This window comes from Pistacia vera, unplaced genomic scaffold (genome assembly GCF_008641045.1).
Source record: "Pistacia vera cultivar Batoury unplaced genomic scaffold, PisVer_v2 Contig680, whole genome shotgun sequence".
Classification (NCBI taxonomy): domain Eukaryota; kingdom Viridiplantae; phylum Streptophyta; class Magnoliopsida; order Sapindales; family Anacardiaceae; genus Pistacia; species Pistacia vera.
In genome coordinates, this window is record NW_022196535.1 from 288,004 (window position 1) to 360,092 (window position 72,089).

The 72,089-nt window shown below is 35.7% G+C and overlaps 2 non-coding genes across 2 annotated transcripts; both read right to left on the reverse strand.

Moving 5' to 3' along the window:
- Nucleotides 1-22,423: 22,423 nt before the first annotated feature.
- Nucleotides 22,424-22,530, reverse strand: LOC116113542. The gene has a single exon (XR_004125429.1). It is a non-coding gene; the product is annotated as a small nucleolar RNA R71 (small nucleolar RNA).
- Nucleotides 22,531-68,353: 45,823 nt separating this feature from the next.
- On the reverse strand, nucleotides 68,354-68,460 carry LOC116113544. Its single transcript, XR_004125431.1, has one exon. It is a non-coding gene; the product is annotated as a small nucleolar RNA R71 (small nucleolar RNA).
- Nucleotides 68,461-72,089: the final 3,629 nt, after the last annotated feature.

Here is a 72,089-nt window from a genome sequence, read left to right on the forward strand (position 1 = left end):
TCTTTTTTCACCAACCACAAAGTCGTTATTCTTAATCAACACATTATTGCACGCATCAAACAGATATTCAATTTTTTTGTAGTATATCCACACCAAACCTAGAAGAAGGTATAACAAAACTCTATATGTCATAGCATCAAATTCATTTAGCAAAATTTCCTCAGCAAACCACAAAAATAAATAAATAAAGGGGAAGAAGGTAAAGTGGAACCATAAATTTAAGTTAGCAGAAACAATTGACAATAGTCTAAAGTTGCAAAAATAAACAAAAAAATTCACTGAAGATGTGAGATATTTTGTTTGCCTAACAATCCTGTTGGACTTAATGAACTATTCAAATAGACTATCTGCCACAAATTACCCATTAGCAAATGTAATCTTGTAATGTCCTTTTTAGTTAATATTATGTTAAAAGTTTTTATTGTCTTGTTCATGATAATTGTTGCAATCAATTTGCCGAACAATGTTTTATTTGCCTTATATATTATTTATTTGAAATTTGATATTTGCCTATGCTTTTCCGTCACATGTTTAATAATATTGTATATTGATTGACACATTTTTTACATAGAATTTTATACGTTGATTATTATTTTTGCAGGCAAGTAATGGGTTTATTAAAATATTTTTTGTTGTTTTGTTCATGATATTTGTTGCAATCAAATTTTCGAACAATCTTTTATTCACCTTATATATTTTTTATCTGAAATTTGATATTTACCACTGCTTTTGGCACATGTTTAAGTGTATTGTATATTGTTTGACACAATGCATTTGCAAATAATAGATTGATTTTTACATGGAATTTCATATTATTGTTGACTATTATTTTTTTCAGTTGCAATAAAGTTGTCGAACAATATTTTATTCACCTTATATATTCTTTATCTGAAATTTGATATTTGCCACTACTTTTCCCGCGCATCTTTAAGTGTATTGTATGTTGTTTGACACAACACATTTTAGAATAAAAGATAAATTTTTACATATAACTTCGTACTGTTGATTATTATCTTTGCAGGCAAGTTATGATAGTGTCGAATACTTCTTTTAAAGATATTAACCAATCGCGAGATGATTGGGTACTGATTGTTTGAGAATCCAGGTTGTGGGAATGTTTAAATGTCAGAAATTATAATGAGTTAATTAGCCTTGATATGGTATTGATTGACGAACAGGTATAAGATATATTTCTAGAGCAATATAAACTTTATTGGAATTGAACTGTACAAGTTTAATAACCTTTTTTATTTCCAATTATTCTACAACATAATTTCATTCCTGAAACTATATTGAAGAACAAAGTTGTAAAATATAAGAACCAAATTCGTGAAGGTCTTATATATTTGGTTAAATATGTCAAAGTCATACCATGTTTTGCTACTTACAAACCTGTTGAAGGTCCTTACCCTTTACAATTTCTCATGATACCTTTGTTGAGGATATCAAAGAAGCGACGATAGCCATTCCAAAGTTTAAATTCCAATTTGTTGTATTCATGATCTTCAAAATAGATCGAATGACAATACTTTGTTATCAGGTAAACTTATTTTTATTTATCCATGTTGTACATCTATACTAATTACTGTAATTCTTAATATAACACATGTTTTGCAAATGTCATAGGTGTTTTGAGTGGAATAGAAGAAACTGAAAAAATCGTATGAACGAATAATGATAAACGGGACATAATACTACGAATTGAACAATAAGTTCTTCTATGAATATTTTAATCACTTGATACAATCGAAATATCTCACTCCAATATTATTTGTAGTGAAACATTTACAGTCTCTTTATGGGGAAATATTACTAAAGAGATTCATAAAAGTTTTCAAATGGAGAATGACAAACCAGTTGACAATATTATAATTGTCACGTCGACAAATGTTAAAGAATTTCAAGGTATTTTAACCTTTTCATATTACATTGGAAAATCTTTTCATAGTTAATTTTGAATTTTTATGTACAGGAAAGTTATATCTTAATACTACTTCAGCATAAAAAATCTATATAAATTTGGAAATTGAGGAGGTGCATCTTCTGCAAAGAAAGTACATATCTTAGTAACCATATGTTGAAATATATTAGTAAATAATTGTATAATTTATATCTTATGTACTATACAATGTGCAGTAACGAACATATTCCAGTAGTTAAATTGTAAAAGAGAAAGCTGAATGAAGTATTGGTTGAGAAGAAAATGTTTCAGAATAGGGTATCTTTGAACCATCTTACCGGTCTTATGTGGCATAACCAGGATCAGACAACATATTATACAATAACGACGACAATACTTGGAATTGATAGTTGCAAGAAAAAAATCCCTGATATGCGTAGCAGCAATTTCTACTGTGTTAAATGCAACAAAGAGACACAATTCCCATAGATGAGGTATATAAATTTTTATTTTAAATTGAATTGTTGGTATAAACTAATGCATGATAACCGGGCTGTTTGTTGCCAGGAAAGCAACAGCTTCATGAAAACCAATATAGGCAGAATGTTGTTTCTCAGTCTCATTTCGTGTTTATGTAACAAGAATTGTGCTTTTGTAATGATACTTCACTACTCCTAGCAGTTAAAGTAGCCACCATTGCATCATACTTGTTCCAACATCAAGAATGTATAAGAGTAATTCTTCATCTGCTACAACCACACCACTGTGGTCAAAGAGTCTGCAATTTCCTTCATCCTGAGCACATAGTCTTTATGCTAGAGTTGCCTTTTCTAGTCGTTGTAGTTGATTTCTTAGAAGAAGGATCCTAGCCTTAGAGTCTGTTAGAAAATGCTCTCTATGTGTGCCATATATCAAATGCTGTACCAAGTTAGAACGTGCCTGAACATAGTTTTGAGAGGTGGCTATCAACCAGCTAAAAACAAATGATCAGTCTTCCATGCTAACTGTTCTTGATTGACTGTTTGTTTTGATTCATCAGTTTCAGAAATAGTAAAGGGAGAAGGACAAGGTTTGTCACCTGTTACAAAACCTTCTAGCTCGTAAGCTTTTAGTGCAGGGAGGACTTGGGATTTCCAGTAGGCATAATTTCGTTCTCCAAGTTTTACGGTGATGGTAGGTAGCGCGCTATCAGGGTTGAGACTGAAGTTGAATTCATGGCTTTTCCTTCTGTGTTGGAACTGATGTGAAGGGTGTCTTAGGATCTGCCCTTGACGTATGTCAATGCTCTGATCCATGAACACGGGAAAAAAAAACAAACAGAGCAGAAAAGAAACGAAAAAGAGCAGAAAGTAAAAGAATTCTGGAAAAGAAGAAGTTTATCTTATTCCATCTTTTTCAATTTTAAAACTAAGGTACACTTGTGTCTTATATACACGCGAGAGTATGTAACAAACTCTGTCCACTTTAAATCTACACCATTAACCAAAATCAAGAGCTTCATTATACACCATTCGATCATACAGATAAAACATCTTCTTCTGCCGTGTGCAAGTTGATTATCAACTTGCATTAACTGCATGCAAGTTGCTCTGCAAGTTGCTTTAACAGACTGCAACTTGCTTTAACAGACTGAGCAACTTGCTTTAACCAAGCAAGGTGGTTATTAATTTTAACTGATGCAGTGAACCAGGAAGATGTTGCATGCATGCAGTTCATACTTTGCTGAGTTTGAAGCTTGAACATCTTCTTTGTCAAATGTCTGAACTCTCCTCCCCAATCTGACTGAAAAATCTTGATTTTGGCATCAAATTGTTGATCTACTAGTTGTATGAATTGTTTAACAACTGAAGTTACTTCTGATTTCAGTTTGAGGGGGTAAATCCAAGAGTACCTAGTATGATAATAAACAAGTAATAGGTAATATCTGAATCCAGTAGCTGAAACTACAGGGGCAGGTCCCCAAACATCTGCATATATCAACTCAAAAGGGTTACTTGCCCGAGATTGTGATGAGGGAAAAGAGTTTTGATGGAGTTTGCCATATTGACATGCTTCACAAAATTGAATTTTATTGATGCTATCCTTTACATGCAACGTTGATACAAGGGAGTTAAGGACTGAAATATGAGCATGGCCTAATCTACTATGCCATAAGTCTCCTTCACTAATTGATGTTGGAGCTTGGCTGTTATTTCTTTCTTTGGTAAATGTATCATGAGAAACTTGCTGTCCTGCAGAATTTTGTGAACAGGAAAAACCAAAAAAGAAATTTGCAGCTTGTGATTGTTGCAGAAGAGAGTGCTGTAATGGAATGGAATTCTGTTGTCGGCAGGCTTCATTTCCACTTGGGATGTTAAGTTGATATAAGCCATTGTGTAAAGTTCCCTTAAGAAGAACAACCTGAGAAGTCTTGTCCTTTATAACACAATCATCAGCAGAAAACTCAACCAGCACATTATTATCTCTTGTAATTTTTGAAATACTCAGCAAATTCTTAGTCACGTGAGGAACACATAATATGTTTTTAAGTTGAATGGATTTGTTCATACAAGAGGAGGGTAAAATTGTCAAACCTGTATGTGAGATGTCAAGACACAGTCCATTCCCAACTTGGAGAGATTCGGTTCCAGTATATTGATTTTTGACTGAGAGATTTTGAAGGTAAGGTGTTATATGATGAGTTGCACCTGAGTCAATAAACCAGTTGGGATCTGAAACTGTTAGAGGAGATGCTATCTGATTTGGTTGAATTGTTGCAGTTTGCTTGTTCAGTTCATTTTCTCCTGAATATTCATAATGCTGCTGTGACATATTTCGTTCAGAGGAGTTTGCTGGAGTGTTATTCTGAAACGATTGTGGATGATGTGTCACTAGTGAGGAAATTTGGTAAGGCTGTCTTGGATAGTAACTTGAGTGAGTAGGCTGAGTTGTTGCAAAGAACACTTGTGCAGGAGTTGTGAATTGAGTATGCTGCTGCGAGGCATTGTATTCTGTCCCAAAGTGTGGTCTGTGATTTTGGTTTCCTTGAAAGGAAGTATCAAACCGATGGTAGCATTGCAAGGCCATGTGTCCATTCTTTCCACATAATTGACAAAACAGTCTAGGCTTATAAAAGTTTAGACCTCTTCCTCTACCTCTGCCGAAACTTTGATTATAGGGTTGGAAATTTTGAGGAGGTAGATAGGAGTGTTTTGGTTCATGTTGATTTTGGGAGTGAGAGAAATGATGTATAGGGTGATTTGTTTGTGGTCCTGAGGTGTTTGGCATTGGCGTGGTCAGTTGAGTGTTGGANGCAAGTAATGGGTTTATTAAAAGTTTTTTTGTTGTTTTGTTCATGATATTTGTTGCAATCAAATTTTCGAACAATGTTTTATTCACCTTATATATTTTTTATCTGAAATTTGATATTTACCACTGCTTTTGGCACATGTTTAAGTGTATTGTATATTGTTTGACACAATGCATTTGCAAATAATAGATTGATTTTTACATGGAATTTCATATTATTGTTGATTATTATTTTTTTCAGTTGCAATAAAGTTGTCGAACAATATTTTGTTCACCTTATATATTCTTTATCTGAAATTTGATACTTGCCACTACTTTTCCCGCACATCTTTAAGTGTATTGTATGTTGTTTGACACAACACATTTTAGAATAAAAGATACATTTTTACATATAACTTCATACTGTTGATTATTATCTTTGCAGGCAAGTTATGACAGTGTCGAATACTTCTTTTAAAGATATTAACCAATCGCAAGATGATTGGGTACTGATTGTTTGAGAATCCAGGTTGTGGGAATGTTTAAATGTCAGAAATGATAATGAGTTAATTAGTTTTGATGTGGTATTGATTGACGAACATGTATAAGATATATTTCTAGAGCAATATAAACTTTATAGGAATTGAAACTGTACAAGTTTAATAACCTTTTTTATTTCCAATTACTCTACAACATAATTTCATTCCTAGAACTATAGTGAAGAACAAAGTTGTAAAATATAAGAACCAAATTCGTGAAGGTCTTATATATTTGGTTAAATATGTCAAAGTCATACCATGTTCTGCTACTTACAAACCTGTTGAAGGTCCTTACCCTTTACAATTTCTCATGATACCTTCAGTTGAGGATATCAAAGAAGCAACAATTGCCATTCCAAAGTTTAAATTCCAATATGTTGTATTCATGATCTTCAAAATAGATCGAATGACAATACTTTGTTATCAGGTAAACTTATTTTTATTTATCCATGTTGTACATCTATACTAATTACTGTAATTCTTTGAACGGGGAAAAACAAAACAGAGCAGAAAAGAAACGAAAACAGAGCAGAAAGTAAAAAAATTCTGGAAAAGAAGAAGTTTATCTTATTCCATCTTTTTCAATTTTTTAAAACTAAGGTACACTTGTGTCTTATATACACGCGAGAGTATGTAACAAACTCTAGTCCACTTTAAATCTACACCATTAACCAAAATCCAAGAGCTTCATTATACACCATTCAATCATAACAGATAAAACACACTTCTTCTGCCGTGTGCAAGTTGATTATCAACTTGCATTAACTGCATGCAAGTTGCTCTGCAAGTTGCTTTAACAGACTGCAACTTGCTTTAACAGACTGAGCAACTTGCTTTAACCAAAGCAAGTTGGTTATTAATTTTAACTGATGCACGTGAACCAGGAAGATGTTGCATGCATGCAGTTCATACTTTGCTGAGTTTGAAGCTTGAACATCTTCTTCTGTCAACATTCTTAATATAACACACGTTTTGCAAATGTCATAGGTGTTTTGAGCGGAATAGAAGAAAGTAAAAAAATCGTATGAACAAATAAAGATAAACAGGATATAATACTGTGAATTGAACAATAAGTTCTTCTATGAATATTTTAATCACTTGATACAATCGAAATATCTTACTCCAATATTATTTGTAGTGAAACATTTATAGTCTCTTTGTGGGGAAATAGTACTAAAGAGATTCATGAAAGTTTTCAAATGGGGAATGACAAACCAGTTGTCATAATTGTCACGTCGACAAATGTTAAAGAATTTCAAGGTATTTTAACCTTTTTATATTAAATTGGAAAATATTTTCATAGTTAATTTTTGAATTTTTATGTACAGGAAAGTTATATCTTAGTACTACTTCAGCATAAAAAATCTATATAAATTTGGAAATTGAGGAGGTGCTTCTTCTGCAAAGAAAGTACGTATCTTAGTAACTATATGTTGAAATATATTAGTAAATAATTGTATAATTTATATCTTATGTACTATACAATGTGCACATATTCCAGTAGTTTAATTGCAAAAGAGAAAACTAAATGAAGTATTGGTTAAAAAGGAAATGTTTCAGAATAGGGTATCTTTGAACCATCTTACCGGTCTTATGTGGCATAACCAGGATCAGACAACATATTATACAATAACGACGACAATACTTGGAATTGATAGTAGATTTGGTTGGTGTTATTTTTCTTGCAATACTTGCAAGAAAAAAATCCTTGATATGAGTAGCAGTAATTTCTACTGTGTTAAATACAACAAAGAGACGCAATTCCCACAGATGAGGTATATCAATTTTTATTTTAAATTGAATTGTTGGTATAAACTAATGCATGATAACCTTAACAATTGATGTTCATTAATGGATAATTGTTGATATAACAGGTGGAAGGTTAATTTGCAAGTGACAGATGGCAATGTTAAAACAACTTTTATACTGTTTGATACAATATGCCAGACATTAATTGGGTTGGCATGTTCCCAACTACTGAAAACCCAAGAGAACAACCGTAAAACAGTTCCAAATGTTTTAAATGCACTTTGTGGAAAGAGTGTTGTTTTAAAAATTAGGTTGTCATAAGATGGCTTGAAACAAGGATATGACTCTTATGCCGTATTAAAAGTTTATCCAGTGAATGATGAACCTGAAAATGATCACAAGCTACAACAGTTGGAAGAGGTTAGTATAGTTTTTAATTTTAAATAATGGGTTATTGAACATTCAAATGATATTAATATTTTGTTAACTTTCAAGTGATATTATTATTTTATAAAAAAAAAAAAAAGAAAAACAGGCGATGGAAGAAAAAGATGAACAAGATTCTTCAACAGCAGATGTGTTTCAATGTCAGACCATAACGCCAAAAATAACTGACAGGTCAGCAACTATTGGATCATCTATAGAAGGCCAAGAACATGACAGTATACCAAAAGAAAAGGGCAAAGGAACATAACAGCAAGAAACAAAAAGCAACACAAAGAAAAAATTGAAGTTCTGATAAAGATTCAGTTATGTTACACTAAAAAACTGTACAAACAACTATTATGAAGAAATTTTAGAAACAGTGTTTGTATATTTAATCTGAATCTGATAAGAACTTTGATTGATGATATTAGTTTTTGCATTTAAGAACTTTCACAATGTTTTATCAGTCTTCGGAATCTGTAAACCATATTTCATCAGTCTCGTGAATCTATTAATACAGTATTGTATTACCCAAACAAAGTGAACATCCATATATTCATTTTTAGTTCCATGTTTTTTGACACGTGATAAGATCTCAAAATGTAATTGGAAATATATACAAAACTTATATAATATATACATAAGATCTCAAAAAGTTACTGCAAATATAGATTTATCAAGGATCAATGGTATCAACGGAAACATGGGTAATATTGTGGTCTGTCTGATCCTCTTCCAACATCGAGTCTTCTAAAAAGTCTGCACTCTTATTTAGAAAACTTGATTTAAATGCTTCAGCACAAGTTTTTCGAGTTTTGACAAACATGTCTATCACAATATTAGAAGCTTCATCTCTATCTTTTTCAGATTTAGCAAGAGCAGATTGTAAATTTGAGATCGTATCAAGCAATTCTCTGTTTTCTTTTTTGAGAATATCAAACTGTTCCTCAGCTTTTGCACAAGAATTTCCAGCAACTTTCAAAATCTGCTCTTTATCCTTTAATTCATTTACAGCTTCTTCCAACCTGTTTAGTAAGCAAAATTTTTCGACAATATTCTTTTTCCTATCAACATCTAGATTTTTTTCGCTTTCTTTCTAATTTTGCAATCACATTGCCTGAATCTCGCCATCGTCGCTTCATTTCTAAGTAACCTAGGAAAGCCTGTGAACAGAAATAACATAAAGAATTCAAAACAAGTAATTAACAAGAATAAATACAACAATGACAAAATTAAATGTTTGAAATCAGCAGAATTACTTCATCTGGTACAAGTTTGTCTTGCTCTTCTGCAGACATAGTCTTGAAATTAATAAAAGATTCTTGGTTTGCATTCACTTCTGTATTTTCTTTTTGCAACTTGCTTCGCCTGATTAATTGACCCTCTTCTGTATCCTCATGTTCTTCTTCAATCAGATTCTGATCTCCTTCGATTGTGGATTGTCCAGAATGAGGTGAAATAATCAATTTGTGTGGCCAAACCGATTTTGAAGTCTTTGGAAGTCTTATAACTTTTTCAAATATTACTTTTACCAACAAAAAACCAAATATTAATAAGCTTTTAAGAGTTAGAAATTAAACGAAAATCAGTTGTAGTAAAAATTATAATACCTTCCTTGGATCGAAAATGTGAATATTTGTGTAACATATAAGATACATCAAATGTTTACCAATTTTTGTTAAGTTCTTCCAATGTTTGGATATCACTTTCATATCCTTCAATGTGGCCGACATCATTGTTCATTTTTTTAATATGTGTCCACTTAGTTGGTAGTCCCCCCCACCCTTTTTGGCAACCCAATAAAAAAAATCTATCATTCCGACTTCGCAGCTTATTGCACAATCCTGTTAACAAACATTTACCCCTCCTACTTTCAATAAAATAAAAAGGGCTATTCGCTCTTTTTCTAATCGCGTGAAAGTAGTTAAAGATAGTGAAAGCAGGTATGATTTTATGCATCAAGCATAGAACATCAAAACTTAAAACCATTTTCCTACCATTCGGATGAATCTGAGTGGGCACAATGTTATACACATATTCTTTTAAAAAGAAAAGAATAATAATAATTAAATATATACAAAAACATAGACATAAATATGTAATTGCGATATTAATTGCTGAATCTACATTATTGATAATTCAAAAGTCGTATTCATATTAAATGTTCGAATTCAATTACATATTATCCGAACAGTTGCTTTAATCATCAATAACAATTATATTCTTTAGTGAACAATTCTTTGTTCACATTATGACTGTCCGCATTCTTTGTTTATGAAATGTCACTCAATAATATTTATATCTATATAAGGATAATCAAATGGACTCTGTAACCCCTCCAACAAGTCATACAACATTAACAAAAGGTAGAAAGAAGACCAACAATTGACAATCCAGAGGCCAAGAAAGCAAAAACACACGGTAAATATCGTTGAATAATTTCGCTTATATTTTTCCTATATATCTACTATGGTATCTTTATATGCAACTTTAATAAATTAATATGATTTCACTGTTTCATCTTATCAATTGAAGGAGATATGTTGGACAGATAGGTTGACCTAAGAGAGATTCTGCAAAAAGTTAAAGGCAACCTGGAAAAACTAAATGCTATTAGAGAAAGAAACAAGGATATTATGATTGCTCTGTTAGAAGTTATTAGTATCAGAAATTGGAAGAATCTTACTCAGTTTAGTTTAAGGGAAGATATCAGTTAGGAAGTTAAACATCTGTTAATAAGTTGTTAAGTTTGTTTACAGCAGTTATTAAACTGCCCTGTTTAGTTTGTTAAGAGGTTGTTACTGCCGGTAAATGCAGTTATATTTCAGCTGTTTTACTAAGCTGACTGTAGCATATAAAAGCTACATTGTACACTGTATTCTTTAGAGAAACTTATACGAAATACAAAGTATATTCAGTTTACTCTCCTTTACTTTCTCTTTGTCGTTTTTCTTCTCTGTTTTTTGCTCTAAACCTAACATGGTATCAGAGCTGCTGACTCGCGTCAAGAATGGTCGATCTCACTCAACTTTCTTCTAATCCAACAAGTTCAGCTCACAAATCAAACACCAATCCACTCAATTTGTCAAGCCCCACCTCAATGTCTTCATTAACTCTTCCTATCATTTCCCCTAAGTTGACTAGGAATAATTACAACTTTTGGAAGTCACAGATCTTATTTGCTGTCGGATCTCTTGATCTAGAGGAACATCTCACTGGGCTAGTATCGTGTCCATCTCAGTTCATCAAGATTCTAGCAGATAGCTCTGATGGTGTTACTGAGAAGAAGCCAAACTGGGAATATAGTCAGTGGAAGAAGACTGACAAACTCCTAGTAAGTTGGCTTCTTAGCTCTATCTCTGAATCCATGTTCATAGTTGTCTCAAAGTGTCAGTTCTCTGCCGCTATGTGGTTACATTAGAAAAAGGATTTCTTACTGAGTCAAGAACCAAAACGTTGCAATTAAAAAACTTATTGCAAAATACAAAGAAAGATAATCTTACCATTCATGAATACTTTGTCAAAATGAAAGGATTTGTAGAGAATCTGTCAAATAGTGGAATAGTGGTCACTGATGAAGAGTTACTGAATTACATATTGGATGGTCTGAATACTGAATATGATGCTACTGTGGTAAACATTACTACTAGATTAGAATCTAGAATAGATCCCCTCATTGTCCAAAAGGCACAAATTATCTTGTAAAAGTATGAACTTAGGTTAGAAAAACCAATTTTACTATGAATTCAGTAGTTAGCACCGAGTTTCATGGAGGCTCAACTCATCTTGCTACAACTGAAAGAAAGTATCACAATGAACCTTAGTCCCAAATTAGTAATGTACAACCTAACCTTGGACAAACTCAGTATCAAGGTCCTAATTTCGTACCTCATAATCACATCTCTCAACAGCCTATCCCTGATCCTAATCACTTTGTAGCTTCAAATAATCAGTATTATGCCTTTCAATTTAATGGTGGCAGAGGAAGAGGCAGAGGAGCTGGAAGGAATAAATTGATATGTCAAGTCTTTGGCAAGACTGGACATCTTGCACTAAATTGCTATCACAGGTTTGACACCAATTTCATTGGAGGAAACAATGTCTTAGGCAGAGGGAGTTTTGTTCAGAATTATCCCAGGCCACCCTTTCAGCAGTCACAATTCTATGGTTATTACTCACCTCAGGTTCCTCATAATTCCAGCTTCAGTCCCAATATGAGTGAACAAAATGCACAACCTACTTTTCCACCATCTTCATACACCAATATCACTGGTCCACAACAATCCACTTCTGCCAGTTTCTCAATTGCACCACACTCAAATTCAGGACTACCTCAAATGTACACTGGTTCTCAATCGTCTGCCTCTAGTTCTTACAATCAAGCATTCTTATCACAAACACAGTTCCAAAATGGTTCTAATCCTTCAGCTTATTATACTGCTTTACCATCAACTGTTCAGGATGCATCCTGGTACATGGACAGTGGAGCCACAGATCATGTCACTTCAGATCTGTCTCAGTTAACAGTGAACTCCAACTACAATGGCAATGAGTAGTTTCAAGTTGGCAATGGTGAGTTGCTTCCTATTTCTCACACTGGTTTTACTTCTTTTCCATGTCATTCTAGATCATTATACCTAAAAAATGTCCTTTGCGTACCCCACATTACAAAAAATTTATTAAGCATTTCTAAGTTTACTGGAGACAATAGTGTAATTGTTGAGTTCTTTGCTGATCATTGTGTGGTTAAGGACAAACACTCCAAAGCTGTTCTTTTTCAAGGAAAGCTTAAAGTTGGCCTTTATCAACTGCAAACACTTGCTGTCACTTCTCCACAGTCCAATCTGCTTGTTGGTCATTCATCTGCTCAGGTCTTTAACTCACTACAATTCACTCAATCTAAAGCGTCACAGTCTTCTAAATCATGTCCTAATAATACTAGTGCATTGTATGCTTCTAAAGCACTTGATACTACTAATGCCTTGTCTGATTCTGTTGTTGCAAATAATATGTCTAGTTCTGATATTTCCAGGTTTCCTACATTTGTATCCAATTGTAATAATGCTACTAATACTAATGAAAGAAGCACAATTCAATCTTTTCCAGTAGAAAAAACTAATAGCAACAAGAGGTTAGGACACCCTAATGCAACTGTTCTTACTAAAATTCTGCATGTTTTACAACCTAACCGTTCTATAAAAAACACAATTGAATTTTGTCCAACATGTTAGTTTGGTAAGCTTCACCAATCAGTTTTTCCTCAGTCTAAGTCTAGAGCTTCAGATCCATTAGAATTAGTCTATTTAGATTTGTGGGGACCATCCCCTATTCCATCTCCTGAAGGATTTAAATATTACATACAGTTTCTAGATGACTATAGTAGGTTCACCTGGATTTTTCCATTAAAAGCTAAATCTGAAACACAATTAGTCTTCCAACAGTTTCACAAATTAGCTGAAAGAAAATTTAGCAAACCCTTGAAATGTGTCCAAACTGATTGGGGAGGTGAATATAGGAGTCTAGTTCCTTATTTTGCTAACCAAGGTATTATCTTTAGGCATCCATGTCCCCACACTCACCAGCAAAATGGAAGAGTAGAGAGGAAACATCGACAAATAGTTGAACAAGGCTTAACCTTGTTAGCTCAAGCTAACATGCCCTTAAAATATTGGTGGCATGCTTTTCAAACTGCTACTTTTCTCACCAACAGATTACCTACACCAGTTCTATCTAATTCTTGCCCATTTTAGGTTTTGTTTAAGAAAAATCCTGACTACTCTGTTTTAAAAGTTTTTGGCTATGCTGTGTACCCTTTTATCAGACCATATAACTCTCATAAGTTTGATTTTCACACCAAAAAATGCAAATTTGTTGGTTACAGTATGCATCATAAAGGTTACAAATGTATGAATTCAAATGGAAAGATTTATGTTTGATTTTCCCTTTGCTTCAACCCAATCTGTTTCTGGGGACAATACCTCTATTCCTTCCTCCTCTTATGATCACACTCCTATTGTTCCATTTTTCTCCCTTTCTAACTTGTCTTGTTCATCTTCTGATGTCTCTACTGGTTCTTCAGACTTATCCATCACTGATTAGCAGAACTCACCAACATTAGAGTCTCCTAGTAATACTTTACCTGCTTAAAACCCTAGTGTATTTGCTCCCACTCCTTCGTGCACACTGCCTGTTCAGTCTACTGGGACTGCCTCACCAAATTCTCCTGAATGCACCTCAACTTCATCTACAAACTCTTCTACACAGCCACCTATCTAGTCTGCCTCACCTACATCTCCCACACAAACCTCACAATCTCTTGCACACATACCTGTTTTTTCTTCACTTATTGATGATCTACCTTCTCCTCCATAACCTTATACTTCAACCAACCTACCTGATTGTATTCACCTTACAGTTGAGTTGCCTTTTGAGCCTAAGCCCTTACCTACTCATCTCATGATTACTAGAAGCAAAGCCAAACATCATAGTTCTTTAACTGTTTCCTCCAGAAATCACTCTTCCACTCTTGACACAACCGAACCAACCAATGTTACTGAAGCACTCTCTCATCCCTCCTGGAAAGCTGCCATGGAGAGTGAGTTCAATGCTTTGCTCTCTAATAATACCTGGAAACTTGTTCTTGCTGAGTCAAACATGAATGTTGTTGGGTGTAAGTAGGTCTTTCAACTTAAACATAATCCTGATGGTTCTATTCAAAGATACAAAGCTAGATTAGTTGCTAAAGGATTTTAGCAGACCCCTGGTGTTGATTACCTTGAAACCTTTAGTTAGGTTATCAAATCTTCCACAATTAGAGTAGTATTGAGTCTAGCTATTACCCATGGATGGGATATCTGATAAGTGGACATTAATAATGCATTTTTGAATGGAGAACTCAGTGAGACAGTTTACATGACTCAACCCACAGGTTTTGTTGATACCCAGAATCCACTTCATGTTTGTCAGCTAACTAAAGCATTGTATGGCCTAAAATAGGCCCCAAGAGCCTGGTTTGAAAAGCTTAAGACCGCCTTTCTCAAATGGGGATTTGTCTCTTCTATAGCAGATTCCAGCTTATTTATTTTTAGGCAGAATGCTTAGGTCTTATATGTAATTGTCTATGTGGATGACATTTTGTTAACTGGAAATGATGCTGAGTTAGTACAGAATATTGTGTAGAGGTTAAACACTGAGTTTGCTCTTAAGACTTTAGGTTCTCTTAAGTATTTCTTGGGTTTTGAAGTCCATAGAACAGATTCACACATCTACATGGGCCAAGAAAAATATGGTAGAGACCTGCTTTCTAAGACTGGTATGTTATACTCAAAACTTTGTTCTACTCCCATGACTGTAGGCAACAAGTTAACCTGCACAGACAGTGATACATTTGACAACCCAGCTCTATATAGAAGCACAATTGGGGCTTTACAACATTTAAAACTTTCCAAACTTGATATTGCTTATTCAGACAACAAGTTAAGCCAATTCCTCAAAGCTCCCACTCAACTTCATTGGCAAGCCTGCAAAAGACTTTTAAGATATCTTAAAGGCACTACAAATTTTGGTCTTCAGTTTACTAAAGTCAACAGGTTTCATTTGAAGTGCTTCACTGATGCTGATTAGGCAGGCTCTATTCAAGATAGAAGGTCCACAAGTGGTTACTATTTTTTTCTTGGTCCTAATCTATTACAGTGGAGCTCTAGGAAGCAAAAGGTTGTGTCTCTATCTTCTACCGAAGCTGAATACAGAGCACTTGCTCAAGGGGCAACTGAAATAGCTTGGTTTCGTAGTTTGTTTTCTGAAATTAGTCTAACACTCAATTAGATACCTGTTATTTGGTGTGATAATCAAAGTGCAGGGTCCCTAGTTTCCAATCCAGTTTTTCATGCTAGAACAAAGCACATTGAACTGGATGTCCACTATGTCAGGGAACAGGTTGCTGCTCAACATCTTAAAGTACTTTATGTTCCTACCGATCACCAAAAAGCTGATTTGTTTAACAAGTCTTTGTCCACTGCTAAATTTGAACATTTCAAAACCAAACTTACAGTTGGAGCTTGTCCTCAGAATACTAGTATATCAGAATCTTCTCTTTCAATTACTAAAATTGGCAATTAAAAGGTTATGGTTGTGTTTTTAACTTTTGCTCTTATATTGGTTGTTTTCTATGATTGATGAAAATGATGATCTCTGGCTGACTTATATTGGTTGTCTCTGATGACTGGTGAAAATGTTGATTTCTGTGGCTGACTTATATTGGTTGTCACTGATGACTGGTGAAAATGTTGATTTATGGTTGGTATCCTATGGCGAAGTAAGAGATAGCTTTGGTACTGCAGTCTGTTCTAACAGACCTGTGAGTATGATTGAGACTGGTGAAATTTGTTTAGCAATATTCTGGTGTCATTTGCTCTAGTACATAAGTTGTTTGTTTGTCCTTAAGAAGAAGTGTGGCTATTGTGCTTGTGAAGAATTTTCTTGTGACTAGTGAAGTTAGTTTAATAATGTTTTGATACAGAAGTTGGTTGTTTGATCTTGTGAAAAAGTTGGTTGTTTAATCTTGTGAAGAAGTTTGGTTGTTACTCTTGTGAAAATGCTCTTGTGAGGAAGTTTGGTTGTTGCTCCTGTGAAGATGCTTTTGTGATCCCTTCTTTGTTTGCTTTTATGAGCCCTTCTTTGTTGGTCTTCCTTTGAGGCAATGATGATGTGTGTTCTGAGCAAGCAGTCCTCTACTCTTATGAAGATTATGAAGAATTACAAGAAGAGTGTATGTCATAAGAAGAATGTCAAAACCTCCTAGTCTAATTTGAGGGAAGATATTAGTATCAGAAATTAGAAGAATCTTACTCAATTTAGTTTAAGGGAAGATATCAGTTCGAAAGTTAAGAATCTGTTAAGTTGTTAATAAGTTGTTAAGTTTGTTTAAAGCAGTTATTAAACTACCCTGTTTAGTTTGTTAAGAGGTTGTTACTGCCGATAAATGCAGTTATATTTTAGCTGTTTTACTAAGCTGATTGTAGCATATAAAAGCTACATTGTATACTATATTCTTTAGAGAAACTTATACGAAATACAAAGTATATTCAGTTTACTCTCCTTTACTTTCTCTTTATCGTTTTTCTTCTCTGTTTTTTGCTCTAAACCTAATAGAGGTAACAGACTCAATCATGAATATCCTCTCAGATTTAAATTGACGTGATTTCTTTCTTTTTACCAAGGAAACAAACCTTGATGTCCATTGAGGAAGAATATAAACATCAACTATGTACACATCTTTTTTCTCGATAAAGTATATACAATATTGAGAGTATATTGTTTTTCATAAATTATAATATGATACCTAAAACACGACCGATAAATATATAAAAGAAAAAGTTAACACAATAACAAGAATAAAAAAACTAATATCTTTATTCTATTAAAATTGATTTCAACAATAAATGATTTCAAAAGTCATAACACAAATATGATATATTAAACAATAAAAACCATATTTTTTCAACTATAACTTATAATAATTCTCTAATGTTTGAAATATTTGTTTTAATTGTAACACCAATATAAAAAATATACCTTACTAATATTATATATTAAAAAATTACAAATCACACAAAATCTTTAACAATTTTTAGAAAAACTTTAAATTAATATTTTATTTCGTAAACTTCAATGGAATGTTTGCTGTTATATAAAACTTGCGGAGTCATATTTATATAATCTTAACGTTCCATCCTCCAGGAACTTTCGATTAAATAAATCTTAAATTATTTGAAGTCACCAATTTTCACTCCTATTGTAAATTTAAAGGGCATTATATGAGAGATATTGAGCATTTTGTCATCATACGTTACTAAAATTATAATACAAGAACAAATATTATAACAATTAAAGGACGCATAATTACCTATTTGTTATTGTTTATCATTTGAGAAGAGGATTTGATAGAGGAGTTTAAATCTTATTCATTCAAAAAGCAAGTTCAACTATGTTTACTTGAAACAAACAAAATTCACAAACCAAAGACTTCAATTTAATTTTAAACAAATTATACACGTTTTGTTAACAAATGAAAACAAAAATTTTTTGTTTTTAAAAACTTTTATATTAAAAAAATAACTATTCAATTTATTTCACACATTGTAATATTAATTATTATTTGACAATATTTAAAACCCAAAAGTTTCTTCAACCTTTCACTGTCCACTGTTCATTATCCCAATTGTCAGTTTTAAATATCTTCAAAAAGTGTGCCTATTTATGAAAATATTTCTACTGATATTATTATTGCACATTATTAAGTTAACACAAAATTTTCTTCAACTTTTCGGTTCCCATAACCAATCACCCGAAACGTCGTTAACATGAATCATCAATAAGTGTGTCTATTTATGACAACTTGTCTATTAATGTTCCGTTGTTTCACATTCTATTGTTTCCATATAAAGATAAGAAAATACAATTTCAATCATCATAGAATTACAAACATTATTTCTGTTTCAAAATTTTATCTCAAATGGCGGAATCATCACAAGCAACCACAACACATGGTAATAAACATTAAACAATGTCTGTTATATTCATTGTTATATATCTATTCTCATATCTGTTTGTTGTTTATAGATCGAGCAGGGCTCTCACACACATAGGCAAAGATAAAAGAAATTCTGAAGAACGTTAGCACCAACATGGCCAGTCTCAATGGTGCTAGCACAAATTTGAAAGATATTATCCAGGGATTGTTAGAAATAATGCAATCAACCATGGGTATTATCTCTGACTTAACTCGACGTGAGTTCTTGATTGCTGCCAGAGAACTTGAACTCGAAATCAAGCAGCAAGATAATTAAACAACCGCATCGTACATAGTTTTTTCATATACTATACATATATATTCTTTAGTTTGCAATTCATAATTTAGAAACTCATCACCATATACTATAAGAAATAACAAACTGATAATTGAAATTGAATCAACCAATGCAAAAACAACATGTCCATGTGAATTAACTGAAATTAGTTTAAGAAAAACAAGAAAGGCAGAAGGCTAATGAAGAAATGATTTTAGATTTCTTGTTACTGTAACTGAATATCTGAGTGAATAAAATACACAAGTGTCTTCTTCTCTTTTATATAGAACTCAGCTCTCAGCTCAGTCAACTTAGTAGAAGCTGAGCTTATTTAACACAAAGACAAAACGATGATGCTTTGACAAATATTGAAGAGCTCCTACACTTTTTCAGTTTCACAGCTGCATCCCTTTTTACCAACATTCCCCCTCAAACTTGACTAAGGAGCCATACTTAGTGTTTGTTTCTTTTCACCAACATTCCCCCTCAAGCCTGACTGGAGAGATTTTGAATTTGTCAAATTTGTCTGGTATCTTCTCCTTTGGTTAATGCTTCCCTTTAATTTGGGTGCATTTTGCAGTTTGAATTCGCAAGTAAAAAATTACACACTTGGCCAGTAAACATTTCCTGAATACTTGCTCTGCAAAACAACGAATTGCTCAAAGCTACTACATAGCAGATCAACAAAAATTTCTTCCTAAACACTTTTGCTTTCTTCCTGAATAACTTCTGTTTTATAACACAACATTAGTCAATGTATTACTCAAGCTAAGCCAACTACTCATCAGATCAGCAAGATACTTCCTGAATACTATTGCTCTACAACAAACTGCAAAAAAAAATTTTCTTCCTAAACACTTCTGCTTTCTAACACCATGCAAATCAGTAATGAATTCCGAACTCAACAATCAATCATCAACAAAATCTACTCTGCAATCACATCTCTACAACACAATGTATAACAACCAACAAAATCAACAATCAATAAAATCAACAAAGTCTACTCTACAACCCATCTCTGCAACACAATGTTTTACTCAACACTATTACACCTCAGATCATCAGAGCACTTCCTGAACCACAAAAGAAACTTCTGCCAACAATCAATCATCAACAAAATCTACTCTACAATCACATTTCTACAACACAGTGTATAACAGCAAAGAGAACTCACTGTTCTAGTTACACTAAACACCACCCTTTGAATCTATAATGTCTTGTTGCTCCTTAAATCACTTCACACCAGGTTCCCTCCTGGAAAACGCTTGAGCTCCACCCAAGCTTTAGTCACTGAAGACACGCGCTAGTATTAGCAAAGGAACCACATTCCAGCCACCTTCAACAATGAAGATAAACAAGAAAGTTTCTAGCACAAACCCATATAAAAGAACCTAACCAAGAACAACTCTCTGAAAAGTTTAGAGCACCAACGAAATAGATATTCAGGTTCAAAAAGAAAAAACAAACAAGGAAGAAGATGAACTTTCTTTTAGCTTAACAAAGATGAAGGGCGATAAGTGTTTGGCATAATAACATAAGGTGAACCTTTGAGAAATAAAACTCTCTAAAAACTTCATAGCACAAGCAAATAAAATATCAAAGGTTAGGTGATAGTCTGAGAATTATATTGTTTTTATTAGGCTTTTAGGCCGAATTTTAGATACTTCTTAGTTCATTTATGCCTGAATTGCTACTTAATTCTTTACATTTTGTGTTTCAGGCCAAAATGGACATTTTGAGCAAATAATGAGCGAATTGGAGTTTCTGGACTCAGAAGTAAGCGGATCTCAGAAGTTAGGAGAGTTCTGAAGCAGAGTAAAGCACTATGAAGCCTGTTTCCATGGGAAAGCATCGGAGATCGAAGATTTAAGCAAAGAAGCAAGCAGAGGGCAATTATATAATTTCAGAATTCTTCATGAAGATTCGCCGCAGCAAAGTTTGTTCTTCGCCGCGGCGAAATGAGTCACGCACAAGAGTTACTTTTACTTCGTCGCCGTGACAAGATTTCTTCTTCGCCGCGACGAAGTCTACAATTTTCAATTTCGTTAAAACGCACAGTTTCATTTTTAGGCAAAGTCTTAGGTTTTTAGGCGAGGTATAAAAGCAAAACTTTGCCATTTCAGAAGGGAGTCGTGTTTTTCTTAGTCTAGAACAACTTTTCCATCTTCCTTAGAGTAGATTTGATGAATTTGAGTGAAAAGTGAGAAGATTTGGGATTAAATCTATTGGATTCTTCAACTAGGGGAGATCTCTTGTCTTTTCTCTCATTTTAATATGTTGAACTTTGTGTTTATTGTTTTTCTTGCTTATTGTATTGATTTAGCTATGAACTAACCCATTTTGGGTTAGGGTTTTGATGTAGTTCGGATTCTCATGGATTGAGCAATTGATTTTTATTATTTTCATATGCTATTGCATGGATTGTGTGGTTATTCTGAATTCATTGCTTTTAATTGATGAGCATGATGAGATTGAGAAATGAGTCATGTTAAGCTTCTTGGGTAATCACCATTGTAGTATTAAATGCTAGAGATAGATTTAAGAATCAGTGAAATCAATCTAGGATTCTATGTGCTTAATGAGCTTAGATCTATTAATCTTCAAATTGTTGGGTGCGGAAGTTTAATAGGGAAAAATAGGAAAATATAGCCTGAGAAGGTATGTTTTACAATTTAGAGAATTCGATTTACAATCAATACATGTGAATATGGAAATAGCATAATCTGTAGGTTTAATCTATAGAGTCCGAATGAAGTCAAAACCCTACCTGTTTGTTTAAATTGATATTACCTTGTTTTTAATCTTGCTTTCATTATTTAACTTTGAATATTTAGAAATTTTTGTTTTAGTTTTGAGTTTAATTTTCTCCCATTAATCTAAACAAATTCGATTGCTCCAACTTGAGAAACACTTAGGAAAGTTAGTGCTTAACAAATCAATCCTTGTGGGAACGATACTCACTCATCACTTTATTACTTTGTGCGACTAGTGTACTTGCTATTTATGCATGTTGCAGTAAATACACATCAAGTTGTTGGCGCCATTGCTGGGGATTGAGTTTTGTGTTAACATTAAAATTTTCTCGTGTTAGCTAGATTGGAGTGTTATTTTTACTTAATTGTTGTTTGTTTAATTTTCGTTAGTCTTTTAGGTTGGTGTGATCTCACTCTTTCTATTTTTCTGTGTAGTTTATGCGAAAAGCAAGACGTCAGCCAGTGGTTCCTGTTGATCCTGAGATTGAAAGAACCACCAGAAGACTAAATAGAGAGAGAAAAGAACGAGAAGCCAGAGTTGAACCAGAAGTCATAGTTGTAGAGATGGCAAAGAATAGAACACTGAGGGAATTCTCAGTTCCCACAATTAAAGGCAGTGGGTCGAGTATTACTAGACCAGCGGTACAAGCCAACAACTTCGAGATAAAGCCGGCAATCATCCAGATGATCCATCAGTCGGTTCAATTCAGGGGTGATTTGAAGGAAGATCCAAATCTACACATTGCAAATTTTTTGGACATTTGTGATATGTTCAAGTCAAACGGAGTGTCAGATGATGCCATCAAATTGAGACTATTCCCATTTTTATTGAAGGATAAAGCTAAGGGATGGTTACTGGCACTACCATCAGGAACAATCACCACATGGAATGATTTAGCACATAAGTTCCTGACCAAATTCTTTCCTCCAGCAAAGTCGGCAAAGTTGAGAAATGATATCACGTCATTTATTCAGGAAGAGTCGGGATCATTGTATGAGGCTTGGGAGAGATACAAAGAATTATTGAGAAGGTGTCCACATCATGGGTTGCATCCAAACATTTTATAATGGATTAACGGTGAATGTACAAACTATGGTGGATGCAGCATCGGGAGGAGAACTGCAAAATAAGACACCGAAAGAAGCTCACGAGTTGCTTGAAGTTCTAGCAAGCAACAATTATCAAAGACCTAATGAGAGGGTGTAACCAAAGAAATCCATGGGTCTTCATGAAGTTGGTGCATATACAACCATCTCAGCCTAATTGACAGCACTTTAGAAACAGTTGGGAAGTATGCAGGTAAATTCCATTCAGGCATCTCAACTAACTTGTGAATTTTGTGCAGGTAATCACATGAGCAGTGAATGTCAAGTAGGGAACACGTTTGCCTCAGCATCTTCATCATCGGAGCAGGTTAACTACTTGGCTGGGAATCAAAGGCAACCGAACAATCTGTACTCCAACACATATAATCCTGGTTGGAGGAATCACCAGGCCCGAGCCTGTCTTTGGGCAATCAAAACCAACAGAATTACCAAAACAATTAATGGAATCAAAGGGCATTGCCAAACAACCAAACAGGGGTGAACAACCAACAAGGAAAGCAAAGGGTGACAAAATTGGAGGACATGTTTGGAAAGGTTATGTAAGAGACCACGAGTTTTATGAATGAGACGAGAACGAATTTCAGAAATTAGGGGGCGTCCATTCAGAACTTGGAGGTACAAGTGGGTCAGTTGGCTGACAAGTTGAATGAGAGACCATAGGGCTCACTACCGAGCAACACAGTGACTAACCCACGTGAGCAAGCAAATGCAATAACTCTGAGAAATGGGACAGTTTTGAAAAAGCAAGCAACGAACGAAGAAAAGCCACCAAATGAAAAGGAAGAATCTGATGAGGAAGTAGATGAAGAGATCATTGATGAAGAGAAACATTCTATTTCTAGGGAAGAAGAACAGAAACGGGAAGTTAGGCAAAGACAAAGGAAAGAGAAATTTCCATTTCCCGAGATACCACCAGAATTGACACATCACACTCCACCTGAGCCGTTTCCTCAAAGGCTAAAGAAAAAGAATCAGGATAAGCAGTTTTCCAAATTCATTGAAATATTTAGAAAATTGCATATTAACATTCCTTTTGTAGATGCATTGCAACAGATGCCGAGCTATGCAAAATTTCTCAAGGAGATTTTATCAAACAAAAGAAAGTTAAAGGATGAGGAAACAGTGATACTTACGGAGGAGTGCAATGCCATTCTCCAGAAGAAGCTACTCCCGAAACTCAAAGATCCAGGGAGTTTTACTATTCCTTGCATTATAGAGATATTACTTTTGATCGAGTTTTATGTGATTTAGGTGATAGCATCAATTTAATGCCTTTTTCTGTTTTTAGGAGATTGGGAATTGGTGAAGTGAAGCCAATGACCATGTCGTTGCAATTTACAGATAGGTGCATAAAACATCCATGGGGTATAGTTGAAGATGTGTTAGTAAAGGTGGACAAGATTATCTTTCCTGCAGGTTTTGTTGTATTGGACATGAGGAGGATAAGGAGATGCCTCTTATTTTGGGCCGACCATTTCTAGCCACAGGAAGAGCACTCATAGATGTGCAAGAAGGAAAGTTACTGTTAAGGGTTTAGGATGAAACAGTAACATTCAATGTGTTTGAGGCTATGAAGTTTCCATCCGAGATATATTCATGCTTTAGTGCTGATGTGATGGATAAACTAGTAGTAGAGACCATTGAAGATAACACTCCATAACTATCGCTAGAAGCATGTATTACACAATCAAGAACAATAGAGGTAGAGGAATTGACAAGGAATGAATGTGCTAGATTGTTGGAAGCACTTTAGCCAATTGATGAGAACCAAGATCTTGAATTTGAGGAATTTGATTTTGAGAAAGAAAAGGAAAAGGAAAGAAAGGAAGAACCTCTGAAGCTTGAATTGAAACCTTTACCTTCCCACCTCAAATATGTATATCTTGGGGATTCAGAGACCTTCCCAGTAATCATCTGTTCAAAGTTGAGCAATTTGGAAGAAGAGCGATTGTTCGAGTTTTGAGAGAACATCGATCAGTAATTGGATGGCCTATTTCGAATATTAGAGGCATCTCTCCATCTTTTTGCATGCATAAGTTACTCATGGAGGATGATATCAAGCCTAGAGTTCAACCACAACGAAGATTGAACCCTTCGATGAAGGAAGTGGTGAGAAAGGAGGTGGTGAAACTTCTAGATGCGGGAATAATTTATCCCATTTCTGATAGTCCATGGGTGAGTTCAGTGCAAGTAGTTCCGAAGAAGGGAGGTATCAGAGTGATTAAGAATGAGAGCAAGAATTGATACCAACCAGGATGGTCACGGGCTAGAGAGTGTGCATTGATTATCAGAATTTAAATGAAGCGATAAGGAAAGATCATTTTCCACTTCCTTTCATCGATCAGATGTTGGAGAGGTTGGCAGGGCATGCTTACTACTATTTCCTGGATGTTTATTCAATGTATAATCAGATTGCTATCGCCCTTGAGGATCAAGAGAAGAGGACCTTCACTTGCCCCTACGGCACCTTTGTTTACCAAAGGATGCCCTTTGGGTTATGCAATACACTAGCCACATTTCAGAGATGCATGATGTCGATCTTTGGTGATATGGTAGAGAGGTTTATAGAAGTCTTCATGGATGACTTCTCTATTTTTGGTTCATCCTTTGATCATTGTTTATCTAATCTTTCGTTTGTTTTGCAGCGATGTTAGGAGACGAACTTGGTGCTCAATTGGGAAAAGTGCCACTTCATGGTCCAGGAAGGGATAGTGCTTGGTCATAGAATCTCAAAAGACGGAATAGAAGTGGATCGAGCAAAGACGGATGTGATTGAGAAGCTACCATCACCCTCAAATGTTAAAGCAGTTTGAAGTTTCTTGGGGCATGTAGGGTTTTACAGACGGTTCATCAAGGATTTTTCTACGATCTCTAAACCCCTTTGCAATTTATTGATTAAAGATGCTGCTTTTGATTTTAATGATGAATGCATGCATGCCTTTCAAACTCTAAAGAAATTACTTGTATCTGCACCTATTATTGCAGTCCCCAAGTGAGGACTACCATTTGAATTGATGTGTGATGCTAGTGATTTTGCTTTAGGAATAGTGTTAGGACAGAGGAAAAACAAAGTGTTGCATGTCATTCAGTATGCTGGCAAAACACTCACTGATGCACAATTGAATTACACCACTGAAAAAGAATTGTTAGTTGTGGTTTTTGCTTTTGATAAATTTTGTTCATATTTACTAGGTGCCAAGGTGATAGTCTACTGGGACCATTCAGCACTCAAGCACCTATTGGCAAAGCAAGAAGTGAAACGTCGGCTGATAAGATGGATCCTATTGCTACAAGAGTTTGAGTTGGAGATACGAGATAAGAAAGGGTCAGAAAATGTGGTAGCAGACCATTTGTCAAGGATTGAACGACCAATTCAGGAAAATGAAGAAGAAACCCAAATCAGAGAAACTTTCTCGGATGAGAAATTGATGAGAGTGGAGGAAGCACCGTGGTATGCAGATTTTGCAAACTACTTGTCAGCGAGAGTGCTCCCCATTGGCATGACCTTCCAACAAAAGAGGAAGTTTTTTCTCAGATTTGAAATACTATTTCTGGGAAGAGCCATTCCTTTATAGACACTGTGCTGATCAGATGATACGTAGGTGTATTCCGGAAAGGAAATGGAAAGTATTCAAAGGCATTGTCATGAAAGGGAAGTAGGTGGCCATTTTGGAAGAGCTAGGACAACAACCAAGGTTCTTCAATCTAGGTTTTACTGGCCCACCCTTTTTAAGGTGTCTTTCCGGATGGTTCAGGAATGCGACCAATGTCAACGGAGTGGTAATATTTCAAAGAGAGATGAGATGCTGTTGAACAACATCCTTGTAGTTGAGCTGTTTGATGTGTGGGGAGTTGACTTCATAGGTCCCTTCCCAAATTCTTTTGGGAACACATACATTTTGGTAGCAGTGGATTACATATCAAAGTGGGTGGAAGCAGTTGCATTGCTGTCTAACGATGCCAGGGTAGTGATTAATTTTGTGAGAAAGAATATTTTCTCAAGATTTGGAGTACCACGGGCAATCATTAGCGATGGAGGATCTCACTTTTGCAATAGGCAATTTGATGCCCTGTTGGGAAAGTATAGGGTAAAACATAGAGTTGTAACACCTTACCATCCACAGATCAGCAGGCAAGTGGAACTGTCGAATAGAGAACTGAAGGGAAATTTAGAAAAAACAGTTAATGCATCCAGGAAAGATTGGTCATGGAAATTGGATGATGCATTATGGGCCTACTGAACTGCATTTAAGACTCCGATTGGTATGTCTCCATTCAGGATGGTTTATGGGAAGGCATGTCACTTGCCAGTAGAACTCGAGCATAAGGCCTATTGGGCAATAAAGTAGCTCAACATGGATTTATGAGTTGTTGGGGAAGAAAGGATGCTAACTTTGAATGAACTCAATGAGTTCCGTCAAGAAGCTTATGAGAATGCTAGAATGTACAAGGAAAAGACCAAGAAGTGGCATGACAAGCATATCCGGAAGAAGAACTTTGAAGGGGGTCAGAAAGTGTTGTTGTTTAACTATAGACTTAGGCTTTTCCCAGGAAAACTTAAGTCTAGATGGTCCGGACCCTTCATAGTTACAACAGTTTACCCATTCGGAGCGGTGGAGGTGTCACATGAAGAAAAAAGCACATTTAAGGTCAATGGCCAAAGGTTGAAGCCATACATCGACGAAGTGATGAGTTGCAAGTCAATTCCCCTCCGGCTTGACATTCTGACATGAGAACTTGAAAGAGTCGAGCTTCCCGACTATAAACAAGCGCTCCTTGGGACGCAACCCAAGTGTTTTCCTTTGTTGTTGTTTAATTTTTATTTGCTTAGTTTTCTTATGATTTTAGATGATGTCTAATTTGAGTGTTTTTGGGTGTTTTAGGTGAATTATCAAATCAAGAAGGAAAATAGAACTGTCCAGTTTTCGCCGCGGCGAAGCACATTTGTGAAAATTTGGAATTCGAAAAGTCCCAAACTTCGCCACGGAGAAGTATCTTTTTTGCCGAGGCGATGCGTCTCTGTATTTTTTCGCTGCGGCGAAGCAAGTTGGGCAAAAATCATAAAGGGAAATTTCGCCGTGGCGAAGAAAGTTGTTCGCTGGGGCGATGCGCTACTGTAATTTTTTGCCGCGGCATCGACTGGGTTTGGTTTAGGGTTTGAAAATGAAGAACTTCGTTGCGACGAAGATTGTTCTTTGCAGCGGCGAAACCTAGTTTTTATAAAAACGTGCATGACCTTTCATTTTTTCGCAAAACTTTTCAAAGCCATTTGAGAGAAAAATTTTTCTAACTTCAATCCAGAGCCCTCCCAGTGATTTCTCAGCAAAGTTTCTCACTCCTTAACCTTTCATAACACCAAAACAACTTGATCTAACCAAGATCTTTGCGAAAAATTGAAGAAATTTGTGGGTTCAAGAAATTGGGGATTTTGCAATCTGGTGATTTTTGGCTAAATTGGTGGCGAATACTCCATTGTTTTGGTAAGATTTCAAGTTCCCTAAGCTTTTAATCACAATTTTTCGAGTTTAGATTTGTGGATCTTAAAATATTGATTGTGGTTGAGTTGTGAATTTCGGTGATTTTGTGTGTTAATTTTGTGTTGGAGGAAGTGTTGATTTTGCATTGTGTGATATTGAGGAGTGTGGATTTTAAATTTTGGAGTGTTTGGTTGAGTTTGGAAAAATTGTAGTTTGGGGGTTTAAGTGCAAATTTTGGAAGTGTTGTTTTATTGCAGGATTGATTGTGGTTGTTCATAGGGTGCTTAGGGTTGAATTTTTAAGTTGAATTTGGGAGTTGATTGATAGTTTAGAAAAATGCCGCTCAAAGTGTTGTCCAAGGGAAAAGGAAAAGGAAAGAAAGTGGACAACCGATTTGTGAGTGAGCAGGCCCGGACATGCTATGAAGGGGCAGCCCAAAGAAAAGATAAAGGATTTATCCCTGAGCGTGGATTAACCGCGAGCCAGGCTATGGATTGGAGTCAAGGGAGACGTTGGGAACTATTTATGAGTGCATCTGCACAAGCGGCGGTAGAGCCGCTAGTGAGACAATTTTATGCCAACCTCCCAGAGTGTGAATCTGGTACTGTGTTTGTGAGGGGTACTGATGTGGCATTTACTACGAAGGTGATCAATGAATTTTATAACTTGCCTAAGATTGATCGGAATGACTATGCTGATTTTAGGAAGACACAGTTTGAGGATAATATCATTCTTCCGGTCATTACAAAACCGAACACCACTTAGGACGTTTCAAAAAAGGGTAAAAAGAGCATCAAAGGAACTAACTTGACACCGGTGGCTCGGTTGTGGCAATACTTTATTTGTACGAGGATGATGCCGGAGATGCACTATAGCACAGTGATGTATGAGAAGGCATTACTGTTATATTCTATTACCACAAGAAAGAGTATGGATGTGGGACAAATAATCCTTGACAACATTCGGCATGCAGCCAAACCAGGGCAAGGAAGTTACCCGTTCCCACATCTCATTACAGCTTTGTGCACTCGAGCAGGAATTGAGGTACATGATGATGAGCCACTTATCCATGCTGCCCTAATCCTCGACTCAGACTATTATCACAAGCACCTTGAACGTCCAGACGATGAGCAACCTAGCGTCAGGACAAAATGGCAGAGAACCACACAAGGGGCTGCTACATCATCTAATTCCACAGCCACTATGAAGGAGATGATGTAGCAGATGTTGAGTAAGATGAAGAGGTGGGAACACCATCAAACATGGATCGTAGATCAGACCCGAATGATCTATAATTTGCAACAGAGTTGCTGCCAGAAGCTGAATATTGATACTTCAGCATTCCAATGGGAAGATTACGATTCTGATGAACGAAATAGATATTCAGGTTCAAAAAGAAAAAACAAACAAGGAAGAAGATGAACTTTCTTTTAGCTTAACAAAGATGAAGGACGATAAGTGTTTGGCACAATAACATAAGGTGAACCTTTGAGAAATAAAGCTCTCTAAAAACTTCATAGCACAAGCAAATAAAATATCAAAGGTTAGGTGATAGTCTGAGAATTATATTGTTTTTATTAGGCTTTTAGGCCGAATTTTAGATACTTCTTAGTTCATTTATGCCTGAATTGCTACTTAATTCTTTACATTTTGTGTTTCAGGCTAAAATGGACATTTTGAGCAAATAATGAGCGAATTGGAGTTTCTGGACTCAGAAGTAAGCGGATCTCAGAAGTTAGGAGAGTTCTGAAGCAGAGTAAAGCACTATGAAGCCTGTTTCCATGGGAAAGCATCGGAGATCGAAGATTTAAGCAAAGAAGCAAGCAGAGGGCAATTATATAATTTCAGAATTCTTCATGAAGATTCGCCGCAGCAAAGTTTGTTCTTCGCCGCGGCGAAATGAGTCACGCACAAGAGTTACTTTTACTTCGTCGCCGTGACAAGATTTCTTCTTCGCCGCGACGAAGTCTACAATTTTCAATTTCGTTAAAACGCACAGTTTCATTTTTAGGCAAAGTCTTAGGTTTTTAGGCGAGGTATAAAAGCAAAACTTTGCCATTTTAGAAGGGAGTCGTGTTTTTCTTAGTCTAGAACAGCTTCCATCTTCCTTAGAGTAGATTTGATGAATTTGAGTGAAAAGTGAGAAGATTTGGGATTAAATCTGGTGGATTCTTCAACTAGGGGAGATCTCTTGTCTTTTCTCTCATTTTAATATGTTGAACTTTGTGTTTATTGTTTTTCTTGCTTATTGTATTGATTTAGCTATGAACTAACCCATTTTGGGTTAGGGTTTTGATGTACTTCGGATTCTCATGGATTGAGCAATTGATTTTTATTATTTTCATATGCTATTGCATGGATTGCGTGGTTATTCTAAATTTATTACTTTTAATTGATGAACATGATGAGATTGAGAAATGAGTCATGTTAAGCTTCTTGGGTAATCACCATTGTAGTATTAAATGCTAGAGATAGATTTAAGAATCAATGAAATCAATCTAAGATTCTATGTGCTTAATGAGCTTAGATATATTAATCTTCAAATTGTTGGGTGCGGAAGTTTAATAGGGAAAAGTAGGAAAACATAGCCTGAGAAAGTATGTTTTACAATTTGGAGAATTCGATTTACAATCAAGGCATGTGAATATGGAAATAGCATAATCTGTAGGTTTAATATATAAAGTCCGAATGAAGTCAAAACCTTACCCGTTTGTTTAAAATGATATTACCTTGTTTTTAATCTTGCTTTCATAATTTAGCTTTGAATATTTAGAATTTTTTTTTTTTAGTTTTAAGTTTAATTTTCTCCCATTAATCCAAACAAATTCGATTGCTACAACTTGAGAAACACTTAGGAAAGTTAGTGCTTAACAAATCAATCCTTGTGGGAACGATACTCACTCATCACTTTATTACTTTGTGCGACTAATGCACTTGCTATTTATGCATGTTGTAGTAAATACGCATCATTAGGTTCACAAATGAGCAAGAATGAAGATTAGATCGGCCAATTTCATGCTTCCCAATTCTTGCCAATTCAGCAAACAAGGGCTGACACATGTTGGTCCAAAAATGGAAAAGATTTCATCTATTTTTTGGGACCACAACCAAAAAGTGAAAAAGCTTATTTCCCTGGACCACATGAGGATATTGGGACACCTGTAGGTGGTCCTCATGATAGCACAACAGATGGACAAAAAATATCTTTGCTAATAAAGATAAAAACACAAATTGTGAAAAATGAGTCAGACATGTGAGGTTAGCACAATAGAAAATGTGTGCACACACGAAGTAAAATGCGAAATGAAATGCAACATGCATATGTCTGACATAAGTGTGCAAGCACACATCCATTGAGAACACACATAAATTGAAAATGCAAAAAGCATAAGCTTGACATGACATAGCTGAACACGTGGATGACAAAAAGAATTCCAACTTTTTGTTGGACCACATGCATATCTTTTCTTTTTCTTGCGGACCATAAACAAAGTCTTACAACCTTTTAGGACCACATAAATAAATTGTGACACATGTAAAGTTAGGTCACACAAGAATATCATCAATCAAAATAAGCTTGATGGGTAAGACAACAAAGAGAAAACGCCACATGGCAAAATGTGTTAGATAGCAGATGCTTGCACAGAAGAACGATGTGTGCACATATTTGCTCAAAAATTCATTGTCCACTATAACATAAGTTTGAAAAAAATATCAACAACCTCCCCCTTTGTCAAACTTATGAACAAGGTACCAAATTGATCAAAAGATCAATACATACCACAAACACAACAACAGTATTCCACTCCCCCCTAACTTTACATCTCTTCTCCCCTCTTTGTTCATAAGGTTTGAACCAAACCTCAATGGCAACTTGATTTACGAGTGGGAAGAAAATAAGATTAGAGCAAAGACTTGAGAAAAAAAATCGGGGACGATGCAAAAGGGTTTTATTGCAGACAAGATGTGTGATAGTATGATAAAATCAAAAACCCTAAAAATGACATTCACTTAAATAAGGACTCTACTCAAATAGATGTGCGCACAACTCAATAATGTGGGCACACAACAAGCAAACTCAGTAAAGTATGTGAGCATTCAACAGATTTGGGCACGCAAGGAGCAAACATAAAGAAAACAAGTCTTTTAAACAAGTTGTGCACACAACATCCGAAAACGACATCAAAATTTCAAAAGACTGACTTTATTGAACAAATTTAAAACAAAAAAAAAAAAAAAATGATGAAATGCTTCACATAAATTTTTGAAGGTCAAGACAATCAATCTATGTTAAACAACCTAAGAGATCAATTTTGCAATCTTGAAAGGCACAAAACCCTATAGGAAGTTGTCAACATAATGCAATCAAAACAACACTTTCTTAACCACACACAAGAGAGATAAAATCACAAGAGCTTGTCTAAGTGTGTGATAGTGTCTTCAAGGGGGATTAAATGACACATTGGTCAATTAATTTTTTGCAAGAGAAACTCCCCCTTCCCTCATGCCCTACCATATTTTTCATTTTTCTTTTTCAACATAGAGAATAAAGATTTGATGATTTTCTTTTTGCATTGATCAAAGGGCAAATAACTCTCAAAACATAACAAAATGTAGCTTTCGCACTATAAAAAGGTAGTCTTCTTAATGGTAGATTTTCCAAGATATAGGGGTCTCTACAAATACGAAAATTACTCAAAAATGACTTTCACATTTCAGGCAAGGTAGCTCTTTCATAATGGTGACAAGAATGGACAAATAACTCATGATGAGATAAGGTCATGTTATAGAGAGAGGCTTAATGGACACAACAAACCAGAGTTAGCACACAGATAAGAGTAAACAAATGACAATTAGAGTGCTAGCACAGATCAAAGGACTTGTCAAACAAAAATAAAAGTAGCATGTTCATGCTTTATTCATCAATAGAAATGAAAAACTATTCAAGTTTAAGTAGTCCAATGGACTTCCTCAATAAAACAAAAGTGTCATAGGCAAGTGCTTTTGTAAATAAATCAGCCAATTGGGATTTTGTGTTTACATGAGCAAGTGAAATGATGTTCTCCTCAACTAATTCTCTAATGAAATTATGTCTTATGTCAATGTGTTTAGTCCTAGAATGTTGGACTAGATTCTTAGAGATGTTAATGGCACTCATGTTATCACAAAAAATAGTCACACAATCTTGGTCAACACCATAATCAAACAACATTTGCTTTAACCATAAGATTTGAGTGCAACAACTCCCTGCAACGATGTACTCAGCCTCAGCAGTGGATACGAAGATGGTATTTTGCTTCTTGCTGTACCATGTGACAAGATTGTTGGCAAGGTAGAAACATCCACTCGAAGTGCTCTTTCGATCATCCAAATTTCTTGCCCAATCAACATCACTATATCCAACCAAACAATTGTCGGAATCAAATGAGTACCAAAGACCAAAATCACATGTACCTAAAACATATTTCATAATTCTTTTCATTACATTCAAGTGCAACTCAGAAGGGTTAGCTTGAAACCTAGCATAAACACCAACACTAAAACATATATCAGGTCACCTTGTAGTCAAGTAAAGAAGGTTTCATATCATGCTTCGGTACATCTTAGTGTCTACCTTTTTACTATGTTCATCTTTGGACAGTTTAAGGGTAACACTCATAGGGGTTCTAGCATGCTTTGCATTCTCTAAACAAAATCTTTTCAACATGTTTCTAGTTGAAAAGATAGAAGAACAGTAAAGAAAAAGAAAACCACAGAAAAAAAATATAGTATAGGAACTACGTTTTTATATTCCTTTTTATAAGAAAATTTTCCACACTCAGAACCTTGACTATGATTACAATTTATACAAAAATACTTGAACTTTCACACAATCTTCTCCGTTGAAACTTGTTCTTCAGCTGTCATCCTATGCCATCCAATCTACAACTTGCACTACCACTTGAGCTACAACTTGTAGTTAGTTAGAGAGCACGCAAAGTGTTGAAAGGGAAATTGGCGCCAAAAGCCAGCTTGCTCTAACTAATTTGATTATTGTAAAATGACTTAAAAACCTGCATGAGTTTGCTTGAGTTACATCTTGCTTGCATGGCTAACATCGCCCCTCAAGCAAAACTTAAGCAAAAAAAAAAAAAAAAAAAAAATTCTAATTCTTCTTCAAAACTTGTATGTCGTCCTTGAACCTCCCTAAATCTTTATTACTAGCGTGTGCTTTTATCATTTGTGTTTAGAGTTTCCTCAGGCGATGAAGCTTGTCCCTGAGATCATCCCTCAAGCTGAAGAGCAAAGGAAGAGCTAAACACATGAAGATGATCACAAAGAGTCTGAAACCGAGAGCCAAAGAGAGGCTTGGTAAGGGCGTCTGCAACCTGAAACTGAGAAGCAACATACTGCACCACAAGGCTTTTATACTGAACCATTTCGCATACAAAATGGACATCGATTTCACCGTGCTTTGTACGAGCATAGAAGGCTGGATTGGATGCAAGGGCACTAGCACTGGTGTTGTCGCATTAGAGGACATGCAAAGCTGGAATAGAAATGTGAAGCTGCTGGAACAGATTTTGAAGCTAAGCAACTTTAGTAGAGGCCTGAGTTAAAGCTCGGTATTCAGCCTCAGTAGAAGGTAGAGCAACGACTTGTTGCTTTCTAGAGCCCCACTATATCAAGTTAGAACCAAGGAAAAGATAGTACCCATTGGTAGACTTGCGATCAAACAGATTGCTAGCCCAATTGACATCCGTATAGCCCTTAAGTTGAAAAGTAGAACTACGGTGAAAGGTCAGACCATGAGTGATTGTACCTTTGACATATCGGAGAACACGTTTGCAAGCCTGCAAATGAGTGATTGTTGGAGCTTTGAGGAATTGGCTAAGTTTATTTATGGCAAAGGAGAGTTCAGGCCTGGTCATGGTAAGATATTGTAGAGCACCAATAAGACTTCTATAGATAGAAGGTTGTTCGAAGAGAGGACCATCCTCAAAGTGCAGCTTGGAACCAAGAACCATAGGGGTGGCACACGGATTGCAATCTGTCATTCCAAATTTGGAGAGAATCACTTGAGCATACTTGGCCTGATTAAGTTGTAACCCATAGGAAGTATGAATAATAGAGATGCCCAAAAAAGAATGAACAGGACCGAGAATCTTCAAACCAAGTTGAGCATCTAAAGCTGACACTATGGAGTGAATGAAAGAGGGGTTATTGCCAGTTAATAGTATATCGTCAACATAAACAACAATATAAACTATCACGGCATCTTGAATAAGATAAAAGAGACTAGAATCAGAAGTGGAGTTTTGAAACCCTTTGCTTAGCAACACAGTTTTAAGCTTATCAAACCAGGCCCTAGGGGCTTGTTTTAAGCCATATAAGGCTTTGTGCAATCGGAAAACATGGCGAGGTTTAGATTGGTTAATAAATCCCTCAGGTTGTGTCATGAAGACTATTAGAGTAGGTGCCCTAGAGCCAATCAATTATTGTAGAATTGACTCTTTGTAATAATGTTCATTGGTTAATAAAAGACGTTTTATTATATATCACGTAAATTATCATTGTATGTATTGATATATGTCCTTAGAATGGTAGAACCGTGACAAAGGTATCAAGTGTTTCAAATCTTGATAGTGAGAACCCTATGAGCAAATATGGTGGCCATTCTAGAAACGTCCGTAGCCCTAGTATTATTCTGAAGTAAGGGCACAAATAATATGATAAGGCTATCATAGTGTTGAATGACCCTATCGAAAGATAGTGACTAATCTCACTTGTCAAGGTTGTTTGGTGACAACCTGGTGCAACACATGGGTTCTTGCTGTAGGCAAGTTCACTGGACTGGCCTACTAGAGGATTCCATATGGATGGTAACCCAAGTGTCTATGGAACAAATCCTCTAACAAATGGTGGTGCATGTGATCCTTAGACTTGAGATCACCAGAGCGCCTTGTGCACCGATTGGTGTAGTTTGACAGTAGCCTAACACAATTCTATTTAAAGCTGTCAATACGGTGGTGATTGGCTGCATCAAGGAGTGTATCAAGACTATGGTAGATAGACAGAGGATTCATCACTCCCGGGTACGGGAGAAGTTATCTCATGGCGTAATTCAATAAATGGCAATGACACTAAAACTGTGGCCACTTGGGATTGAGTTGTTGCTATATCCAGTTTATAATACAGGTCATTGGTCCACTTACTGAATACATAATATCGAGAGTAACCGAGGTTGACATTATTTCTATGCCCCAGTCTCGCCGAGATAATGGATGATGAAAGGATTGGATTGAACGGTAACCATATCATTGACAGGTAGCTACTTCGCTGAATTTGAATCTATCGGGTGGCCATGATGCCTTGCTAGGGGCCAATCTTGGTCTGTAGTGAGATGATTAATTGGTGTTAATTGTGATACTACACATCACCGATATGATGAGGAGCCTACAGGTCACACACATAGAAGATAATTTAAGAACCAATTTACAAGAAGGGCGTTTTCGTCTTTTTAGGTGAAAGGGTATTTTGGTAATTTCACAATGCAATTAAATTTACTGAGGTCATAGCCTTTATTTAATTTGATATTAAAATTAAATAAGTGAGATTACGTTTAAATATATGTTTGCATATATTTAAATAAATTATCATTATTGTTAAATGTTATATATATATATATATATATATATATTAATTGAATTTAATTGAGATAATGATAATTAAAATTAAAATATCTAGATGGGCATGTTTTGATACAAGGGGTGTTTGGGTTGGAGCCCAAGCCCATTCCATGATGGAATAGGGTAAAGTGTGTACTATATAAGTGCAACACTTTGTGAATTAATTCATTTTCATTCACAAAGAAAAACTCTAGCCCTTTTCTCCTCTTCCCACCCCAGAGTTATTTTTGCTTGAAATCAAATTTTATTTGATTGCTTCTTGGTTCTTAAAGGCTAAAGAGGATCTAGCAAATCCCTCTCTAGTTCCTTGGGGTTATCTTCATCTGGACTTCATTGGTTCGATCCTACTCTTGGGTCGGTAGTGAAATACGTTCAGAGACAAGTTGGAGCAGCCTCCAAACGTGCATATGATTTCTTAAACTCTAAACTGAAATTCTGCAGATTCTAATATTATGTATAAACTATAAATTTGTGTCTTGATTTTGGTTCTAAGGAACGATCTATGATGTAAATAATTTTTCTTTTCCGCTGCCATGTATGATCGTTTCCTCACAATGGTATCAGAGCCTAGGGTACCAAATTTTACCGTTTTTGTGAATGGCTGATTACATGTATTTGATTGATAACATGTTGCCTTGATGAATCTGCACAAAATCTTCCATGAAAGCATGTTTTAAGAAATCAATTAATTGATTAATTTAATTTGTTGATGATATGCAATTTTGGAATATACTAGGTTATGGATTTTTGTTGAAATCAGTAGTTTAGATTGATTGCAAATCCGTTTGGCGTATTTTGGTTGCTGATTGAACTGTTATGTTGCTATAGATTAGTGTACGCTCGCCGCGGCTATATAACCGATCACCGCGGCGTGCGTTGTTGGCATACACGTTGATTGCAAAATCAGTGCTCGTCGCGGTGTATAACCCATCACTGCGGCAAACGCACGTGAAGCGTGAACGTGACGTTAATCAGCGCACGCTGCAGTGATCTAACCCATCACCGTAGCAAGTGCACTTTCGAGTGCATAGGGGCTAGATTGAAAAGTTTTAAAACTTTTGGACCAAATGGAGATCTGCAAATTGTCAAGGGGTAATTAATAATTAACCCACCCAATTCAAAAATTTATTGTTTTTTAAATGTATGGCATGTACTTGTTTGTATATTGCATGGTGCTCGGTACATGAGCCTTAGACCTATGGTGAATGTTTTTAAATTTTTGGGCATGTATGGTTGTAATTTATTTAATAGGGCCTATATGTCATGCTTTTCTCCTCTTCTCGATGCACATTCTTTTCTCACCTCATTCCCCTTGAATGTAAATCGAGGTTTCTACATTTGTTAATGTAAAATTAGTTTGAGATTAATTTTATTGTAAATTCGGTATGATGTTTTTGTAATGTACTTGAGACGAAGCAAAGGAAGAGACAATCATACTTGAAGACTCAAGATTTTATTATAGGACCCCTAGGTGACCTACTGATTCCTCTAGGCTCGAGGAAATCAGTTTTAGTTAGGCCATGTACCAGGACGTTTTAATATTTTATTTTAGAATGCATGCTAAGGTTAACATGACAAACAATGTCATTCTAACAAAGATAATAATTTGGTGAGACATTAAATAAAAAACCCTCAATTGAAGTATATTAAGTTGCATATGCCTTCCATCACCATGGTTTTAGTCAAACCACTGTTCGTCAGAACCTTGTTCGCCAAAGCGAAGGGTACACTTCTACCAGTGGGAGGTTAAAATTCATTGGAGTTTTCCTTAATGGTGATGGGTCGACTTAAAAATGACGGTTTTGCTTGCTCGCCAAAGCGAAGGTTGATAAACGCGTCATAGGCATAGTAGAGAAGTACACATATTGTGTGTACGTGGTGACATGTAATGTCCACTCTACTAATACTGAGAATCACACTTGAGGACGATGGTTGGGGCCATTCGATTGTGTGATTGGCTTGTTGGCTTTGTCACATTTGAGGATGATAGTAGGAGCTATCAACTGGTGTGGATTAAGTTTGTTGGCTTACCTAATCAACCCATTTTGGCTTGTTTGCCAAAGCGAAGGTTCGAAATGGGCTAGATGGGATCTCGGTCCACTAGGAAAGCCAACGGGCTTTCCTGAGTTAATAGTGAGGGCTATTGACTTGAGTAAAATAGTGGGAGCATCGTTTAATAAAAGACCATATTAAATAATAATGAACATGGTAATAACGGTTACTTATTCTGCACTTCTAGATTCACTTAAAATTGAGCAAAATGATCCCAACATCACTGCGACAAATCATCGAATTGGGAGAGAAATGGAATGGTGAAAATTTCGTTGACTGGTATAGAAGTATAAACAATATACTTTAGTCAAGCGATAGATTATACACCACTGAGCAAGCTCTATCACCAGAGCCTGTTGATAGTTCTATCCATGAGACTGGGTATGTATATGTGAAGCATACACATGATGCAAAAGCAGAAATGACTAGATTGTGCTTGCATCAATGGCACCATTACTACGACAACAGTGCCAGAAAATGGATTTAGCCTCTATTCTTCATTTTCTTCATAGAAATGAGAAGCATATGGTGTCTCGGTCATTATTCAGATGTAAGATGGAAGAGGGTACCAAAATTGGCGATCATATACTCAAGTTGACCGACTATATGAACAAGCTTGAGATTTTGGGATGTGGACTTAATGAAGGTTTAATGATAAACCTAATATTACAGTCTTTTCCAGATTCTTATTCTTAATTTGTCTATGACTTCATTGAGGAAGATAAGAAGAACACCCTTTTGGAGCTTCTGGATGAAGGCTACTGAGTTAGGCATGAAAATGTCAGAAACATTGACGTTGGTTAAAGCTAGCTCAAGTGAAAAGGAAAGGGCTTAGAAGTAATTGGAAAGAATTGTTGCAGAAAGGAAAGGCATTTGTCCTCACTGTAGGAATCCCAGCCACTGGAGGAAACATTGCAAGGCCTTCCTAGCAAAAGGAAAGAAGAATGTTACTTCTTTGGTAGGTACATTCTTGAGATTAACTTCTCCCAAAAACATTTGGGTCATTGACACAAGATGTGGTACTCACATTTGGCTGATGTGTAGGAACTATGGTAGAGTAGATTGCTCGCCAAGGGAGAGGTGGACCTACCAGTTGGAAATAAAGCACATGCTACTGCATTTGCTGTAGGATCTTATCGTCTGATTTAGCCGATGGGCTTGTTTCTTGGAACTTGTGGATTGTTATGGTCTTTCTTCAGTTTCTAGAAATTATATTTCTATGTCCACTTAGGACAAATGAGAGTATTAGTTTACTAATGGATTATTATCCTTGAGTGTAAATAATATTCTTTATGGACCTGTTTCATAATAATATGTTCTTAAGAAAGACAATAAAGATAATCTCAAAATGACAACTATGCCAATTTGGCAAGTTGAACAAAACATACCTGAAGGAATGTGGGATAGTATCACAACTCACCCCTCCGTATACACCCCAACACAATAGAGTGTCAAAAGGAGGAATAGGACCTTACTTGACATGGTTAGGTCCATGATGAGTTTTAGTGATCTACCTGCATGATTCTGGGGTTATGCCCTAGAGATTGCAACTCACGTTATGAACCGTGTGCCATCAAGGTCTATAGAGAAGATTCCATATGATCAATAGAGTGGGCGAAAGCCCAACTTGTCTTATCTAAGGATTTGGGTTTGCGAAGCTTATGTCAAGAAATTGACTTCAAACAAACTGGACCCAAAATCCTGTATATTCGTGTGGTATCCTGAGGAGATTGAAGGATACTATTTCTACTACTCAAAAGAGCGCAAAATCTTTGTTACTCATTCTGGTGTCTTCCTAGAAAAAGAATTTTTTCTAAGAAATACTAGTGGGAGAAAAGTAGAACTCGATGAAGTTCTAGAACCACAAATAATACTAGACGAAGGATGGGATGATGTGCCACAAGAAGTGGTTGAACATCAAGAGGAGGTTACTACACAACTTGTGGATCAAAGTGAACCACCTCAAGCAGCACATGAGTTACGTAGATCTGGGAGAGTATGCCATGAGCCCGAGAGATATGGTTATCTTATGACTCAACATGGTGATGTACTAGTCTACCAAGACGATGAACCCAGAACCTACGAAGACGCTATATCGGATCCAGATTCCGTTAAATGGCTTGAAGCCATGAATTCTGAGATGGACTCCATGTACCAAAACCAAGTATGGTCTTTGGTGGAACCACCTAAAGGGGTAAAGCCTATAGGGTGTAAATGGGTCTTCAAGAAGAAGACTGACATGGATGGTGAGGTGCATACTTATAAGGCACGACTGGTTGCCAAAGGTTTTAAACAAATTCATGGAATTGATTATGAAGAAACCTTTTCGCTGGTTGCCATGATTAAATCCATCCGAATTATGCTTGCGATTATTGCATACCATGACTATGAGATTTGGCAAATGGATATCAAAACATCTTTTCTGAATGGAAACCTTGAAGAGGATGTGTATATGAAACAACCCGATGGTTTCATTTTTGATGGGCAAGCTCATAGGGTATGCAAGTTGCAGAGATCTATATATGAACTCAAGCAAGCTTCTAGGAGCTGGAACATTCGTTTTGATAAGGCCATAAAAGAATTCGGTTTTATCAAGAATGAAGATGAGCCCTGTGTTTACAAGAAAGTGAGTGGGAGTGCAGTGGCATTCATAGTGTTGTATGTCGATGACATACTTCTGATCGGGAATGATATACCAAACTTGTAGTCGGTAAAGACTTGGTTATCCAAGTGCTTCTCCATGAAGGACTTAGGGGAAGCAACCTACATCCTTGGAATAAAGATCTATCGTGATAGATCGTGTAGGTTGCTTGGCCTAGGTCAGAGTGCATATATTGACAAAGTACTGATAAGATTTAGTATGGAAGAATCCAAGAAAGGATTTCTTCTGATGTCACATGGTGTTTATCTCTCTAAGGAATTGTGTCCTAGAACACAAGATGAGAGAGAAAGGATGAAGAGGATCCCATATGCATTAGCAATTGGATCCATCATGCATGCCATGCTATGTACTCGAATTGATGTCTCATGTGCTTTGAGCACTTGTAGTAGATATCAATCAGATCCAAATGAGCGTCACTGGATGGTTGTCAAGAATATTCTTAAGTACTTGTAGAGGACTAAGGATATGTTCATGGTTTATGGAGGGGAAGATGAGCTCATTGTAAGAGGATACAGTGATGCTAGTTTTCAAACAGACAAAGATGATTATCGATCGCAATCAAGGATTGAATATTTTGTCTCAATATAGCTGCAGTGAGCTGTAAGAGCTCAAATTGGTGTACTGCAGCAAATTCTACAATTGATGCTAATTATATCGCATTATTTAATGCAGCCATGTAGGCGGTTTGGATTAAGAAGTTCATTACTGAACTTGATGTGGTTTCAGGCATTGCTGATCCAGTATAGTTCTACTGCGATAACAATGGAGCCATTGTTGTGGCTGAGGAATTACGGTCTCGCCAGTAATCCAAACTCATACTTAGTTGATTCAATCTGATCTAAAAGATCAATCAGAAAAGGAATGTGCAGATTTACAGAATACCTACTAACCCACTATTGAAGTTTTTGTTGTAGCAGAAGCATGATGGGCACTTGGGTCATTCAATGTTGAGTGCATAAATGATTGGCTATAGTGCAAGTGGGAGATTGTTAGAGTAGTGCCCTAGAGCCAATCAATTATTGTAGAATTGACTCTTTGTAATAATGTTCATTGGTCAATAAAAGGCATTTTATTCTATATCGCATAAATCATCATTGTATGTATTGATATATGTCCTTAGAATGGTAGAACCGTGATGAGGGTATCAAGTGTTTCAAATCTTGATAGTGAGAACCCTATGAGCACATATGGTGGCCATTCTAGAAATGTCCGTTGCCCTAGTATTATTCTGAAGTAAGGGCACAAATAATACGGTAAGGCTATCATAGTGTTGAACGACCCTGTCAAAAGGCAGTGACTGATCTCACTTGTCAAGGTTGTTTGGTGACAACCTGGTGCAACACATGGGTGCTTGCTGTAGGCAAGTTCACTGGACTGGCCTCCCAGAGGATTCCATATGGATGGTAACCCTAGTGTCTATGGAACAAATCCTCTAACGAATGGTGGTGCATGTCATCCTTAGGCTTGAGATTACCAAAGCGTCTTGTGCACCGATTGGTATAGTTTGACACTAGCCTAACACAATTCTATTCAAAGCTGTCAATACGGTGGTGATTGGCTGCATCAAGGAGTGTATCAAGACTATGGCGGATAGACAGAGGATTCATCACTTCTGGGTACTGGAGAAGTTATCTTACAGCGTAATTCAGTAAATGGCAATGACACTAAAACTATGACCACAATGGGATTGAGTTGTTGCTCTATCCAATTTATAAAACAGGTTATTGGTCTACTAACTGAATACATAATATCGAGAGTAACCGAGGTTGACACTATTTCTATGCCCCGCTCTCGTCGAGATAATGGATGATGAAAGGATTGGATTGTATAGTAACCATATCATTGACAGGTAGCTACTTCATTGAATTCGAATCTATTGGGTGGCCATGATGTCTTGCTAAAGGCCAACCTTGGTCTATGTAGTGAGACGATTAATTGGTGTTAATCGCGATACTACACACTACCGATATGATGAGGAGCCTACGAGTCACACACATAGAAGATAATTTAAGAACCAGTTTAAAAGAAGGGTGTTTTTGTCTTTTTAGGTGAAAGAGTATTTTGGTAATTTCATAGTGCAATTAAATTTGCTGAGGTCATAGCCTTTATTTAATTTGATATTAAAATTAAATAAGTGAGATTACGTTTAAATATGTGTTCACATATATTTAAATAAATTATCAATATTGTTAAATGTTAATATATATTAATTGAATTTAATTGAGATAATGATAATTAAAATTAAAATATCTAAATGGGCATGTTTTGATACAAAGGGTGTTTGGGTTGGAGCCCAAGCCCATTCCATGATGGAATAAGGCAAAGTGTGCACTATATAAGTGCTACACTTATATATATTAATTGAATTTAATTGAGATAATGATAATTAAAATTAAAATATCTAAATGGGCATGTTTTGATACAAAAGGTGTTTGGGTTGGAGCCCAAGCCCATTCCATGATGGAATAAGGCAAAGTGTGCACTATATAAGTGCTACACTTTGTGAATTAATTCATTTTCATTCACAAAGAAAAACTCCAGCCCATTTTCTCCTCTTCCCACGCCAGATTTATTTTTGCTTGAAATCAAATTTTATTTGATTGCTTCTTGGTTCTTAAAGGCTAAAGAGGATCTAGCAAATCCTTCTCTAGTTCCTTGGGGTTATCTTTGTGTGGACTACATTGGTTCGATCCTACGCTTGGGTCTGTAGCAAAATACATTCAGAGACAAGTTGGAGGAGCCTCCAAACGTGCGTATGATTTCTTAAACTCTAAACTGAAATTCTGCAGATTCTAATATTATGTATAAACTATAAATTTGTGTCTTGATCTTGGTTCTAAGGAAGGATCTATGATGTAAATAATTTTTGTTTTTCGCTGCCATGTATGATCGTTTCCTAATAGGCTTCAGTAAGTTTGCCATTGAGAAAGGCGCTATTTACGTCTATTTGTTGGATCTCCTACCCATTGTGCACAACTAAGCATAAGATGACTCTAATGGTGGATGCCTTAACAAACGGAGAGAAGGTTTCTGAAAAATCAACACCAGGGGTTTGATGAAAACCCTTAGCCACAAATCGTGCTTTGTAATGCTAGAGATTGCCATAAGCATTTAACTTGACCTTGAAAACCTATTTATGACCAACTAAAGTCATGTCATCAGTGTAAGGAACTAAAGTCCACGTGTGATTATTTTGTAGTGTAGTAAACTCAACATTCATGGCCTGAACCCAAAGTGGATTGTGTAAGGTAGTAGTGGTTGATGAGGGTTCTCTATGAATCTCAGAGGAAAGTAAGGGAATAGGAATTGTGGCTGTGTGTTCAAGGATAAGAGGAGTTGAGGAAGCGGCTGCATGACAGCCAGGAATAACATGACTGATAAGAGCAGCAGCTTTCCTACGAGTGATCATAGGATGGACATTGAGTGTAGGAATATGGGAGGGTTGAGAGAGAATGTTGTAGGCTTGAAGGTCAACTTCCGAACATGGTACGAGTGGTTTTGGAAAGGAGGAAGATAGGGCAGTAGGTGAAGGTAAAAAGGACACAATGGGAGTGTCATGGGCAAATGGCTCAATATCAGATGAGGGTGATGAAGAAACTGAGGTAGTTTGAGACAAAGGCTGATGTAACAACGATATATGAGGAATTTTCCAAGCTTGAGATGAAAAAGGAAGGTCAGATTAGTAGACAAATCAGAATTGGAAAGTGAAAAACCATGGGTGATGAGAATGCAAAATGTCATATTTACCCCCCCTTAATATCTAGTCTTTTATGCTTAATTGCTGCCTAAACATACTCATTATTATTCTATTTTGATTTAGGATGCAAAGGGAGGTGTTAATTGCAAAACGGAACTAATTAAGTGAATTTGGACAGTTTCGACATTGTTTCCTAATCTGGGCATAACTCTCTCATCCGAGCTCCGATTGAGATGATTCAAAATTCTGTACAACGGTAAGAAAGTGATATACAACTTTCATGTTTTGAGTTTGGAAAGATACTCGCTGCATCAAGGTTGTAATCGGGCTTGAAATTGACACACCTGCACTGCCGACGTTCTGGAACATTCTGCCTTGTCATAAAATTCAAATAAGCAGTTTATTATTGGAAGATTTGAAGACCTATTGCACACAAATTACAGCTGGACACACCACTTTCCTATTTTGTATTAAGATTTTATTTTATTTTCAATTACTCAGATTAGGATAAAAGTTATTTTGGGATTTTAGAATATTTTTAGGAGATTTAGATTTAGGAGAATTAAAATTCGAATTGGATATTGAGAGAGGGAGATCAGATTAGGGATAACACATATCACACACGCCTCTCTCTTCTCTCTTCGGGAATTCGTTTTTCTGGAATTTTTTTTCTTCTTCGTTTTCTTCTTGAACTTTTCCTTTGAATTTTCGTGATGGCCATGAGTGGCTAATTTTTATAACTTGGTCAAAGGAAACAAGACCTCGGAATCAATAAACTGTGAGATCAATCTGTTTTTTTTTTTTTCTTTAAGTGTTCAATTCATGTTTGAGTATTGGATGTTCTTCTATGCATATTTTCATGATTGTTGCGTTTAATTACTAAGAAGGCCTACTAGTTTATTAATTGTTGCAATCTACTGCTAAGTTAGATATCAAATCCATAATTGTTTGATCCCTCTAACTTGTGAAGTAATTAGGCTTTAAGAATTTGCTGCATTAGGAATTATTAAGTCTTAAGAAGAACATTTGACTGAATTAAATGCAACCGCTTGAGTTTGTGTTGTTTAGCTTCATCGATCTCTCTAGGTCTTAGGGTTGCCACTAGATTAAATCTTTAACACTTATCTAGGGTTGTTTAGTAGTAAGGTTAATTAGATCGCTTGTTTCTTAATTAATTACAACTAATGAGAGATAGGAAAATAGTTCCAATGGTGAATATTCAGGGTATGAATTGATTTATTTTTGTATCGATGATCAGTTGTAAGATTCCGATGGTGGATGTTGACCTATACCAAGTTTCGTTATTTGATTGATTTCGATAGTTTAATTTGAATTGTTTTTCCTGAAATTATTTCTGTTTTACTCAAAAACCCCCCAGCCTTGTTCACGTAACATTAAATTCGGCTAGACACTCTTCGTGGGAACGATCCCTACTCACACTACTACGTGTATTTTTTTTAGGGTTTTAATTATGGGTGCCCACGACAGCACACCAATGGGCAAAAGGAAATAGGTGCTCATTGAACTTGACAGTCTGAACCGTGAAAACTTTGCCATGAGGATTGAGGCAGAGATAGCCCTTGTGATGAGAACTATAACCCAATAGAACACACTGCTCTGTATGAAAAGAAAATTTATGTTGTTGATGAGGTCTAAGGAAAGGAAAACATTGACATCCAAAGGTACAAATAGCCTTATAGTTTGGAACTTTATGGAAAAGAATTTGAAAAGGTGAGTTATTGGATATAACTACAGAGGGAAGACGATTAATTAGATACACAGTAGTGTGGAAGGCAAACCACCAGTACTTAAGCGGCATAGAGGCTTGAGCTAACAACGTTAATCCTACTTCTGTCACATGGCGATGTTTCCACTCAACATTTCCATTTTGTTGATGGATATGAGGGCAGGGATGCCTGAAATGAATACCCTGCTGAGAAAAATATACAACAAGAGGAAGAAATTCATTCCTCAATCTGACTGGAAGGTCTTGATCTTGCCATCAAATTGCTAAGCCACTAATGCAACAAATTGTTGAACAATATTATGTACCTCAGATTTTAGTTTTAAAGGATAAATCCAAGAGTAGCGTGTGTAATCATCAACAAATAGCAAATAATACTTAAAATCAGTGGCTGAAGTAACAGGTGCAGGACCCCATACATCAGCAAAAACAAGTTCAAAAGGTTGGCTTGTTTGAGAAGCTGATGGAGGAAAAGAATTCTGGCGGAGTTTACCATATTGACATGCTTCACATAACTGAACTTTATTGATAGAGTGATTCTTTACATTCAAATGCAAAACAAGAGAATTAAGAGTAGATACATGAGGGTGACCAAGTCTGCGGTGCCACAAATCCCTTTCTTGTGCAGAATCAGTTTGTGCAACTTTATTTTCAGGTATACTAGGTGAAGTACAAGTGACCAAACAACTTGTTGGATTATACACAATATCAGAATCTGAAGGTAAAACACTAGCGTAACCAGAAGGAGTAACATAATTTGCTGAAGAGTCGTGAACCAAGGACTGATGTAGAGAAGAAACCATTGCGTGTTTATTTGTGGAATCTAGAAATTGAGCAAAAGCCAGTGCTAAACTTGTGGCTTGTTTATTTTCGGCAGAACCTAAAGGAATGGTAAGTTGGTAGAGACCATTGCGCATAGTCCCTCTAAGCAGGACCTCCTGAGTTAGCTTGTCCTTAACAACACATTCATCAGCAGATAGTTCAACTACCACATGATTATCTCTTGTAATTTTGGGAATACTAAGGAGATTCTTGGTAACTTGAGGAACACAGAGTATATTTCTAAGTTGCAAGTATTTATTTACACAAGAAAAAGAGATAAAGGCCAAACCTCTGTGTGAGATGTCAAGCCATTGACCGTTGCCAACCTGAAGAGAATCTGATCCTATATACTGATTTTTGTAAGGAAGATGTTGAGCATCTAATGTGATATGATGAGTGGCTCTAGAGTAAATGAACCAAGTAGGATCAGTCACTGTAAGTGGTGTTACATTTGGACTTTTCTGATTTCCAACAAGGGAAGTTATTGTAGTAGATTGACTCAAGTTATGAGGAGAAGACTGATTTAGATGTGAAGTATTCTAAAACTGCGTTTGATGAGGAATCATTGGTGGAGTCAGAGGAAAATATTGTGGTGTGCCAGAAGGAGCATATGAATTTGTTGTATTTGCAAAGTAGGCCTATGCAGGACTTACATGTTGTGTGGATTGCTATAGTGCATGCCAAATTGAGGTCTGTGGTTTTGATGTCCTTGAAAGTTTATGTCGAAATGATGATAGCATTGAAGAGCCATATGACTTGGCTTTCCACATAATTGACAAATCAACCGTGGTTTGTAAAAATTTCATCCTCTACCTCTGCCCCTGCCAAATGATGGATTGAAGGTTTGAAACTGTTGAGTGCTGTTATAGGCATTCTTGTATTCATCTTGATGTGGAGGTAGAGATTGTGAATCTTGAGGCATTTGTTGATCTGAATTGTTGTTCATTAGCACATTTTAAGGCATAGGAGGAGATTGTTTGTGAGCAAGAAAAGTCGTAGCTTCATGAAAGCTTAAGTAAGTTGAATGTTGCTTTTCTAGCCTCATTTTGTGCTTATGCAGTAGAAATTGTGCTTCCTGTAAGGATACCTTGCTGTATCTTGATGTCAAGGTAGCAACCATGGCATCATATTCAGAGCCAATGCCATCAAGAATGTAGAGTAGTAGCTTTTCATCACTAATAGTTACGCCATTAGTGGTTAAGGAGCTAGCAATTTCTTTCATCTTTAGCACATAATCGTTTATACTTAAGTTATCTTTCCTAGTTGTTTGTAATTGATTTTATAAATGCAACACTCTAGCCGTAGAATCAGTAAGAAAGTGCATCTCTATGGTATGCCATATATCATATGCAGTTTCACAGTTTGCTACATGCCAGAACATTGTTTCCGATATTGATGAATTTAACCAAGCAAACAAGAACTGATAAACTTTCTACCATATTACATGTTCAGAATTAACTTCTCTTTTAGATTCATCAACAAGAATAAAGGATGAGGGACATGATTTTTCACCTATTACAAAACCTTATAGATCATAAGCTTTCAAGGCTGGATGCACCTGAGATTTCCAATATGCATAGTTTCTTTCTCCCAGTTTTATTGAAATAGTTGGAAGCGTATTGCTTAAAAATGAGGTTGAAATGGAGTTTGTTATCTTTTCGCCTACAACTGAAGCTGAAGAAAAGGATGCTTTAGGATCTGTCATTGATGTCTGTCGACGTGCTTTGATACCATGAAAACAAAGAAGGACAATAAAGAAAAAGAAAACCATAGAACAAAAACAGAGTATAGGAATTACGTTTTTATATTCCTTTTTATAAGAAAATTTTCCACACTCAGAACCTTGACTATGATTACAATTTATACAAAAATACTTGAACTTTTACACAATCTTCTTCGTTGAAACTTGTTCTTCAGCTGTCATCATGTGCCATCCGATCTGCAACTTGCACTCTGCCACTTGAGCTACAACTTGAAGTTAGTTAGAGAGCACGCAAAGTGTTGAAAGGGAATTTGGCACCAAAAGTCAACTTGCTCTAACTAATTTGATTATCGTAAAATGACTTAAAAACTTGCATGAGTTTGCTTAAGTTGCAGCTTGCTTGCATGGCTAACATCGTCAACACTAGCATACTTTGATTGGGAAACAAACATGCCATTATCCATTTGTTTAATTTGAAGTCCATGAAACATATTCAACTGCTCTACCATACTCATCTCAAACTCATTTTTCGTCAAGCTAATGAATTCAAGTGCATATGAATGAGAAGTAGAACCAAACACGATATCATCAACGTAAATCTGTGCATACAGGATTTCATTGTCAGCATGCTTGATAAAGAGGGTTTTGTCAGCATTCCCTCATTCATAGCTATGCTTAAAAAGGAAAGTTGTTAACCTTTCATACTAGGCTTGTGGGGCTTGTTTCAACCCATAAAGTGCTTTCTTCAATCTGAACACACGATCAGGTTTGTAGGGGTCTTAAAAGCCAATCGGTTGTCCAACATACACTTCTTCAGTGAGCATCCCATTCAAGAAGGTGCTTTTGACATCCATTTGGAACAATTTTATCTTGAGGTAGCAGGCAACAGTAAGCAAATTGACTCAAGTCGAGCAACAGGGACGAAAGTTTCATCAAAGTTGATTCCCTCCACTTGAGTATACTTTGGACTACAAGCCTAGCTTTGTTCCTGACAACATTACCAAACTCATTAGTTTTATTTTTAAAAATCTATTTGGTATCTATTATGTTGATTGCTTTAGGCCTTGACACAAGTGTCCACACATCATTCCTTTCAAATTTTTCCAATTCTTCATGCGTGGCCTCAATCCAATTTTCATCTTCCAAAGCTTGTTTGTCATTCTTTGGCTCTGCAAGAGACACATAGCAATGATGGTTAATTTCATTTTTTCTTCTCCTTCTTGTAACCATTACCTCATTTGGATCTCTAATCACGGTTAAAGGTGGATGAGAGCTTAATACCTTCATTTTACAATGATGAATCTAAGGATGAATCTTTGCATGGAGCAGATCCAGTTGCTGTACCGCCAGAAGTGGGTGAAAACACATTTGATGAGGGCTTAGGTTCAAGTGATTCAGTTGTGTTCACACCATCTTGTGTGGGCACACGAGGAGTAGAAATGTCTTGAATTTCACATTCTTGTGAATATTCTGAAAAATCTTTTGCATCACTAAACAAAACATGAATGAATTCTAAATTTTTTTCAGAACGCATGTGTTATAGATCCTGAATGCACGACTATTGGAAAAATAACCAATGAAAACGCCTTCATCACTCCTAGAATCAAACTTGCCTAAATTCTCTCTATCATTCAAAATGTAGCATTTGCATCCAAACACATGAAAGCTTGAGAGATCAGGTTTCTTACCTTTCCACAGCTCATAGGGAGTTTGAACAGTACCTTTTCTGAGGTAAACTCTGTTGGAAATATGACAAGCCTAATAGCTTTGGCCCAAAGTCTTGTAAGAAGCTTTTTGACATTAAGCATCACCCTAGCCATCTCATGAAGCACTTTGTTTTTCCTCTCCACAACACCATTTTGTTGAGGTGTTTTTGGTGCTGAAAATTCATGGAATTGCCCTACAAATCACAAAAATTAGCAAAATCAGTATTCTCAAATTCCTTTCAATGGTCACTCCTAATTCTCACAATCTTTATGGCTGTTGAACTCTTCTCAACAAGTAACCTTTCAGCTAATTTCTAAAATGCATTGAAAGAATCAGATTTCTCATGCAAAAAGTCAACCCAAGTATATCTTGAAAAATCATTAACACAAACACATACCTCTTACCTCCCAAACTCTCAATTTGCATAGGACCCATTAGATCCATATGGAGCAATTCCAAAACACATGAGGTATTGAGATTAGATAAAGCTTTATAAGATATCCTATTTTGTTTACCTTATTGACATGGACCATACACATTACCTTTTGGAAGTTCAAGTTTTGATAGTCCTTTAACCATTTCTCTTTTTGAAAGTCTTACTAAGTCCTTGAAGTTTATGTGACCAAGTTTCTCATGCCACAAGTTTGTGGAATCTATTTTTGAGCTGAAACATGACACACGGTTAGAAAGCAAGTAACAATTGTCATTTGACATTTTTCCCTCAAGTAGAGAAACACCTTTACCATTCAAAATTTGGCATTTGTCCTTTAAGAATTGAACCACAAAATCTTTGTCACAAATTTGACTACTACTAATCAAATTAGCTTCCAAACCATCAACAAGTAAGACATCTTTCAAAATAAGAAAATCAGGAAGCACAATTGACCCTTTGCCAAGAATTTTACCTTTCTTACCATCTCTATAAGTGACATGCCCACTATCAACCGATTCAAGTCCAGTCAAGAGAGATTTATTACTTGTCATATGCCTTGAACAACCATTGTCTAAATACCAAAGATCATTTTGAAATGCAAGCAAAGAAGTATGAGACACAAAATAGTTCACATTAGCCTTAGGTTTCCAAACTCTTTTGGAAGATAAACCATTGTTAGTATTATGATTCACACTAGTAATAAAACTATGGTTTTTAAGAACTTTCTTCAAATAAGCAATAAACCTGAAGCATTTGAGTCTGATGTGACATTTCCTATTACAAAAATGGCAAATAGGAATGAATTTTGATACCTTCATAATTTGTCTCACAACAATACCTTCAACAGGAGTTTTGGTGCCCTTCACAAACATGCTTGCACTAGCTTTCGATGTGCTAGCACCAGGACTGAAACCCAAACCATACCGATCCCTGAAGGATTTTCCTTGACCAAGAACTTCATCAAGCTTAAGAAAACCTACATTCAACTTATCAATGATGGCCTTAGCTCTACAATAGTATACACATATAGATACGAAAATTAGTTACAGAAAGGAAAACTGTGACAAATACATATTTACAGCTATAAAAGTCAATATTTATAGCTAATTGAAATAATTTTAGTGATAAGATTTTCTCCCTCGAAGCTAATATTCATCTCTTGCTTTAACTTATTAAAACCATGGCAATAACTATTCATTTAGCTACAATGTATTAGCTATGGTAAAACATTATATCTAATTAATGTATTTGGCTATAGACATTTCATTTACATGGCATATAGTATCCTTATTAGCTACGAGTTTAACTATATAGCTATTATTTGTGCATTAGCTATAAAATATTGAAATTTGTAGCTAATTAATGTATCTAGCTATACAAATTTTATTTTCATGGTAGTAACAATATTATAGTATCATTATTAGCCACTAGTTTAAATATATAGCTAGTATGTGTGCATTATCTATAAATTATTTGAACTTATAGCAAATAAAGAATGTGAAAATTAATTTGCTACAATCCTTATAGTATGCAGCTATAGATATTCTAATTCATCCCGTGAGTAATTATATTTTTATTACTTATGAATTAAATAGTTATAGTCATAGTGTTAATCACACCTAAGGTCAATAGTAAATTAGAACGTTCAACCAATAGCTAACCTAAAAAGAACTCTTCAGCAAGCTAAGAGTGTGGGCTTTTTTAAAATAAAATTTTATTTTAAAGGATCTCTAAGGTTTTATTTATTTATTTATTTTTTTTATAATGATTTAAAACTAACACTTCATGAAATATAGATGATTTTAGGTATGAGATATGAGATATTATAAAAATTGGTAATGTTACATATTTGTATATATGGACTTGTATGTATGTTTTAGATGATGATAGCATTAATAATACTATTTATATTTAAGAATAACAACATTTGTTTATTGTTAATTATATATAAAAAAATGCAAGAAAATAGAAAAAACAAATTAAATCATATGAAATACGGTTAAAATTATAGGAGATATGATACAAATTAAATCATATAAAATACAACAAAATTACCTTTTTAAAAACTTTTTCATTGTTTAAGTTGGAGATTTATTTGCAAGTTCATTGTATGAACAAGAAATAAAGAATTCATTATGGAGCTTAGCAATGGTAGGATTTAAGTGGCTCTCGTCTCCCTGTGATTTAATAAATTGTTTAATAAATTGTTCTCAAGATATCAATTGCAATTGATTCAAACCACTTGTGATTTAATTCACAATATCTTTTCGTATTGTTTATAATAAGAATATAAGGTTGCTTATAAAAATTGAACTTAATTGGTGAATCACATGAGACTATGGTTAGCTTGTGTAACAACCCCACTATGTAAAGATTATTTATCTTATTCATCATTTGTAATTCAAATTATTTATCTTAAATATGTATAATTTAATTTTCTTCATTATAATTTATGTAATTTATCTTTTAAATGTGAATAATTTAATAAATAATTTATATACTGTACATCATAAATTATAAGATTAATTAATAAGATAATTTGTTTAACCTTAGTTATGGTGGACCTTATTATTATTTAAATAGCTTAAGCCCATGGACATTATTATTATTATTTAATTAGGTCAAGTCCATTGTTGCTAGGGGTGAGCATGAAATTAGGGTAGAATTGGAATCGACAGGTACACGAGAAACTGGTTTCGGTTCCTACCTAGAATCGGCCTGCATAGGCTAAGTTTCGATTCCTATTTTGTGGAACCAATTGATTCCAGTTCCAGTTCCTACGGTGTAGGAACCAAGAACTGGAACCAAAATCAGAACCTGGGTATGGATACCCAGCTAGGAACCAGGGTAAAAAAGTATTCTTAAAAAATGGGGGTTTTCTGTAATTTTTATTTTTACAAATCAAAAGTCAAAATACATAAAACAAAAATCTGAATCTGGGGTTTGTAATTTCACAAATTAGGGAAGAAGGGAAAAAAAAAAGTGAAGGTCGTCGCTCGTCGAAATCAAATCTCTGGTGCCAATCTCTGAGTCTCCTAGACGCCAAAGGTCGCCAATTCACTTCCTACCTATCAGTCTTCAACTTTGTATGCCCGTTGTTTCTCATTCGAGTGGTTAGACTTCTGGTTTTGGGCTCAATTGCTTCTTTGATATTAGGTGATACTTCTAAAAGCTACTTCTCTCTACATTTTTATTATCACTTGCCGTAAAAGATGAATGGCTTAATATGAACTATAAAGTGTTATCTATTAGCTTTTCTAAAATACAATTTTTTTTTATGGTATTTGTCTTCTCCGGTCATGACACTTGCTTCTTCAAAATGAAATTCCTAAACAGGACTTCGTTCCAAGCAAATCACACGGTTTTGGTTAATCAAGTAAGTGAAATTAAGTTTTTCTTGTTTCCCTTCTTATCACAAAACTTTATCTCTAATTCCTTGAACCCTAACATAACAATACTCCCAATTGTTTGTTTTTGGAGTCTTACTTCTAATTTTGTTTTTGTTCCTTTGTTTTTGTTTCAGTTAGGAGTGGGTTTAAGAATATCATAACGTACTCTCAATTGTTTGAAGAAGACCCAGTGCTGCTAACTTCCTTGGGTCTTTTTAAAGCACTAGTAAGTTTAATTTGATTTGTTTTACTTTATTTAGATTATTTAGTTATTTTTTGTTATCAATTTGGTTTGGTTTTAGACATTTAAATATTGATAGCAAATATGTTTATTAGTTTGCTGCTGGTTTTATCACTTTCATGTGGGTTCTTTGCAACTTTAATTAATACTTTAAGACATTCATAACCAAATATAGCCAATTTATGCTGTAATTGTATTTGCTGTTTGGCCAACATGAAGATATAATATTCAACCACTTTATTTTATTTTCTTATTCTAAGTTAATGGTGATATTAAATAATGAATTGGTTTTATATCAATATCATATTATTATATTAAGCCACTGCCAACAATTTTCCTTTTTTGTTTTTGGCTGTTAGTGTTAGTGTTAAAATGGAGTTATCTGTGATGTCACGTACTCACAAAACAACTCTTAAGCTCTTTACTTGAAAGTAAGAAGTTTATATCTTGATTATGTGGTTAATAGTTTTCAAGAAATTTATAATGTTAAGTAGATCTCTTTGAGATTAAGATTCTCTTTGAAGGTTCTTTGCTGTTGCTGTTGCTTTGCCTGATGATATAATAATGGGCTCTAAATGCATATCCTTTTTCCAGGAAGTGTGTTCAGCATTGTAAATTAGTTTCATTTATTGAAATTAGATCTCATCATAGACTACACAGATGGATGATTTACACAGATTGATGATTTACTTTACATGAATGTGCAAAATTCTGTGATGCAATCAAAACTGAGATAGAAAACCATAGTTTTTATTGACTAAGTAATACAAAATCACCATAGGTATTTGTTCGAAAAACACCATTGTTTTAGCAGAAGGCAAGATGCTCATAGAGGGAATTTTTCAGGTTAGGAAAGTATTTCCTTTAAGAGCTGCTCTGCAGGCATTTGACTTACATCAGAAACATATTTCTTAAAATTTGTGATTGCTTTTAGTTTTTTTGCAGTGGATTTCCTTCGTTGGAGGTCCTTCGTTGGAGGACAGAGATAAGTCAAATGCAGTAGACATTCTAATAGTGATTTTGTGATAAAGATAATTTACATAGGGATTTCCTCTATTGGAGGATAGAGATAAGTCACTCAAGCTACTTGTAGGGCATGACTTCTTTGGTGGTGATACACTAACTAAAAATGGGAATAGACGATGGGAAGAGAAGTTCATGATGATGCTTACAACTCAAAGTCAACAATCCTCAACAAATAACCAAATTCCTTTTGATGAAATTGTAGGTTATTTTGAAAACTGCATATATATTGTGAAAACCATTTTTCTTTTACATTAATCATAAAGTGATATGCAATTATTACATTAGTCTATATGAATAATTTATCTTTTTTTTTTTTTTTTTTTTCAAATTTGATATTGCAGGTTAGTAGAAATTCGTAAATGGTCAGAAAAGGTTGCTATGACATTGAAGCATTCATATTTTGTTAAAAAAAATCAGTTGATAACATTTTAATTACTAGGATGAAGGATTTTATGAGTAGACAATGTTTTAGTTGAAGATGACTTTATTAATGTTTTATTTTTTATATTAAAATTTTTCTTATGACGTCATGTTATCTATTTAATATAAAAATATTGCTATAAATTTGTAATTATTATTAAATTTGTTAATTATAGCAATATTTGTTACAATTAATTTTGATCGAAGCAATAAACTATAAGTTCTTGATATAAATTATTTGTTCCATTGCAAATAATTATAATATTTATCCAAAAATTAAAAGTATTCATAACAAGTAATTTCAATATTTAGCTGTTCACACACTATGCTCATAGTAATATTTTTTTCATATATAGATATGATTTCTATATGTTCGTAGTAGATAATTTAATATTTAGCTACAAACTCATTATATATGTAGTAAATAATCTTTTTATTTAGTTACGAATTTAGTGGTTACATAGCTAAAATGTTAATATATTTGCCATGGGCATTATTTTTGTAGCAAAAATTTTCAAGTATTAGTTATAAATTTATATTTGTGCGGCTAAAATGTAAACATAGCTATACAAACTATTCTCCATGGCTATAAAGGCAAAGCTTTTATTACAAGCTTATTATTATTATGGCAAAAACATTTAAGTTTTTAGTTACATATTAATCTCATCCATAGCAAAAATTATAAATTGTTAGCTATGTAAGCAAAAAGTTACATGGCTAACTTGTAGCTGTGCCACTTCTAGCTATGATAAGCTACAAAATATTGCATTCGTAGCTAAACCATTTAGTTACGCAAATTCATATTTTTAGTTACAATGAACACCACAGCTAGAAATGCATAATGTTGTAGTAGCCTTAGTTAGTTTAGCAGTAAGCACTACAATCTTTTCAGACAAGGCTTTCTTTTACTTCAACAATGTTTCATTTTCAATTCAAAGAGTGCAACTTTTTCACAGCCTTGAGCCATTGATCATACATCATATCATATACTTCTTGTTGTTCAACATAGATATCTATTGTGTAGATATCTATTGTGTCATTTGAAGACTCACTCTTATCATCATCTTGATTCACGGTAAAAGCAAGAACATTTTCATCATCACCGTACTCATCTTCTTCACTCTCATCTTGATCACTCTCACTCAAAGTGGCAGCCATAGCTTTACCTTTCTTCTTTTTCAATGTGTTAGTACACTCAGATTGTATATGCCCAAACCCCTCACACTCAAAGCACTTGGTACCCTTATTTTTCATTTCTTTATCTTTCGAAAATCTTTTTGAAAAGCTATCAGGGGTTTATTGGTAATAAAATATTTTCACAAAAGGGTTTTTTTGCCATTTCCACTCTTAAAAGGTTTTTTTGAGTTTTTCTTCAAAAAACTTTGCAAAATTCTTTGTAAGTAAGCACAACTTTCATCATCCAAGCCACTTGAATGCACATTTTAAAAAATTTAGCATATACCTCATGTTTGAGAGCCAAACCTTTGCTCGGTTTTTTATTATCCCATCATTTCAGATTCAGCTCATAGGTTTGGAGAGAGCCAATGAGTTTGTCAATGTCCATGGCATCCACATCACGACATTCTTCAATAGTGGTCACTTTTGATATAAACCTTTGGGGAAGTGAGCAAAGAAATTTCCTCACAAGTTCAGCATTAGAATATGTTTTTCTCAAAGTAAAACATTTATTAGAAATGTCATAGACCCTACCATGAAAATCAGTGATAGTCTCATCATCATGCATCTTCAAATTTTCAAAATTAGTCACAAGTCTTCTAAGTCTATTTCGTTTAATAACACTAGTGCCCTCATTTTTTACTTGTAGCATATCCCAAGCATCATTGGAACGTTCACAGTTGGCTGTGACTTTCATTTGATTAACATTAACAGCATTAAACAAGGCATGAATGGCTTTAGAGCTATAGTTTGAAAGAGTTAACTCATCAGCAATCCAACTAGCAACCAGTTTTGGTCTAGACACCTCATTTTCAACAATAACTGGAGCTGTCCAACCATCCACAACTGTGGACCATACTCTTTCATCAATTGATTTGAGAAAGGCATGCATCTTAGGTCTCCATATATAATAGTTAGGTCCTTCTAACTGAGGTGGTCTATGAGCAAAACCTCCTTCAATAAAGAAACTCATGGTGAAAAATAATCAAACAGATGCTAGCAAAGCAAATGGAAGTGCACACACAGACACGCAGTAGATCTAAAACAAAACGCAACAATAGATCAGATTTCGTCCAAACATAAGACCAATTAGATGCACAAAAAAACAAGCAAAATGGGTAAGGATAAAACTAAAACAACTATTTAGAACAAGCTCTGATACCACTTGTTAGAGTTGGTGAACTCTATTCAAAGTTTAGGTACCCATTTTAAAGATGCAATGGAAGAAATTTACCAAGTTGATTAAGCAAGTCAAGTTAGAACAAATAAAAAATAATAACAAACTGTAATTGTAAAGCACACTGGCATATACATGGTTCAGCTAAATCAACTTTTAGCCTACATCCATGGGACCTCGTCCAGATCGAAGCAAATCCACTAATCTACAAACATTACAAGATATAGTTCAAAGTTGATTTTAGCAAGAGCAAAGAGAACTCCCTGTTCTAGTTACACTAAACACCACCCTTTGAATCTTTAATGCCTTGTTGCTCCTCGGATCTCTTCACACCAGGTTCACTCCAGGAAAATGCTTGAGCTCCACCCAAGCTTCAGTTGTTGAAGACATGCTCCAACATTAGCAAAGGAACCACGTTCCAGCCGCCATTCAACAATGAAGATAAACAAGAAAGTTTCTAGCACAAACCCATATAAAAGAACCTAACCAAGAACAACTCTTTGAAAAGTTCAGAGCACCAACGAAAAAGATATTCATGTTCAAAAGGAAAAACAAACAAGGAAGAAGATGAACTTCCTTTTAGCTTAGCAAAGATGAAGGATGATAAGTGTTTGGCATAATAACATAAGTTGAACATTTGAGAAGTAAAACTCTCTGAAAATTTCAGAGCACAAGCAAATGAAATATCAAAGGTTAGGTTCACAAATGAGCACGAATGAAGATGATATAGACCAATTTCATGCTCCCCAATTCTTGCCAAGGCAGCAAACAAGGGCTGACATATGTTGGTCCAAAAATGGAAAAGATTTCATCTATCTTTTGGAACCACAACCAAAAACGGAAAAAGCTTATTTCCTTGGACCACAAGAGGATATTAGGACACTTGTAGGTGCTTCTCATGACAACACAACAGATGGATAAAAAAAATCTCTTCTGATAAAGATAAAAACGCAACTTGTGAAAAATGAGTCAGACATGTGATGTTAGCACAATAGAAAACGAAGTAAAATGCGAAATGAAATACAACATGCATATGTCTGACATAAGTGTGCAAGCACACATCCACTGTGAGCACACATAAAATGAAAACGCAAAGGGCATAAGCCTGACATAGCTGAACACGTGGAGGACAAAAAGAATTCCAACTTTTTGTTGGACCACAATCATATCTTTTTTTTTTTTTTTTTTTTCTTACGAGACCACAAACAATGCCTTACATCATTTTAGGACCACATAAGGAAATTGTGACACATGTAAAGTTAGGTCACACAAGAATATCATGAATCAAAATAAGCTTGATGGGCAAGACAACAAAGAGAAAATGCCACATGGAAAAACGTGTCAGATAGTAGATGCTTGCATAGAAGAACGATGTGTGCTCATATTTGCTTAACAATTCATTGTCCACCATAACATAAGTTTGACAAAAATATCAACAAACTAAAATAAAGTGAATTTGATGAAGGATTTTTTATGAACCCGTCAATGGAACTAATCTTATCTTAGCACTAAGACCCCTACATATCTCACAATTTCAAGAAGAATAAAATATATGAGAGTAGGTTTGTTGTTTGTGATGTTTCTTTATTTCATATAGTGTCAAGTTCAAGTGCAACAAGAAAGAAAGTTAGGTTGGTAATTGAACTCAATGAACCATTACTAATGATCAAGTACTTGAAACACAAAAGGTAAGTACTATTGTTCAATGTTAGGATAGATAATAATGTTGACTACTAAAGTAGCAACAAATTGTAAAGGTTTTGATTAAGGGGAAAATTTCTATTTTTCTTATTGAAGAATTGTAGTTTAAAAGCTTGGGTAAAATAAGACTTTCAAGACTAAATATCTTGATAAGTCAACATAGTAAAACATTCTAATATCCTAACATCTCCCCTTAATGAAAACCTCTACAATTTGTTGCTACTTTAGTAGTCAACATTACCAGCTATCCTAACATCTCCCCTTAATCAAAACTTCTATACATTTCACTTCTTTGGTGATTAACATTGCCATATTCTGTCATCTTGCATTCACAAAAAACCTACAATAATTCATCTCAAATGAGTGAATTTCCTAGGCACAAATTACGCAAACAAAACTGCCACCAACAAAGAACTGAATGAGAAATCAACAGAAATCAACAAACTGAGCTACAACTTGAGTAACATCAGCAACTTTAGTAACCATAACTCAACTTACTACATTAACTAACTACAACATCTTACAGTAGGCAAAATAACTGCAACAATTGATGATCTCAGCAGGTGAAGTAACAGAAAAATTCAAATAGTCCTACCATGAAAAATTTTGAATTATCTTGCTGAAGGTGAAGCACTAGAATCACATATTCCTTTTATGGTGAGTTTTCCTCGAAGTGTTTCAAATCTAGAAACTAGAAGAGCTTTAGTGAATAGATCTGCCTTTTCATATTTAGTTGGAACATATTGCTCTTTAAGTTTATTGGTCGTGACCTGTTCTCGGATATAATGAGCATCTTGCTCAATGTGCTTAGTCTTACCATGAAAGACAGGATTGGAAGCAAGAGAACCAACACTTAATTTGTCAAACCAGATGACAGCGATTTTAGGCAGTGTAACGCCCCGCATGAGGTACGTTGTTATTGTTTCCTCTTTCGCTCTTATTTGAGTTGGTTTTGGTATTATTGTTTGATTGAGTGTTGTGTTGAATGCTTGCCCTAAAATTGGTTGAAAATAGAAGAAGTTTAGTGTACCAAGTTTCGTCGGGGCGAAGAAGGATCTTCGCCGCGGCGAAGATGTGTTGAAACCACGGGAAACTCTCTGGACAGTTTCGCCGCGGCGACAGGCCGAATAAAATGTTAGTTAAGTTTTAGATATTTTCTTCCCTAAGGGCAATTTGACCATTCTACCCCTAATTAGCAGGAAAAGTGGGGAGTTAATTGTAAGGATTTTTCATGGAGAATATGTTGATATGGGGGTGAGTTTGTAATGAATCAAAGGATATAGATGGAATTCCCAAAGAAGAGTAAGGGCAAAATGGGAATGCTTTGGTATAAATTTCATTAAAAGGAATTAAGAGTTAGCAAACCCCTCATTCTTCTTCTCAAAAACGCAACTCTCCATTCTTGTTCCTCTCAACTTCTCTTTTCTTTTGATCAAGGAGTTCCAAGGGGTTTTTGAAGTGATTTGGGGTAGAAAATCAACCTAAGGCTTCCTAAGGTAAGGATTCTTACTTTGGTTGTGTAACTTTGTGAGTTTTAGCTTATATTGAAGTTAAGGGTTTTTGTTCTTTTGGTTAAGAGTAGAGAAAAAGTCAAGCAAACCAAGTGAAAGGAAGAGTTGGTGAAGTCTCTCCATAACAAGGTAAGTAAACCCCAACCCAAGTTGAGATTTAAGAATTTTCTTGATTAGGGTTTTGATAGAAATGATGTATGTATGTGATATACATGTGATATGCCATGTATGAAGGCTTAAATAGAGATTTCTATGCCTTGTGATTGTTTATTCTTTGCAAATATGAGAAATGAGTTGTTGGGTTGGAAAGGTAGTTTGAGATGGAATTGAAGGGGTATTGTGGATCCCTTTTTGGAAGTGCTTTCTTTGACAGGTTTTATGGTTATGTGAAGGGGTTTCTCCCTATTTTGGATGGTTAGAAAAAGTTTTAGAATCATTGCTATATTAGAGTTTTATAGTGCACATGAGTTGTTTGATGAAATGCCTAATAGAGGTTTGAGTATGAGTAGTGAACCTTAATTCTTGCAACATTGCATGTTGGCATTTCATAAGTGCATTAGTGGAGATGAACCATCCATAGGCACTAATTGTGCATTGAAAAGTGACCTAAGAAAGTGTAGGAAACTTGTGTATGCAATTACCCTATGAGTAGAGAGCTTGGTGGATACAACTACTCTAAGAGTAGAGAGAATGAAAAATGCTAGAATAGAGTGAATTAGAAGAGTAGAATAGATGGGTTGATGCTTTGTGATCATCACCCGATAGTTATGGGAATCGGGTTGATGCTTTGTGATCACCACCCGAATAGCCCTTAGAGATGGGTCGATGCTTTGTGATCGTCACCCGATGAGTAGTAGAAATGGGTAGATGCTTTGTGACCACTACCCGGTTAGTTGTTAGATAAGTGGGTTGATGCTTTGTGACCATCATCCAACATTTAGTAGAAGCGGGTTGATGCTTTGTGATCATCACCCGACAGTGACTAGAGACGGGTTAATGCTTGGTGATCGTTACCCAAAAGTCATGAGAAACGGGTAGGTGCTAGGTGGTCTCCACCCGATAGTTAGGAAAACCGAGTAGGTGCTTTGTGATCCCCACTCGGTAGTCACTAAGAACGGGTTGGTACTGTGTGAATTCCACCCGATAGTCATGGAGAGTGAGATGGTGCTGTGTGAACGCCATCCGGCCGTACCTCCGGTAAGATGAGGCCATGATGTTTAGTAGAAACAGATATAGAAACAGAAATAGAAAAAGGAAAGAATTAAGAGTTATACATACGGGGACAGACAGATAGAGAGTTTTACTTACTGAGCATTATTTTGTGCTCACCCCGTTATTTTCCTTTGTGGATGCAGGATCTAGGTGATGATGCAGTCGGAGGGGCGTCGGCAAGCGAAGAGAGATAGCTACACTGTTTCCCCTGTTTTATCTTTTAAAATGCATTTTTTATAAACAGTACTCTTTGTGTATAAAAGACATATGAATTGAAATGAAAAGAAAACTTTGGGCCCAATTTTACATTGTTATTATGCATGCATTTTACTAGTTTTCAGTAGTTGTTACAGGCAGTTGAAGACCAATTTCTGAAAACAGACTATAAAATCAGGCCAATTCAGTTGAGCCTTGTGCAAGAGCTCTATATTCTGCCTCTGTGGATGAAAGGGCCACAACCTTTTGCTTCCTTGAAGTCCATTGAATCATGCTAGATTAAAGAAAAACACAATAACCCTTAGCGGATCTTCTGTCCAAGGGATTACTAGTCCAATCGGCATCTGTATAACAAGCCAAATTAAGTCTGTGGCTAGCACAAAATTGAGACCAAAGGTGGAGGTGCCCTTGAGATATCTAAGTAGCCTCTTACACGCTTGCCAATGCAACTGAGTTTGAGCTTTTAGGAACTGGCTGAGCTTATTCACAGAGTAAGAGATATCGAGCTTGGACAAGGTCAAACACTGCGAGGCACCAGCTGTATTCTTGCAAAGAGCTAGATTATCAAAGATTTCACTGTCTTTAAGAGTGAGTCTAGTCTCAACAGCCATAGGAGTAGAGCAAGGCTTACAATCCATCATATTCGTTTTAACTAGCAAATCTTTGGTATACTTCTCTTGGTTCATATGAAGACCTTTCTCATTCCTTGTCATCTCAAAACCAAGAAAATATTTGAGTGATCCTAAGGCTTTCAAAGCAAATTGAGTGTTAAGGTTAGCAACAGTCTGTTGAACTAGCAGGAGTCATTTCCTGTTAGCAGTATATCATCTCCGTATACTAAAACATACATCAATTTGCCTCGGTTTTGATACAAAAAGAGACTAGGGTCTACTAGAGAGTGAACAAAACCCCAACCAAGAAAGGCCTTTTTAAGCTTATCAAACTAGGCCCTAAGGGCCTGTTTAAGACCATAAAGAGCATTGGTCAATTGAAAAACATGATGAGGATGCTTAGCACTAACAAAACCTTTAGGCTGAACCATATACACCCTTTCACTAATGTCCCTATTCAAAAAGGCATTTTTGATTTCCACCTGCTGAATATCCCATCCAAAACTTACTACCAAACTCAGAATTACTCGAATGGTTGGAGACTTGACCATGGGGCTGAATGTCTCAAGATAATCTATCCAAGGAGTCTACTGAAAACCTTTTGCAATTAACCTGGCCGTAAACCTTTGAATAGAGCCATCTGGGTTAGTTTTAACTTTGAAAACCCACTTGTAACCTACTGGATGCATCTCAGAAGTGACTGAAACTAGCTATTAGGAATGATTACAGAATAAGGCATCATACTCAGCCTGCATAGTAGCCTTCCAAGATGGATGAGGGAGTGTCTCTGACACAGTGACTGGTTCTTTAGTCTCAAGGGATAAGGAAGATAATAGAGCAGTGTTGTGAGCTTTGGCTATGGCTCTAGTCTACATAGGGTGAGTATTTTTGTCACGAGATATGGTTGCTACTAAAGGTAAATTCACTATAAGTGGGACAATATTATAGGAGTTGTTAGAAGTAATTATGACAGGTGATGATAAAGATTCTGTAGACCAAGTAATTGGAGTTGGGAACATAGGGGATAAGGAAATGGTTTTAGAAACATCTAGACTAGTGGACATCGAGGGGAAGGAAGACACATTTGGACTGGAATGTCAAAACTGGACTAGAATGTGTTCTGATTGATGATTTCAATTGATCATGTGCAATAGGACTGTGAAGAGTTGAGGATGCAGGTGAAGAGTTAAGAGAGGACTCCAATTTAGTAGACGGAATATGCCAAGTTGAAGTAGTAGAGGAAGGTAAAGGTAGCTCAAAACTGAAAGGTGGGTCGGATGAAACTGGAATAAAATGGGCAGAATTTTGAAATGGAAAATCTAAGTCATCAAACTTGACACTTTGACAAATGTATAATGCACCAGAGGAAGCTAAGCATTTATATCCTTTGTGATGTAGAATATAACCAACAAAGGTACATTTGGTAGTGTGGAAGTTAAATTTATGACTACTGTAGGGTTTAAGGAAAGGGTAAACTGCACATCCAAAGATTCTAATGGCAGAATAGTTAGGGATAGTGTGGAACAACTTTTTAAAGGAGGATAAATTGTTCAAAACAGGTGTGGGAAGTCTGTTTGTGAGATAGGCAACTGTTTGAAAAGCAAACCACCAAAGCTTAAGTGGCATGCTAGTTTGGGCAAAAAGAGTTAACCCCTATTCCACAAGTTGTTTATGCTTCCTTTCTACCCTTTCATTTTGTTGGTGAGTATGTGGGCAAGGGTGTCTAAAAAGGATACCATGATCTTTAAAGTAAGGAACTAGGCTCCTATACTCACCTCCCTAGTCCATTTAGACACATTTCAAACATGTATCAAATTTTTTTTCAACTAACTTGTGAAATTGGGTAAAAACAGTATAGGTATTGGACTTGGTTTTTTAGAGGAAAAATCCAAGTAAATTTGGTGTGATCATCCAGAAATTGGATGTAATACTTAAAGCTTTCAAGTGAAGGGACACAGGAAGGTCCCCAAAGGTCTGAGTATTTGAGTTCAAGAGGTTTAGAAGCTTGAAATGTGGACTTAGGATAAACAGATTGGTGCAACTTGCCAAATTAACAAGCTTGGCAAAAGGTTATGTCAGTTTTTGTATGAAAGAGAATTTCTAGGTTTTTAAGAATGTTTGTGAGCACTAAAACATTGGGATGCCTGATAATCCGAGGATTATACTATTTTATTTAGAATTTTTAACCGGATTTTGGATACTTCTTAATTCGTTTATGCCTGAATTGCTACTTAATTTCACATATTTTCTATTTTAGGCCAAAACGTGTATTTTGAGCGAATAATGAGCGGATTGGAGTTTCTGGACCCAGAAGCAAGCGAATCTCAGAATTTAGGAAAGTTCTGAAGCAGAGTTGAAGCACTATGAAGCTTGTTCCCATGGGAAAGCATCGAAGATCGAAGATTCAAGCAAGGAAGTAAGCGGAGGGCAATTCTGTAAATTCAGAATTTTTCAGGAAGGTTTGCCGTGGTGAAGTTTGTGAAATTTTGTTTTCTCCAAAACGCACAATTTTATTTTAGGAAAGGTTTTAGGTTTTGGGCGAACTATATAAGAGAAACCTTGCCATTTTGAGGGGGGTTCGTTGGGGTTCGTCTGGTTTTTGTCTAAGTTCATCTTTGTTTTAGAGTAGTTTTGACCTTTTCGGATAGAAGGAGAGAAGATTTGAGCTTTAATCTTGTGGATTCCTCAACTAGGTGAGATCTTTACTCTTTTCTCTTTGTTTCAATATGTTGACTACTGTGTTTACTGTTTTTCTTGCTATTTGTGTTAATTTAGTTATGAACTAACCCATTTTGGGTTAGGGTTTTGATGGAATTCGGATTTCTATGGATTAATAAATTGATTATTGTTGCTTTTATATTCTATTGCATAGATTGAACATGATGAGATTGAGAAATGGATCATGTTGAGCTTCTTGGGTAAGCACCATTGTTGTTTTGAATGCTAGAGATAGATTTGAGAAACAATGAAATCAATCTAGGATTTCATTAGCTTAATGAACTTGGATTTGTTAATCTTCAAATTGTTGGGTGCGGAAGATTAATAGGGAAAAGTAGGAATTCATAGCCTAAGAAGGTATGTTTTACAACTTAGGGAATTCAATTTGCCATCCGTGCATGTGAGTGTAAAAGTAGCATAATTTGTAGAATTAACACATAAGATCCTAATAAAGTCAAAACCCTAACCGTTTGCTTTACTTGATATTACTCTTGCTTTTAGTAATTAGTCTTTTAATTGCATAGTAGATTTTGCCTTCAATTTAGTTTTATATTCTCCCATAAATCCAAACACTTTTGGTTTCTCCAACTTGAAAACAAAATAGAAAAATTAGTGCTTAGCAATCAATCCTTGTGGGAATGATACTCACTCATCACTTTATTACTTTATGTGACTAGTGCACTTGCTATACTTGCATGTTGTAGTAACAACGCATCAAGTTTTTGGCGCCATTGCCAGGGATTGATTTTTTTTTTTTTAACATTGAATTTTCTTGAGTTAGCTAGATTAGAGTTTTTTTTTTTTTTTTTTTTTTTTTTTTTTTTTTTTTTTTTTTTTTTTTTTTTTTTTTTTTTTTTTTTTTTTGTTCTTTTATGTTAGTTAGCGATCTCACGTTTTCTTTCGTTCTGTGTAGTTTATGCAAAGAGCGAGACGTCAGCCAGTGGTTCCTGTAGATCCAGAGATTGAAAGAACCGTAAGAAAGCTTAACATAGAGAGAAGAGAAAGAGAGGCCATAGCTGTTGAGATGGTAGAAAATAGAACATTAAGGGAATTCTCAGTTCCCTCAGTTGATGGCAGTGGGTCAAGTATTACTAGACCAGCAGTACAAGCCAACACTTTTGAAATAAAGCTGGCAATCATCTAGATGATCCAGCAGTCGGTACAGTTTAAGGGAGATTTGAAGGAAGATCCAAATCTGCATATTGCAAATTTTTTTGAGATTTGTGATACTTTCAAGTCAAACGGAGTGTCAGATGACACCATCAGATTGAGATTGTTCCATTTCTCATTGAGGGACAAAGCAAAGGCATGGTTAGTGGCACTACCACCAGGGACAATCACAACCTGGAATGAATTAGCATAGAAGTTCCTGACCAAATTCTTTCCTCCAGCAAAATCTGTGAAGATGAGAAATGATATCACATCATTTGTCCAAGAAGAGTCTGAATCATTATATGAGGCTTGGGAAAGATACAAGGAACTACTGAGGAGGTGTCCACACCATGGGTTGCCAATTTGGATGCAAGTCCAAACGTTTTACAATGGATTGATGGTTAATGTGCAAACCATGGTGGATGCAGCATCAGGAGGAACATTGCAAAATAAGACATCGGAAGAAGCTCATGAGTTGCTTGAGGTTTTGGCAAGTAACAACTATCAAAGACCGAATGAGAGGATGCAGTCGAAGAAATCTATGGGTCTTCATGAAGTTGATGCATACACAGGTACTTCAACCCAACTTATAGCACTTCAGAAATAGTTGGGAAGTATGTAGGTAAATTCTATTCAAGCACCTCAACTAACTTGTGAATTTTGTGCAGGTGGTCATGTGAGCAGTGAATGCCAAGTGGGGAACACGCTTGCTTTAGCGTCTTCATCATTAGAACAGGTTAACTACTTGGCAGGAAATCAGAGGCAACTGAACAATCTGTACTTCAACACATATAATCCTGGTTGGAGGAATCATCCGAACCTATCTTGGGGCAATCAGAATCAACAGAATCAGTAGAACAATCAATGGAACCAAAGAACGAACCCAAAAAACCAAGCAAGGGTGAACAATCAACCAGGAGAGCAAAGATTGACAAAACTGGAGGATATGTTCGGAAAGTTTATGACCACAGGTTTCATGAATGAGACAAGGATGAATTTTAGAAACCAAGGGCCGTCCATTCGAAACTTGGAGGTACAAGTGGGTCAATTGGCCGATAAGCTCAATGAGAGACCACAGGGCTCCCTACCAAGCAATACAGTGACAAATCCATGAGAACAAGTGAATGCAATAACACAAAGAAGTGGAACAGTGTTAGGAGAAGTTGAGAAAGAAAGGAAGGATGCGAGTTCACCAAGTAAAGCGAAGGAAGATTCGGATGAAGAAGTAGATGAAGAGATCATTGCTAAAGAAAAACCAACAAGTCTTGGGAAAGATAAACAAAAGCAAAGGAAAGAGAAATTGCTAGTTTCCGAGATACCACTAGGATTAGCATATCACAGTCTTCCGATGCCTTTTCCTCAGAGGCCGAGAAAAGAAAATCAGGATAATCAGTTCATTAAATTTCTTGAGGTATTTAAAAAACTGCATATTAACATTCCTTTTGCAGATGCCTTGCAACAGATGACGAGCTACGCAAAATTTCTCAAGGACATTTTGTCGAATAAAAGGAAGTTGGAAGAGGAGGAAACATTGATTCTTATAGAGGAGTGTAGTGCCATTCTACAGAAAAAGCTGCCACCGAAACTCAAGGATCCAGGGAGTTTTACTATTCCTTGTGTTATAGGAAATATCACCTTTGATAGAGTTTTGTGTGATTTGGGTGCAAGTATAAATCTTATGCCTTTTTCTGTTTTTAGGAAACTAGGAATTGGAGAAGTAAAACCGACAATCGTGTGCTTGCAGCTTGCAGATAGATCCATCAAGCATCTGAAGGGAATTGTTAAAGATGTGCTGGTTAAGGTGGACAAATTTATTTTTCCGGCAGATTTCTTTGTGTTGGATATGGAAGAAGACAAGGAGATTCCTCTTATCCTGGGATGACTATTTCTGGCTACCAGAAGAGCCTTAATCAACGTACAAGAGGGGAAATTGATCATGAGGATGCAAGATGAAGAAGTGACATTTAATGTCCTTGAGTTGATGAAAGTTCCACCGAAGCGAGAGTCATGTTTAAAAATTGACTCGGTGGATCAGTCAATAATGGAAACCTCCCAACTTGACAATTCTAATCCGCAAATTAAGGGATGCATGGTCAAGTCGAATCAAATCAAGGATAGGGACCATAACCTAGAAGGTTACACTACATTCCAAGATGGAACAAGATCGAGCACGTATCTTTCCAAGAGAACAATTTCTCAGTTCAAAATCATTGAAAAGCGAAGCTTCATTGCAAGGAAAATGTTCGAGATTATATATTTGGACAGTCCGGATTTACATGAGGACTTGAGAAAGTCGAGCTTCCGACTATAAACAAGCGCTTCTTGGGAGGCAACCCAAGCGTTTTAATTCGTTTGTCATTTCTCTGTTGTTTTGAATTTGTTTAGTTGTCTCATGATTTAGAATGATTTTGATTTCGTGTGTTTTTGGGTGTTTCAGGTGAATTATCGTATTAAGGCGAAAAAAGGAAAATTTTCTAGTTTTTGCTGTGGCGAAATACAATTTTTTTTGCAAAAAGAGGAATTCGAGAAGTCCCAACCTTCGTCGCGGCGAAAATTGTTCCTCACCGAGGCAACGTGCTCTCTGGAATTTTTTGCCGTGGCAGAAAGGGTTTAGCGAAATTGAACAAAGGAAATTTTGCCGCGACGAAGTGTGTTTTTCACCGCGGCGTTGTGGGCACTGGAAATTTTCGCCACAGCAAAAAATTTTTCTTTGCCGCGGCATCGATTGGGTTTGAATTTTTTTTATGGAATGAAGAACAAAAGCTGCTTTATATAAATAAGTTCATCGCGATTCTTCATTTTCGCAAAAAAGTTCAAAACACATCCAAGAGCCAACACTTCAACCTTCAATCCAAAGCTTTTCCAGTGAATTTCCATCACTTTTCCTTACTCCTTAACCCTCACAAACACCAAAACAACTTATTTTAGAGAAGATTTTTGCGAAAAATTGAAGAAATTTTTGGAAACCCTTGGTTTTCAAAAATTGGGGATCTTGCAATCTGGGCTGCAATTGGTGAAATTGGTGGTGCATTCAACGTGAGAAGCGTAAGATTTCGAGTTCTCCAACATCTAAATTGCTCAATTTCGATTGTAATGCCTTAAGTTTGATATATTGCTTGAATGAGTTGATTTGTGGATTTTTGAGATTGTTTGTGGGTTGATTTGGATTAAAGAAGTGTAGATTTTGATTTGTGTGGTGTTGAGAAGGTTAGGTGTTCGAATTGGGAGCGTTTTGTTGAGCTTGGAAGAAGAGTGAATTTGGGGGTCTAGGTGCAAAATTTTTGAAACTTTGGTGTATTTGTAGGATTGATTGTGGTTGGTAGTAAGGGTATTTAGAGTTGAATTGTCTGGTTAGAGTCTTAGTTTGGGGGTACATTAGAGTTGTCGAAAATGCCGCTTAAAGTACCTTCCAAGGGTAAAGTAAAAGCAAAAAAATTAGACAATAGATTTGTTAGTGACAAGGCTCGGCAACGATTTGAAGGAGCAATCAAAAGGAAAGATAAGGGGTTTATTGCCGAGTGGGGATTGACCACTGTCTATGCTAAAGATTGGAGTCGAGGGGGAAAGTGGGAGTCATTTGTGAGTGAACCCGGACATGCGGCCATAGAGCCAATAGTGAGAGAGTTTTATGCCAACCTCCCTGAATGTGATCCTGGGCATGTATTTGTGAGGGGTACTGATGTGCCAATTGATGCAAAGGTCATCAACAACTTTTACATCTTGTCTTCGATTGACCATGATGAGTATCTGTAATTTAAGAAGAAAAAATTTAAGGAGGATGAGATACTTAAGGTCATAGCAAAACCGGATGCTCCTTGGGAGGTTTCGAACATGGGAAAGAAGAGCATCAAGGGAACTAATCTGATACCGATGGCTAGGTTGTGGCAGTACTTTGTGTGTGCGAGGATGATATCGGAGACACATTATAGTTCAGTAACTTTTGATAAGGCGGTATTGCTTTATTCCATTGCCACCGGAAAGAGAAT